Source organism: Balaenoptera acutorostrata, chromosome 5 (assembly GCF_949987535.1).
Source record: "Balaenoptera acutorostrata chromosome 5, mBalAcu1.1, whole genome shotgun sequence".
Lineage (NCBI taxonomy): Eukaryota > Metazoa > Chordata > Mammalia > Artiodactyla > Balaenopteridae > Balaenoptera > Balaenoptera acutorostrata.
The window spans coordinates 673,844-745,301 of NC_080068.1; the positions used below are offsets into that span (position 1 = coordinate 673,844).

The 71,458-nt window shown below is 43.5% G+C and overlaps 2 protein-coding genes across 5 annotated transcripts; one reads left to right on the plus strand and one right to left on the minus strand.

Annotated features, from left to right (window-relative positions):
* Positions 1–865: 865 nt before the first annotated feature.
* TDO2 (tryptophan 2,3-dioxygenase) lies at positions 866–22,142 on the plus strand. Of its 2 annotated transcripts, XM_028166995.2 has the most exons (13): positions 866–968; positions 1,187–1,292; positions 2,624–2,714; positions 4,661–4,731; positions 5,759–5,886; positions 7,394–7,580; positions 8,811–8,918; positions 16,948–17,059; positions 17,659–17,716; positions 19,089–19,168; positions 19,715–19,805; positions 19,920–20,065; positions 21,544–21,664. In XM_028166995.2, the coding sequence occupies exons 1-13, from the start codon at positions 934–936 to the stop codon at positions 21,564–21,566; spliced, it is 1,236 nt and encodes a 411-aa protein (XP_028022796.2). In that variant the 5' UTR covers positions 866–933; the 3' UTR covers positions 21,567–21,664. The 2 variants fall into 2 exon arrangements, with proteins under 2 accessions (XP_028022796.2, XP_007184228.1); XM_007184166.2 differs by lacking the exon at positions 19,920–20,065 and having other exon boundaries at positions 21,544–22,142.
* Positions 22,143–24,308: 2,166 nt separating this feature from the next.
* Positions 24,309–47,049, minus strand: CTSO (cathepsin O). Of its 3 annotated transcripts, XM_057546906.1 has the most exons (9): positions 46,516–46,988; positions 40,574–40,670; positions 39,668–39,776; positions 38,958–39,097; positions 35,919–36,086; positions 34,356–34,477; positions 28,665–28,828; positions 27,994–28,086; positions 24,309–26,078 (listed from the first exon to the last, which is right to left on the minus strand). In XM_057546906.1, the coding sequence occupies exons 1-9, from the start codon at positions 46,971–46,973 to the stop codon at positions 26,044–26,046; spliced, it is 1,386 nt and encodes a 461-aa protein (XP_057402889.1). In that variant the 5' UTR covers positions 46,974–46,988; the 3' UTR covers positions 24,309–26,043. The 3 variants fall into 3 exon arrangements, with proteins under 3 accessions (XP_057402889.1, XP_057402890.1, XP_057402891.1); XM_057546907.1 differs by lacking the exon at positions 40,574–40,670 and having other exon boundaries at positions 46,516–47,049; XM_057546908.1 differs by lacking the exon at positions 35,919–36,086.
* Positions 47,050–71,458: the final 24,409 nt, after the last annotated feature.

Sequence of the window (71,458 nt, forward strand, 5' to 3'; positions counted from 1 at the left end):
ACAGACATTGTTTGGAACCCTGGGCACATTATTATCGTTTAAAAATTGTCTGCACTGCATCATAACAGGTGATTTAGCAACATTAGAGTTTGGATGCTGCAGTGCTAACTTTGTGCTCTCAAAGCGATGTCACCCTCACCATTTTATTAAACATGTACGTCCACCTAACCAAGCTCATTACATATTGTATCCTGGAAAAAAAAAGAAAAAAGAAATAAAAATAAAAACTGTCTACAGACAGAGTGGGATGACTGCCACTGCCTGGTAATCAGGGTGCGACAGGTGACCAGTAAATTAAAAATGTGCATTTAAGTTCCAATTCAATACAGCAGCCTAACTGCTGCTAATCATTAGATGAGATTCAGGCCAGCAGAACTATGAAGAGGGGATGGAAACGGGGTTTAAGCATGAATCCTGCGTCTGTTACATAACGAATTTCTTTCCCCAGAGCCATTCAAGGTCCGTTTGCGGCTGAGGAGTTGTAAGAACATCCAGATCTGAGACTGAGAGAATAAATATTTGTTCTTCTCATACAGTGTACAAGGTCATCCTCTTACACACTGTAACACCATGCAAATGTGCTCTTGGAACAGAACAGTTAAATCTTTGGGTTGTTCCCTTTGCCTCTTACCGAGCTATTTGCTGCTTGCTACTGTGGATATGAAAGCAGAAGTTGACAAGTCCAATATTGTTAGGCAGAACACTCACACTTCTAGCAAACAAACTGTCCCAAACACAAATCCACTCTAACGTTTACCAAAGTTCAGCTTCTGTTCCAGCTGAAACAAGAGCCTTGGTAAGAGACACAGAGGGGCTGATTGGCTGGGCAGGGTGGGCAGGGTCCATAAAAGGCAGCTGTGGAACATCTGGGGGGCAAAGACATCACCCGGCCAGAGGCAAAGCTCAGGGCTCCTCTGACAGCACGTCTTCACCATGAGTGGGTGCCCATTTTTAGGAAGCAGCTTTGGGTGAGTATTTACCTCTATCCTAAGTATGGGTAAGCTCTTAGGAATGTCAAGTATGAACACTAATTTCGGAATTTCAAAAGCAAGGGTGAACGCTGTCACCCTTCTTCCCTTGTTTAATAATCTGCTTTGAAAACTTAGTAAGAGAATTCTCGTCACCCCTATTATTACTTACTGTTCTTTCTCAAGCTCTTTTTTTCTTCTCACTTTTTCATCTGCAGATATGCTTTTAAAAACCTCTCTGTACAAGGCAGTGAAGAAGACAAATCACAAATGGGTGTGAATAGAGCCAGTAAAGGGGGACTTATCTACGGGAACTACCTGCAAGTAAGTGGCAGAGTCCTTACAAGGAGTAGCTTTCATTGCTAGGCGCTAGGTGACATTTTCATGTTTGGGTTTTTGTTTGTTTGTTTGTTTTCTCAGTCGCCAAATAGTTTTCTGGACCTAAAGATATCTCTTTTCATACACATGTATGCTTTTTCAAGTTTTGTTAGAACAATTCAGGAGACTCGTATGTGAAGATTCACCTGCCTGACAGAAGTACAATAAAAGCAGAGAATGCAGAATCCAGACCGAGGAGCACACGGGATAAGATAAAGCGCAGATAACTGGCAGTCATTGCACAACTTGTATACCTGAGACCTGGTTACCGAATCCCAGCCTAGATAATTGCAAATGTCGCCAGAAAATTTCCTCTTTTAAATTCTTTATCGTAAACTAGAAATGTTGAAGGCGTATGTTTAGATGAAAGAAAGATGTTACAAAGAGGTATTTGGAGATTATTTTTATCTCTCTTTTTATTTTTTTGGCCATGCCACGTGGCATGTGGGATCTTAGTTCCCCGACCAGGGATTGAACCCATGCCCCCGAGGTGGAAGCATGGACTGTTAACCGCTGGACTGCCAAGGAAGTCCCTGGAGATTATTTTTAAGACGTGAAGTGATTAGAGCCCTTGATGCCCTTGTTGGTGGGTTTCTAAGGATGAGCTGACAGGCAATGTTAAGATCTTCTTAGAATCGACTCTTTAGGAGAATAAAAGAGCAGCGGACACACAGTAGCCTAAGTGAGCTATGAAGCTTTTAGGGCACTTTCTCCAAGAGATGGAAGGGACATGATTTCTCAGTGAGGGTAACAGCATTTGTTATGATAGATTCCTACCAAATATACTTTCTTCTGAAAAGAATAAAACTCATAAATTCAACTCACTCTTTATGAAGAGACAGTAATTGTTTAAAAGAAAGTAGATTGGCTCCTGAGCATTTGGGATTTGGGGGACTTTTTTCAGTATTGTATTCTATTTATTAAAGTTGGTAAAAATCTAGTGTTGCAATTTCAAAATCAGTCTTTCGTTTTGTAATCTTTTTTCCAGCTTTATCAAGATATAGTTGACATATAACGTTGCATAAGTTTAAGGTGCACGCACGTTGATTTGATACACTTATATATGGCAAAGTGATTACCACCAGAGCATTAACTAACACCTGCGTCATGTCACATAACAGCCATTTCTTTTTTTTGCGGTGAGAACACTTAATATCTAGTATGTAATGCATTGTCATTAACTATAATCACTAAGCTATACGTTACATCCACATAACTTATTCATCTTGTAACTGGAAGTTTCTACAAAATCAGTTTTTCTATTTTTTTGCTTAAAGTTGGAAAAAGTTTTGAATGCGCAGGAACTTCAAAGTGAAATAAAAGGAAATAAAATCCATGATGAGCATCTTTTCATCATAACTCATCAAGGTAAGTTGCACACAAGGTTGGACGGTAACTCTTCATAGTAATTTTCCATCAGTGACGAGGAAAGATACCACACTTTGACCTGTAACTCGGTGGAGGACTAAGGGATCACCTTTGTCAGGATGCTTGAGAATACTTTGCTGTCAGATAAATTATCATAGGATCTCCTTCTGCAATTTATAGCAGTCTTCTTTCTGCTACCTCGGTGCTTGCTGGATCAGTTAGGACTCTGTCTTAAACCCAAAGGGGCTTTCTATCTCTTGGAATTCACAAAGAATTTGCAAGCTTAGATGTCACTATTTTTCAACTTGGAACGTTAGAAGACATTTTCAAGAAACAAATCCCTCACATTTACTGTAACTTTACATACCCTACAGAGAGCTGGTACTAAACAGGAATGTGAATTTTGTCTAAAATGTGTGTTCCTACTCTCCATACTTCTGACTTCTGGGTAGTGGTTTTTAACGTAGAGTCCTTGACTTTGGAAGTTTAGGAAGTCCCTGAACTCTTTGAAATTTTGTGCAAAATTTCACAAACATGTCTTTCAGAGGTCTGTGACCCCCAAACCTTTAGATTTCCTCTAAGATTGTTGGTGTCATAATACTGCCCTCTGGCTGACCAGGGCCCAGTGACTCATGCGGGTCAGTGCTGCGTTTCTAGATGTTTCTTTGTCCTATCAATTCTTTGTGCCTTTTCCTCAAATGATTGTTTTCTTCACGGACTGGCTAATATGGTCGTCTCCTTTGAGTTAAAAAAAATTAAAAATGGAAAATAATGGGGCTAATGTGTTACTTCTCCTGTTTTTTATGTTGACATTTTTATCAGTGGCTCGAAGGCAAAATCAGCAGGCGAGGAATCACCGCAGGGCAGCACACATTGGGAATCAGAAATTTGTTTCGAATCCCATCTCTACCATTAAAGAGGGCGTAACCTCGGTCAGGTTTCTTGACCAGTATTTCTCGCCATTTCCCCACCTATACAATGGAAAGAATGATTGTTTCTTCTCATGCATAGAGTTGTTGTGAGGATGACATGAGTAACGTGCACTAAGCACTGAGCTCAAGGTAGAGCACGCAGTCAGCACACAACCAATGGTAGCACCTATCCTCTGATGGGGAGACTTTCCTTCCATCAGAACACGTGGCAGTGGGTCATGGGACCAGCTACACAAAGTTAAACCTGAAAACGTGACTCACAAACTGATCCAAAAATATCTGGTTTGCTCTTTTTGTCCAAATATGGAAAATAGATTTCTGAAAGTCTCCTTAAATGTAATTTAAAGGTATAATTTGATCCCCTTCGTTAGTACAGAAGCACAGCCTGTGCCCAAACAGAAGGCACTAGCGATCACTAAGATGATTGGTTTCCATGCTCCTCTAATGACTACACTGGCTGCTTAATTCATCTATTTATATAATAATCACCCAGCATTTATCTCCTGCCAAACACTGTGCTAGGAACTGAGGGAAACAGATGATTGTGACAGAGTTTCAGCCTGTTCACAGCTTGTCCTCCCCATAGAGTTCAGTCCCTAGAAACAAATACGTTGTCATATGCATTAGGTTAATGAGTATTAGGGTCTCACTCTATAGAAGTTTAGTATCACTTCCACTTCTCCACACACCTGCAGCTTCCACATGGGGAGTTAGATTTAGATTACGTGCTATGTCCTCAAAGACATTAACAATATTTTGTTGAGAGAAGTCAATTGGAAAATAACGTAAAGCATATGGATAACACGCCTGGCATATTCAAGCACTCAATAAAAGGAGGCTGTTATAACTTTATCACTAGTATTTGTTTGTAGCATAAAATGGGGCTATATTGGCCTTTATTGATTTTTAAGTTACATTTTGATTTCTCTTTCAGTGTGTTAACCATGTCTTTCATATAATTATGGTCAAAAGGCTCCCATCACTTTGCAACTGACAATGATTTTCCCCTCGCAGCTTATGAGCTCTGGTTTAAGCAGATCCTCTGGGAATTGGATTCTGTTCGCGAGATCTTTCAGCATGGCCACGTGAGTTGCTATGTCACAATATTGTTTTCATACTTTCCTTGGAGAATGTAGAAAGTATTATTAATGGGAAAAGTTTAACACCAAATGGTGGAATTATAACTTAATGGGGGAAAAAAGTTTGTAGCGGAGAAGAGTTTAGTCACATCTTCCCAGCGTCCTTATCACCTTGCTTCAAGGTTCCTTTCAAATTTTAGCTCCAAGCCCCTTGCTTAGAACTCCATGTTTTCCCCATAAAAAAAAGTTATGATGAACGACGGTGGGTTGCCAGGACAGCTAATGCAGATTCTTTCATCAGGAGGTAGCAGAATTGTATTTCTAATGAACGTTTGCATGGGAAGACAGGAGCAATGTTGAGGAAAGGGAGACGGGGAGAAGGAGGAGGGGAAAGAGGGAGGAGATGATGAGGAGGACCGGGGGGTGGGTGAGGGCAGAGAGGGGCGCCCCGCGACGCTCCCGCAGCCTCCTTCCCAGCCTGCATCCTGCCCACACCTTCCTCCGCCCTTGGAGGACACAGGACCCGGCCTTGGGTCCCCCAGCTCGGAGCCCCTGCGCCAAGGGGGCTGGGAGGAGAGAACATCCATCCTCGGACAGTGCCCTGCTCGTACCCGTGAACGCAGACCCCGTCCATCTCAGCGGCAACTCCCGCCTCAGGACGGAGCCCAGGGACCCAGGGGTCTGCTTAACCTGCACGCACGAGACCCCATGTTCTCCTGGACTTTATTCCTTAAAGCAAAACTAACAGAGACATTTGCTAAGGAATCGGTGGGAGTTGTGGTCCAGAATTTACTTAAAACTTGCTTCCGTATAGTTTTCTATTTTTAAAGAAAAAAATGATTTTGAGGTTGTAGGCATTCCTTGTACACAATTCAGAGTTGCTATTAGTTCAACGTCGACCTAAGGCACATTTTAGTGCGAAGGTTCCTCTTTAGAGTAGAGATGGCCTTAACAGGAACACAGTGTTGTTTATACCCTATTTAGCGTCTTCCAGAATTGAGGACTGATTACTGCTTCATTTCCTAACCCCCAGGTCAGGGATGAGAGGAACATGCTAAAGGTGGTAACCCGAATGCACCGCGTGGTGGTGATTCTCAAGCTCTTGGTCCAGCAGTTTTCCGTCCTGGAGACCATGACAGCCTTGGACTTCAACGACTTCAGGTGTGCACGTGGCTTTGGCAACACGCAGGGCTTACCCTCCCATTGTGACGGGCTGGACAGAACGTGTGTGTTGTGTTGTGTGACGTTAGGAGCCTGTCCTGCTGACACTTTGTCACTGGGAGCACTTGGGAATCATCACCACATGCATTTAAGCAGCTATTGAAAATGTTTCATCCCTTCCTTTTACGTATGAACATAGCGCGATCCATGAATTTCAGTTCATCGTGTGTGCCCAATTTTTATCCCAAGAGGATTTTAGACAACTTACCAAAATGGCTAAAAAGGCTGATGTAATACACATAACTAAATTTAAATGATTAAAAACTAAAAATAAAAGAGAAACAGGAGTGATATATAAAGAAGCATGTCAGCAAAAGTGTCAGTATAAGTTATGGATTAAACTATAAATTTTATTTTTTTATATTTTTTAATTTTTATTTTATATTGGCGTATAGTTGATTAACAACTATACTCAGGTGTGTTAGTTTCAGATGTACAGCTAAATGATTCACTTATACATATACACGTATCTATTCTTTTTCAACTTCTTTTCCCATTTAGGTTATTACAGAATATTGAACAGTTGAACTATAAATTTTAGAGGTACATTTCCAGGAAGATATCTATCTATCTATCTATGAAATCTTTTCTCATAACCAAAATTTGAGAAGAAATCTTCCTAAGAGCGTCAGGTGCATTTACTGATGGAACAGACAGTGTCTTCTACATATTTGACGATCAAATGAAAAGTGGTAGAATTCCTTTGTAGTATATTTAACAACTGGAAGACTTAGTACCAGTTAGATGAAGGAAATTTGTAAGGATGTGAGAGCTATGTGGGGTGGGAGTACTCACACTTTGTGATGCCCTATTTTGTGCTAGGCAACATCCCATTCATTTTACTTGTAGGGTCTCACCACTGCTCATAATAATACTAGGTAGTGAGATTAATGAATTGAACTTTAAAGAGAAATGGAATAATATATATTTTTTTTGGTCGCATGGCTTGCAGGATTTCCCCCACCAGAGATTGACCCCGGGCCACAGCAGTAAAAGCGCTGAGCCCTAACCACTGGACTGCCAGGGAATTCCCTGGAATAATACTTATAAAGAAGCTTTTAGCACTATTGAATGAAAAATATTGCTCAGTGTTCACCTGTCTTTATCTTAGGAAAAGCTTAGTATACACACATGTGTGTACATGTCTGCATGTGTAAGTTTACATGTAAACACACACACATAGATAAACACACACATACATACACATATGACCTTCCACAAACTATACAAACGTCAACTGACAGTGACAATGACGGCCAGGAGCTCGTCGTCCTGATTTTGGTGAAGTCCAAATCCTGGTCCAACGCTAGGCAGTTGCGTGTCTGTGTTTGGTGATGTCTGGGAGAGTCACACTGACCACCTTTCCCAACAGAAGAGACCCTTGCGGCGATTGACCTTGACAACCATCTCCTCCCTCCTCTTCACCCTCCCCCACCTGTTCTCACAGAGAGTACTTATCCCCGGCATCAGGCTTCCAGAGTCTGCAGTTCCGACTGTTAGAAAACAAGATAGGGGTTCTTCAGAGCTTGAGGGTCCCTTACAACAGAAGACACTACCGTGATAACTTCAGGGGAGAAGACAACGAGCTACTGCTGAAGTCCGAGCAGGAAAGGACCCTCCTGCAGCTGGTGGAGGTGTGTGTGCAAAGGCCACTGGAAACGCCTTACTCAGAACAGCTGGTTACTTGAGCTTCTGCGACACCCGGATTTTAAAATTCATATCAAAGTTGGGTCGCATTCATTGTAAATAAGAATGAATTTATAGAAATACTTCAGCTGGTAAATTCCACTAATTAAAATATTAAAAGCTCTCTTGAGAACTTCAGAGATATTTATATAATCAATGATATGTTAATATTTAATAACCTCCTTGTCTTATTATAACAATCCTTTTAAATATTCCTGCTAAGCAACATTTGATTAGCTGATTTTTAAATTGGGTATGGTTATTTATTGAATGAGCTTTATTTCTTTAAAATATTCCATAATTGAAAAGTTCCACAAGTTGTGTTTCTTAATCAAACTAAGTCACTAAGATTCTATCCTTCCGAATTTTTCCCCTTCATATCTTAATTCTGTGTGGGTCTGTAAATGGTCTTGAGGAATTATTAATTTGTTTTTGCATAAGTAAATTATTAAATAAGGATTGTATAGTCTTGATTTCCTTGACAAAGTCTTTCCCTTTGCAAATTAAATTTTTATTTTAGTGAATTATACTCTGCTCACTAATCCCCTGGGCATTGTAAGTGTAGATTTAGGTTAATAAATTATAGATAATGCTATTTAATGGCTTATAAAGATAGAGAGAGAAAGAATCAGAAAGCTAATTTCAAAACCAAAAATAGGCTAAGTGAGAACCCACAGAGATGCATGGATTCGGTTTTATTTCTAGATTAAAAATCCTGTGGCATCTTAAAATAACTGAGCAGTCAGTTGATTTCAAAGTTGCTAAGTATACGATGTCCCTGCACTTAGAAGAAATCATATCTTATACATGTCATGATTCCTTCAGCTCCTAAGACATAAACTATTTTGAGAATAAACCAGAAGCCCTCATTAAAAGAATGCATATATATGTTCATAGATTTATAGAAAAAAAATTGGGATTTCTGTAATAATATATTTCTTAATAAAGAGTAAATATCTTTAATGTGATTTCCTTTAAGATTAAGAGAATAAAATATTGCTATTTTATAAATGAAGAAATTGAAGGGAAAGAGAAATATTTACACACACAAAAAACTTAGGATGTATGTTTCTCAAAACCATGAAAATTTTCTGTTTCAAGTGCATAAATGTTTGTTTCAAAGCATTTTACATATTTTAAATTTTACAATGTATTTACTTGAAAAATATTTATTTCAGGCATGGCTGGAAAGAACCCCAGGTTTAGAGCCACATGGATTTAACTTCTGGAGAAAGTTTGAAAACAACATTGTCAAAGGCCTGGAAGAAGAATTCACAAGAATTCAGGTATTTGTGAAGCCATAAGTAAACATAAGTTTGCTACAGGAGGAAGTACTCGGAATTTCATTTTAACCATTTTCTCTTAATCTTTCATTTTCCTTATGTTCTTTTACAAATGCATCTGCTTGGAATAAATTACATGATTGATTTAATTTTACTGATGTGCAATAAAAATTAAATGAAGAAGTTGATTGTAGGCAAGACTTTGCATAGATGAGACTAATAGACCTTTCTCATTTTTATTGAAAATATCATGTTATGACCAGTTGTAGACAGAAGTGGGCTCACAGAGGACCAGTGATCCAATACATTAAGCCATATAACTTTTCTTCACTCTGATGCGTCTGTGTCAAGTTTCTCTCAGTTAAAAAAAAATATTATAGATTCCTCAATTTCCCTCAGGTTATGGGCCCCATATCCTTTCTTCATGACCAAATTTCTTGAAAGAGTTGTTTCAATTCTACACCTTGAGAGGCTGTGTCACGAGGTGTTTAAAGCAGGGACCTGATGTCACAGTCATGGGTCAAGCCCCCCGTCCCTGCTTGGTGCCCGTGTGCCGTTGAACCCCTCCTGCTACCTGACCTCTCTTTGCTTCACTCCCTTCATTGGCAAAATGGAAAATACGAGTATCTACCTCATAAGATTACTGTGAACATTACATGAGATTCGTATTTGCAGAGTATTTAGAACAGCAGTCAGCATGGTTATTTCTTTTTCTCCATCTAATTCTCGCCCCAGTTCAGTCTGCCTTCCTTCCCGTCATTCACAAATGGCCACCAGTACCTAAATCCAATGGCCATTTTTATCTCCATTTTACTTCACTTCCTACTGGCTTTACTACTGATGACCAGTTACACTTTCTTGAACATTTTCCCCCGTGGTTTTGGTATCAACATTCTGTCTTCAGCTAGTTTTCTGACCCTTGTTTCTCTATCTCCTTTTCACAAGGCATGGGCTCAGATCACTTGCATTCCCTCTCTGTCCTCTTCCACCAGTGAACTAGTTTATACCCACTACTTCAGCATCTGCTAAGACACCAGTAATTCTCAACTGTTTATCTCTAGCTTAGTTAGCTACTTGAATTTCTTTTTTTCTTTCTTTTTTTAAAAATATTTATTTGGCTGCTTCAGGTCTTAGTTGGGGCAGGATCTTTTGTTGCAGGGCGTGGGCTCTTCCTTGAGGTGCACGGGCTTCTCTCTAGTTGTGGCTCGCGGGCTCCAAAGCGCATGGGCTCAGTAATTGTGGTGCACAGGCTTAGTGCCGCGCAGCATGTGGGATCTTAGTTCCCTGACCAGGGATCAAACCCACATCCCCTGCATTGGAAGGCGGATTCTATTTTGTTTTATTTTTTATTTTTTTTACTTTTTATTTTTTTAGCATATTTATTGGAGTATAATTGCTTTACATTGTTGTGTTAGTTTCTGCTGTATAACAAAGTGAATCAGCTATAAGTATACATATGTCCCCATATCCCCTCCCTCTTGTGTCTCCCTCCCACCCTCCCTATCCCACCCCGCTAGGTGGTCACAAAGCACCGATCTGGTCTCCCTGTGCTATGCAGCTGCTTCCCACTAGCTATCTATTTTACATTTGGTAGTGTATATATGTCCATGCCACTCTCTCATTTCGTCCCAGCTTACCCTTCCCCTTCCCCATGTCCTTAAGTCCATTCTCTATGTCTACCTCTTTATCCCTGTCCTGCCCCCAGGTTCCTCAGAACCATTATGTTCGTAGATTCCATACATATGTGTTAGCATATGGTATTTGTTTTCCTCTTTCTGGCTTACTTCACTCTGTATGACAGACTCTAGGTCCATCCACCTCACTACAAATAACTCAGTTTCGTTTCTTTTTATGGCTGAGTAATATTCCATTGTATATATGTGCCACATCTTCTTTATCCATTCAACTATTGATGGACACTTAGGTTGCTTCCATATCCTGGCTATTGTAAATAGAGCTGCAATGAACATTGTAGTACATGACTCTTTTTGACTCATGGTTTTCTCACGGTATATGCCCAGTAGAGGGATTGCTGGGACATATGGTAATTCTATTTTTAGTTTTTTAATGAACCTCCATACTGTTCTCCATAGTGGCTGTATCAATTTACATTCCCACCAACAGTGCAAGAGGGTTCCCTTTTCTCCACACCCTCTCCAGCATTTATTGTTTGTAGATTTTTTGATGATGGCCATTCTGACCGGTGTGAGATGATATCTCATTGCAGTTTTGATTTGCATTTCTCTAATGATTAGTGATGTTGAGCATCCTTTCATGTGTTTGTTGGCAATCTGTATATCTTCTTTGGAGAAATGTCTATTTAGGTCTTCTGCCCATTTTTGGATTGGGTTTTTTTTTTTTTTTTTTGATATTGAGCTGCATGAGCTACTTGTATATTTTGGAGATTAATCCTTTGCCAGTTGCTTCATTTGCAAATATATTTTCCCATTCTGAGGGTTGTCTTTTCGTCTTGTTTATGGTTTCCTTTGCTGTGCAAAAGCTTTTAAGTTTCATTAGGTCTCCTTTGTTTATTTTTGTTTTTATTTCCATTTCTCTAGGAGGTGGGTCAAAAAGGATCTTGCTGTGATTTATGTCATAGAGTGTTCTGCCTATGTTTTCCTCTAAGAGTTTTATAGTGTCTGACCTTACATTTAGGTCTTTAATCCATTTTGAGTTTATTTTTGTGTATGGTGTTAGGGAGTGTTCTACTTTCATTCTTTTACATGTAGCTGTCCAGTTTTCCCAGCACCACTTATTGAAGAGGTGTCTTTTCTCCATTGTATACTCTTGCCTCCTTTATCAAAGATAAAGTGACCATATGTGCGTGGGTTTATCTCTGGGCTTTCTATCCCAATCCATTGATCTATATTTTTGTTTTTGTGCCAGTACCATACTGTCTTGATGACTGTAGCTTTGTGATATAGTCTGAAGTCCAGGAACCTGATTCCTCCAGCTCCATTTTTCTTTCTCAAGATTGCTTTGGCTCTTTGGGGTCTTGTGTGTTTCCATCGCAATTGTGAAATTTTTTGTTCTAGTTCTGTGAAAAAAGCCATTGGTAGTTTGATAGGGATTGCATTGAATCTGTAGATTGCTTTTGGTAGTTTAGTCATTTTCACAATGTTGATTCTTCCATTCCAAGAACATGGTATATCTCTCCATCTGTTTGTATCATCTTTAATTTCTTTCATCAGTGTCTTATAGTTTTCTGCATACAGTTCTTTTGTCTCCTTAGGTAGGTTTATTCCTAGGTATTTTATTCTTTTGTTGCAATGGTAAATGGGAGTGTTTCCTTAATTTCTCTTTCAGATTTTTCATCATTAGTGTATAGGAATACCAGAGATTTCTGTGCATTAATTTTATATCCTGCTACTTTACCAAATACATTGATTAGCTCTAGTAGTTTCCTGGTAGCATCTTTAGGATTCTTTATGTATAGTATCATGTCACTGCAAACAGTGACAGTTTTACTTCTTCTTTTCCAGTTTGGATTCCTTTTATTTCTTTTTCTTCTCTGATTGCTGTGGCTAAAACTTCCAAAACTATGTTGAATAATAGTGGTGAGAGTGGGCAACCTTGTCTTGGTCCTGATCTTAGTGGAAATGGTTTCAGTTTTTCACCATTGAGAACAGTGTTGGCTGTGGGTTTGTCATATATGGCCTTTATTATGTTGAGGTAAGTTCCCTCTATGCCTACTTTCTGGAGGGTTTTTATCATAAATTGGTGCTGAATTTTTTTTAAAGCTTTTTCTGCATCTATTGAGATGATCATATGGTTTTTCTCCTTCAATTTGTTAATATGTATCACATGGATTGATTTGCATATATTGAAGAACCTTTGCATTCCTGGGATAAACTCTACTCGATCATGGTGTATGATCCTTTTATGTGCTGTTGGATTCTGTTTGCTAGTATTTTGTTGAGGATTTTTGTATCTATGTTCATCAGTGATTTTGGCCTGTAGTTTTCTTTTGGGGGGACATCTTTTTCTTGTTTTGGTGTCAGGGTGATGGTGGCCTTGTAGAATGAGTGTGGGAGTGTTCCGCCCTTTGCTATATTTTGGAAGGGTTTGAGAAGGATAGGTGTTAGCTCTTCTCTAAATGTTTGATAGAATTCGCCTGTGAAGCCATCTGGTCCTGGGCTTTTGTTTGTTGGAAGATTTATAATCACAGTTTCAATGTCAGTGCTTGTGATTGGTCTGTTTATATTTCCTATTTCTTCCTGGTTCAGTTTTGGAAGGTTGTGCTTTTCTAAGAATTTGTCCATTTCTTCCAGAAATTGTCCATTTTATTGGCATATAGTTGCTTGTAGTATTTTCTGATGATGCTTTGTATTTCTTCAGCGTCAGTTTTTACTTCTCCTTTTTCATTTCTAATTCTATTGACTTGAGTCTTCTCCCTTTTTCTCTTGATGAGTCTGGCTAATGGCTTATCAATTTTGTTTATCTTCTCAAAGAACCAACTTTTAGTTTTATTGATCTTAGCTATTGTTTCCTTCATTTCTTTTTCATTTATTTCTGATCTGATGTTTATGATTTCTTTCCTTCTGCTAACTTTGTGTTTTTTTTGTTTTTCTTTCTCTAATTGCTTTAGGATAAGGTTAGGTTGTTTATTTGAGATGTTTCTTGTTTCTTGAGGTAGGATTGTATTGCTGTAAACTTCCCTCTTAGAACTGCTTTTGCTTCATCCCATAGGTTTTGGGTCATCGTATTTTCATTGTCATTTGTTTCTAGGTATTGTTTGATTTCCTCTTTGATTTCTTCAGTGATCTCTTGGTTATTTAGTAGTGTATTGTTTAGCCTCCATGTGTTTGCATTTTTTACAGATCTTTTCCTGTAATTGATATCTAGTCTCATAGCGTTGTGGTTGGAAAAGATACTTGATACGATTTCAATTTTCTTAAATTTACCAAGGCTTGATTTGTGACCCCAGATATGATCTATTCTGGAGAATGTTCCATGAGCACTTGAGAAGAAAGTGTATTCTGTTGATTTTGGATGGAATGTCCTATAAATATCAATTAAGTCCAGGTTGTTTAATGTGTCATTTAAAACTTTTGTTTCCTTACTTATTTTCATTTTGGATGATCTGTCCATTGGTGAAAGTGCGGTGTTTAAGTCCCCTACTATGATTGTGTCACTGTCGATCTCTCCTTTTACGGCTGTTAGCATTTGCCTTATGTATTGAGGTGCTCCTATATTGGGTGCATAAATATTTACAATTGTTCTATCTTCTTCTTGGATTGATCCCTTGATCATTTTGTAATGTCCTTCTTTGTCTCTTGTAATAGTCTTTATTTTAAAGTCTATTTTGTCTGATATGAGAATTGCTACTCCAGCTTTCTTTTGATTTCCATTTGCATGGAATATTTTTTTTCCATACCTTCACTTCCAGTCTGTATGTGTCCCTAGGTCTGAAGTGGGTTTCTTGTAGACAGCATATATATGGGTCTTGTTTTTGTATCCATTCAGCCAGTCTATGTCTTTTGGTTGGAGCATTTAATCATTTACATTTAAGGTAATTATCAATATGTATGTTCCTATTACCATTTTCGTAATTATTTTGGGTTTGTTTTTGTAGGTTTTTTTCCTTCTCTTGTGTTTCCTGCCTAGAGAAATTCCTTTAGCATTTGTTGTAAAGCTGGTTTTGTGGTGCTGAATTCTCTTAGCTTTTGTTTGTTTGTAAAGGTTTTAATTTCTCCATCAAATCTGAATGAGGGATCCTTGCTAGGTAGAGTAATCTTGGTTGTAGGTTTTTCCCTTTCATCACTTTAAAGATGTCCTGCCACACCCTTCTGGCTTGCAGAGTTTCTGTTGAAAGATCAGCTGTTAACCTTATGGGGATTCCCTTGTATGTTATTTGTTGCTTTTCCCTTGCTGCTTTTAATATTTTTTCTTTGTATTTAATTTTTGATAGTTTGATTAATATGTGTCTTGGCGTGTTTCTCCTTCGATTTATCCTGCATGGGACTCTCTGTGCTTCCTGGACTTGATTGACTATTTCCTTTCCCATATTAGGGAAGTTTTTGCTATAATCTCTTCAGATATTTTCTCAGTCCCTTTCTTTTTCTCTTCTTCTCCTGGGACCCCTATAATTTGAATGTTGGTGCATTTAATGTTGTCCCAGAGGTCTCTGAGACTGTCCTCAGTTCTTTTCATTCTTTTTTCTTTATTCTGCTCTGCGGTAGTTATTTCCACCATTTTATCTTCCAGATCACTTACCCATTCTTCTGCCTCAGTTATTCTGCTATTGATCCCTTCTAGAGAATTTTTCATTTCATTTGTTGTATTGTTCATCGTTATTTGTTTGCTCTTTAGTTCTCCTAGGTCCTTGTTAAATGTTTCTTGTATTTTCTCCATTCTATTTCCAAGATTTTGGATCATCTTTACTATCATTACTCTGAATTCTTTTTCAGGTAGACTGCTTATTTCCTCTTCATTGTTTGGTCTGGTGGGTTTTTACCTTGCTCCTTCATCTGCTGTGTGTTTCTCTGTCTTCTCATTTTGCTTAACTTACTGTGTTTGGGGTCTCCTCTTCGCAGGCTGCAGGTTCGTAGTTCCCGTTGTTTTTGGTGTCTGCCCCCAGTGGCTAAGGTTGGTTCAGTGGGTTGTGTAGGTTTCCCAGTGGAGGGGACTGGTGCCTGTGTTCTGGTGGATGAGGCTGGATCTTTTCTTTTTGGTGGGCAGGGCTGCGTCCAGTGGTGTGTTTTGAGGTGTCTGTGAACTTATTATGATTTTAGGCAAGGCTGGGCATGTTATAATTTAACCTTGTAGAAACATTGTTTTTCCATCTTTGTTTCTCCATACCTCCTTTTTTATTCTCTGTGGCTTCCTTAGGCTTCCAAAAATTAATCAAGCATCCACTGCACAGAGGTCTGATTTTCTCCTGTTGTAATTCACTTTCTTGCAGATTGGCTCTGTTAGGTCACTCTTCTGATGCTCAGCAAGGCTGCTGACCAGTCCAGTCAGCAGCTCATTTCCCCTGTTGTGTTAGTTTTTGGAATGGCCAGTCTCGGGGAAGGGATCTGTTAATTTCTTCTTTCTTGTAGCCATCCACAGGTGGAACAGGGTGGAAGGCGGATTCTTAACCACTGGATCACCAGGGAAGTCCTGCTCCTTGAATTTCAGATTCGATCCTTCTACCCCAGATAACTCTTTCCCTATCTTCAGGTCTTGGTTCAAGGACAACTTCTGTGGGATGGTCTTACCCAACCTCTCTGCTACTATAAGTTATTATGGACAACACTGTCCCTTTACACCACTGCCTATGGTTGTAATTTAACTTAAGTTTTCAGTGTTTCAGTCCCACCAGATAGGGATCAAGGGACTGAATTTTGCTCATGATTTTTATCTCTATCACATTAGCCTGACATTTACTGAATAAATCAATAATCAACTGGCTATAGTGTGCACACACATTCTTTCCACACGGTGTGGTTGTTCTGATAAATGGAAGACAATTGGGGAAAAGGATTTTTGCTCCAGCCCAAGTAATTGAGTTGTAAGTAGCACATGTGTTGTAAGCAGGAAAATAAGAATTTCCTTAAAGAAATCAATAGATATCAAATGAAAAAAAAATATAACAGTGGAAAATATCTAAGGAATTGTATTTCCAGAATACTGCACTGAAGATAGAATTTCAGTAGAATTAGTAGTATCTCTGATTAGGAATTCTTAATTTCTCCTAAGTGGAATTACCTTACTGCCTGTATTAAATAATTGCTGTCTAAAATTAGACCATTATTGACCACTTGTAGTTACCTCCAACTTTGTCCATCTGAGTCCATTTCTCTTGATAATTATGAAGAGATTATTTGGGTTTAACAAATCATTTAAACTTAAACAAAAGTATAGAACCAGTGGTATGAGGAAGGTCCTGTCTCATAAGCAGGAATTTCCAAGCTGCAGTATTAGATGATATAGTACATATCCTAAGTACACCCTTTCTGCACCCAGCTAGTTAGTTCTCACAAGCAATGTTTTCTAAAATAAGGATCTCTTCTCTCTTGGGAATGTTAATGCAGTATTTTCCCCAAAGGCCAAGGAAGAGTCAGAGGAAAAGGAGGAACAAAAGGCTGAATTTCAGAAGCAGAAAGAGGTGTTACTATCCTTATTTGATGAGAAACGCCACGAGCATCTCCTTAGTAAAGGTAGGCATTTCTATTCCGAGGATCCTTCCCCTGAAATGTAAGACCGTGAGATCAAAAATCAAACCTTACTTGGGGGGAAGAAACGCACACTGATATTTCCACTCATAGGAACAAGGGATTTTTCATTTGTCGTGGAAGTTAAGTATTTTCTATACCAGGTTTCTCTTTTTTCTTAAGTGACTTAAAATATATTTAATAAACCTTATTTTATAATTCTATAATTTATTTGAAGTATTTCCAATAAGGTATTCATAAATGATACAGGAACTGAGTATTTAGGAAAAGAAAAAAGGTCAAGTCCTTTTGTATGTGGCTGTTTATTGCTTGATTTCTAACCCTGCCTATTTAAAGGTTTTGAGAATTTAAAGTATGTGTACATATATATGTATATATATTTAAATTTGTCTTTTAAAATCTAATATTAAAATAATGTTTTAAATGATAGTTTTCCAAATTCAAGCTAAGGGATAAAATATTTAAATGAACATTCACATTCTTTTCTAAAAACATGTGACACAATTATTTAAGGTGATGATTGCCAAATGAACATGAGTACCTTAAATTACCTATTAAATTAAAACTTGCTATGTGTCTTGCAGGAGAGAGACGGCTATCATACAAAGCACTTCAGGGGGCCTTGATGATATACTTTTACAGGTAAAAGCAAATCAAAAGAGGAGAATTAAGGCATACAGCATGATTGTTTTATTTATTTATTTTTGGGATTTTTTTGGCTGTGCCGCACGGCTCGTGGGATCTTAGTTCCCCTACCAGGGGTGGAAGCCGTACCCCTGGTAGTGAAAGCACTGAGTCCTAACCGCTGGACCGCCAGGGAATTCCCAAAAGAGGTGAATTAGAAGTAAAAATGGAGGAGTAGATATAGATAATAAATCCAGTATAAAGCTTATACATTGCAATCATAGTTTTAAAAAATCATTTAGATTTGGGGGAGGGGAAGCTTAGAAAATAATCGTGAAGTTTCATGAGGTTTTTCTTTATTTCAAATAGTAAGAGTCCAATTTTATTCCTGTGGTGGGTAAAAAAAAAATAAAAATACACACAAATTAATCAATATCCTTTTCATTAAATTCTGCAAAGTGTTATGTGACATTAAGTGTCCTGAGGACCCAAAGGTTAATCTGTCTCAGAAACTCAGCCATGAAATGGGTTCTGTCACTTAATGATGTTGTTATTCCTGTTTTGTAAAATGAAAAAGAATGAAGTGAAAACACCTTATAAACTGCTGTTCTGCTTCTTCAGCAATTTCAAGTCCAACTGTCTTCACCATCTGGTGTCTGGGACGTCCACGTCCTGTCCTCCTAGCCACGTGGCTGAACGGCCCGTCTTTGTGTTTCATAGATTAAATGTGTCAGAGCAATAGGTGGCACACTAGTAAAAAAGAAAAAAAAAATCTGTGTTTACTGCCTGTCTTACTTACTTGGATTTATTTTTTAATCCTGTCCCATCTATTTTTCAGAATAGCAGCATAAAAAACCCTTCTGTTTTCCTCAACTGTTAGTAAGCATATGCTGTTCAGGCTTACGTATCCTCGGCAGAAAGTGCACTGAGAGAGTTGGGGGCTTAGATGAAAAAGGAAACACATATATCAGAGGGAACTGTTACAAGCACTTTGTTTTCACGTTTTAACATCTTTGCCTGGAAGAAGTTTCTGACTGTTATCGGCTAGAAAACCCGAGATGGTGTCCGTGTCTGCCTTTTATGAGAAGGGGTGTGAGGTGCAGCTCCGGCTGGTCACTTCCCGTCTATCGAGGAATGTTCTAGACTCTTACACACGTGCTGCAACAAGAGTGGTGTTAACCCCTTTTAGGAGATGAGGAAACTAAGCCTGGGAGAGAGATCAGCGCTGTCACAGCTCCTAAGAGGCAAAGGGGATGCTTGTTTCAGGCCCAACAGATGGTAGAATGTGTGCTCTTCCTGACACACTGGACTCGCCTGGACACCTTTTATTATTATTATTATTATTATTATTACTATTATTACTGTTGTTATTATTATTTTTCTTCGCCAGGGAAGAGCCCAGGTTCCAGGTCCCTTTCCAGCTGCTGACCTCCCTCATGGACGTGGACTCGCTCATGACCAAGTGGAGATGTGAGTCCCCCCGGCCCCCCCAGAGCCGCTCCCGCCCCAGCACCCTCCCCTCCTCCACGGCTGTGTACCGGGGGTTGGGCTCCGCTCTCAGGGCCGACCCGCCCGGGGCGCACGGCGGGCACGGTGCCCAGCGCTCACGGTTCCTGGGTGGGCCCAGGAAGACGCTGTGTTTGATAATCAGAAGAAACAAGTAAGCTTTGGGTCGAAGCAAATGTCGCCTGTAATAGCAATGTGCTCATCCTGGCGTCAGTACAGCTTGAAAGTATAAATTCAATAGCTGGGGTTCATGGAGGAAGGGCCCCACGAGGACACGAGTAGCGAGGGCTCTCGTAAGTCGCAGGGCCTCCGTCCACGGCGTCCGAGGGCTGAACGCAAGGACGCACGGACGCCAGCGCAGCCTGGACCGGGCGGGGCGCCGGGCAACCGCCCCGCACCCTCATCCGCTCGCACCCGAACCTCCCGCGGGCTGAGGGGTGAGGGGAGGCGGGGATCGTTACCGACCCCCTGCCCTGGGCGCACGGGGAGCTAACGCGTGTGTCTGTCTAGACAACCACGTGTGCGTGGTGCACCGGCTGCTGGGCAGCAAGGCGGGCACCGGCGGGTCCTCGGGGTACCAGTACCTGCGCTCCACGGTGAGGTAAGCCGGGCGTCCCTCCTCATCTCGGGCACCCACCGGCGCCTTTTTCTCCACGGAGAGGCGCCTTATCTAGGAAAAGTCACTTACGCTCGCTCCTGTCTGGACTGCCCGCAGCCCACGTATCCTTAGATTAAGGGACTCCTGTGGGAGCCTTCGGAGGTCACTGCAAACATCCTTAGTTCTGGAAATTCAACATTGCATCCTGGGATGCGAGGGCGCGGGGTACCAATGTCTGCATGACCTGGGAGGGCAGGAACCAGGTAACCCAAGAAGCGTTTTCAACTTATTCCGGCTCAGGTCTGGGCTAGACTAAAATGGGTATCATTGATTCCGCCAAAGTCCTCCTGGCCAGATGAATGACACAGCTGAAAATAGGTCCTTGTTTGCTGATATGACTCTAGTTTATAGGATAAAAACTACTCCCGTGTGCTCCAGAGTGCCTTTTTCATATTGTTTACAAGGAAAGAAAGCAACATTTACTGAGCACTTGAACCATGCTAGAGAGATTTCTAGGGCATTCATGGTCTTACTTTATTTAGTATTCACAGTATTATAGACAGATGGATATATAGATAGACACATCTGAAAACTGGGAAACTTACAGAGCCCCGTGGGAAAGGAGAATCAAGAATAAATTAGATGTTCACATTTAGTCTCCAAAATTCTTTTTTTTAAATTTTATTGAAGTATAGTTTATTTACAATGTTGTGTTAATTTCTGCTGTACAGCAAAGTGACTCCAAAATTCTTTATAATTCACTATTTTCATCCCTACTCTTACTACCTGATTGACTAAGTTATAAAACACACAGTTTCTATTTTCATCATTTGTAGAGATTTTCACTTTCCCTGGGAATAAACGCTAGACTGAATGATTCACAGAAGTTATTGCTTTGAATTTTCACAGTCATTACACGTTTTCTCTTTTGCTGAGAATAAATTTTGTAAGCAGCATGAAACTGTAAACGATTGTGCAACACGAGCACAGCCATCGGGGTGGTGGGAACAGTGAACACAAACAACATTCCTGGTGTGTCATTTTCTCATTAAATCTTCACAAAGGCCTGGTTAGAGGAAGGGAGTGTAGTTTTTATTTTACGGAGTTAGAAACCAAAACACGGAGCCTTAGACAACTTGCCCAAGGTCACATGAGTTGCAAATGACAGAGCAAAATTTGAACCCAAATTTGACTTCAAAGACAACTGTTCTTCTGCTATAAAACGGCAAGTTAAAATAGTTGACTAACAAACACATGGCAATTTTAAATGTGAAAATCACTCTTATAGACATTTATTATAAATTTAAGATGGCATTTCAATTTATTCATGCACTCACGTCACTTACCTGGCAGCAACTTAACGGGTGGGAAATATTTTCCGATGAACAACTAGGAATTCTGTGTACTTTCAATTTATAATTTTGCATCCTGTCCTTTAAAAGTCAGAAACAAGAACACACCCTGATCTTTATGAAGGTAGCATGGCAATAATAAAGCTCTAGGTTTTAATCTGGACCAGCCTGGTCCGGACCACTGAAACACGTAATATGGTTTTATGGGCATGAACCTTGGATATGGAATAAAAATGAAGCAATCTTAATACTAATACTCTTTGATACACACAACATGGAACATATAATACTGAATACTAATTATTTATGGCAAAATATCATTATTTGAGAAATTTAAAAATCTTTCATGTCAATAAGTCTAAAACATCTGTATATATGTGTTTCTCCAGTGACAGGTACAAGGTGTTTGTAGATTTATTTAATCTCTCAACATATCTGGTTCCCCGACACTGGATACCGAAGATGAACCCAATTATCCATAAGTTCCTTTACACAGCTGAATATTGTGACAGCTCTTACTTCAGCAGTGATGAATCAGATTAAAATCATCTGCAAAAATTTATGAAGAACATTGATTTCTCAGTCTGTGGTCTTTTTTTATTGTCTATGAATTTTCATGACTATGCAGAGTCCTAATGTAATATATGTTTATACATATATATAGCATATATAGCACTGTAGCTCTGATTCAATCCTAAAAATAATTTTATTACCTCATGTTTGTGATGATATCAGACTCAACAGTAAGATAAGAAATTCAGTTGCATTGTAGCATTGTACCTAGGGTGTTTTCCTATTAGAGACAATGTCCCTGTGTTTACCTTAATGTAACCATTTAATGTAATGATTTTCTCAGTTTCATACCTTATAAGCTTGTAAACTTCAGCTATTTCAAATATTTTATGCAATAAAATGTGTCATTCTGTACAAAGATGTGTTCAATCAAAACGTTTTGTAAATAGTAAATAAAATTTAGTCTTTTGACATACACTGTTTTGGAAACATTGTATTTGTTAGGACTCTTGGTGACCAAAGACAGAAATCTATCGGAAACTTACCTGCAGGGGGTTTATCGGGAAGTTTCTCCAGTAGCTCCCAGAAGTGAGAGAGGCTTGGGGAGCTTGGAGGCACAGGGGTGGGTCCAGCTCCTGGAGAACGCCATTCCCCAAACCTTGGAGGACCTCTGTCTCTCCTCTTCTTCTCTGTAGGCGCTGGCCTCGCTCTGCCCCGTGGGCACCGGCTCCATCCTCAGGCTGTGTCCCTCTTCCTGCACCTCTGGACTCTCCCCAGCCCCAAGGCACGTGTCTGGCAGCCAGAGCCCACCCTAGCACACCGCAGAATTGAGGTAGCAGGGAGTGTTCTTTCCAGAGGAAAGGAGAGGTGAACATATGAAGCAATGACCCGGTTCATTTGGCATAAAATGGGTTAGACCAAGAGTTTATATCACACAGGAGTTCCATTCTTCGTTTTCTAGCTCAGTCTGTCAATACCAGTGAAATGCCTGTTATGAGGGGAGTACAAAATATTATCAAAGAAATCTGGAATGCGCAGCCAACTTGACCTAGGGTGCTTATCTACGGCAAGCAGTAGGTTCTTGATGGAAGTGAACTATTCTTTGGTCTCAATTACAATTTTCTTGTAAGGATCATATTGTCTAGTTTGCCTCTACATTATTTACATATACCTGCTTTTGTCTCCATGGCGTGTGTGTGTGTGTGTGTGCAGGTACAGGTACATGGTACCAGATGGTGGTTAAGCTGAAAAATCCAGGGACAAGTAACGTGGCCAATGACACTCCCTTTGAAATAAGTCAGCAAGTTTGAGATCAAATGCATCTATTAATTATCTACTTTGGTCCAAACAACCAGTTTAATCCCCATTTTCCTCTCTATGTATCGGGGATAAAATACTTATAATCTTTGCCTTTTCTCATGAAGTAATGAAGAAATATGTTAATGGATGTTCCGTCCATCAAGATGCCTTGGAATCCTGGAATAAGCGCTATTTGTCAAGGCTTATTCATTAATAGACTAAATGATCTGATTTAGTTATTCTTATCTCTGTTTCTTGGTATGACTAGGTTATATAGTTGTAGTTTTTTTCAAATGATGTATCACTAATTGTTACATAAATGTCGAAACCACTCATAATGCCAGTTAGTACTCTTGCCCCATTTAAAGTTGCTTCTAGTGCCTACAACCCGCTTTCAATAATTCTTAAATGAATCATGAAATCGCTGTAAGGCTAATTTAGTGTTTACTCTGAGATCCCAGTGAAATCACATCCAGGAACATCTTGGTAATTTTCATTATGACTCCTAATTATCATGTGCAGATTTCATTGCTCTCCGCCCGGCCTCACTGGCGAACGTCCAGCAGCTGGCCAGGGCGGGAGCCCAACACACACCCACGTGGAACACCAGTGGGTGAGGCTGAGAAGGCAGGAAGCGGCCTCTTTGGGAAAAGCTCCTTTAGAAAAGTTGATATGTTATCTTTTAGGCACTGGGAGCCCCTGAATGGGCTAAAACAGAGGGATAACATGAAAAGGCTGTCTTTTAGAAATGTAAACCCCGGGGACACAGAGTAGATAGATTATCAATCCGTCCATCACAAACACCTGGGGGGCTGACGAAACAGTTTCCAAGTCCTCAGGTGGTTCCTGGTCTGGGGGCCGTACTCGAGAAGCCCCAGACTGAGGGACACGGGGTCTGGTGGGTCGACTCCTGAGCAGTGGGGGTCAGAGATGCTAAAGAACATGCGTCGAGTGAAGGATGGAGAAAGGAAATGGAGAGCAGGTGGGTGATTAGGTGATGGGTCCTCAGGCGTAGCTGACCTGATGGAACATCTAAGATTTCCCTCAATTTTATTGACTGGGTTATTACATAATGCCGATTACATAACGCTGTTACCCAAAATAGACACTCTAGGAGATGCGGGAGTTTGTTTTTTAGGTTTTTCGTTGCTGTTGTTTTGTTTTTTTGAGGAGGGGAAGGAGATGGTTTGCAGACATTGAAGTTAAGATGTCTATGGAGAAAACCAAAAATTAAATATATGGATTTGGAGCTGAGAAAACTCTTGTGTGAATGTAAACCACATGAACACTGTGTTCACAAAATGTAAGCCATACACATGGACAGAGCCTTCTTAACCCAAAGTCAGACACAGGTTGTTTTATTATAAATGTTATCAAAATCCAGAAGAGCCGAAAGGTATTCATCATTTTGTAATGCAAAAGAATATTTATCTTTGTAAAAGAGTATCAGAAAAGCATTCATATTTTACAGGAATTAGTACATTAACACAAACTAGAACAATCAAGACACAATTCCTTTTTGGCATAGTTGGATATTTAGAATATTAATCAAATAGAATATCAGTTTGTCATTTCTAAACCTGAGTCAACAAATACTCTTTTGAAATTGCTTCTGGTTGGTGTAAGGAAAAGAAATAGCGTCTTGTTTTGATTTTCTTCTAATAAGGAGAATGATAAAGGCCAACCGTGAGAGGAAAAATGGGATGTCTCAATTCTTTTCAGTGGTTATTGCCACCGCTACAATATTGCTTTTAAGATAGTCTACACTAGACAGCGACCGTGAATTTGAGAGAGGAGATACTTACATACGTAATACTTGATACAATTTTGTTATTTAACTCACACAATACGATTGTACTTATATTCAATCAGAAGAGTAGCTTTCATGCTCTGAGGTTCTTACACGGCCAAGCATAATGACTGCAAAAGAGGAGACGGACCTCGAGGACCAGGGACCAGGTGGAAAGCCAAAGGGATGCACAAAAAAGTAGTTAGGATGGGAGTCCGGGAAAAATAAGCAGAACACTGGGACAACAGAGGCTGGGAAACACATTTTGGCTGATACCCCAGATTAATGAGGTTGAACTCTGAAAGAGGTGGTGCGTCCAAATGATGAGCAGACAGACAGGTGAGGTCCTGATGTTGATAAAGGCTTAGAGACAATTGGAGCCAAATAAATGGCCCTCAAATTGAAATGGAAAGTAAACAATGAGACTTCTTTCGCCAGGGAAGCCGCGCCACCAGGAGGATTTAGAAGTTTCACGGCCAAGAGTAAAAGAAAGAGTGAGAAAATGTGAGAAGACACACTGTGCCTCAATCTGGCAAGAACAAAAGGAGGAGATAAAATGTACTGGAACCCTACGGACCGTGAAACCCCCAAATAATTTGTCTTCCAGGCAAGGCTACTTGAGATTTTCCTATCACTTGGTTGCCATATTGGTCATTTAGTTTCGATCAGGCTAACTGTCTGCCTTAAAAGGTAACTTTGTCTTTCTGCTTCTTTCTGCATGATCCACGCAGGTCACGGGCGAGCACCACGTGCTGGGGAAGAGCAACTGGCCTTTCAAAATTCTTATGAAATTCCATCCTGGAGGGCTGGGAATACAACTGGCGGGGGCACACCTAGGTCTAGGTTGGCTATCCTTGTATGCAGGGCAGCTTGGGCTGGTGATTTTATCCCATAAAGGAAAAGGAATTCTTATCACCTCTTTAATCCTACTGGAAATACATCATTAAAAATACACAGATGGCAAACAGAAACAATAATCAAACAAACCAGATAATAGCCTTTTCAGAGTGAAGAGACCTAAAATACCTCCTAACCTGACCTTCCTCCCAGTAGGAAACTGTTCCACAGACTTCCTCCCAGGCCACGGTGCTGGTTTTCTTCCTTCTGACTTTGTCCATCTCTCTCTAAGAAGAGAACATTCTACAACTTATCAATAGTTTCAACAGGACCAGGCCCTAGAACCTGTCTTTTGCGGGTAGTTCCTAAAGGCTAAAGTTGAAAATGCCAAGATGAAGTATCTCATCATGAGCCTTCAGTTTTGTGTCTGTCTCTTGATCTGGCGAGCATATCACACGAATACAGCAGAAACGGATTCTGCAATACCTAAGAAAAAGGAAACGATCAGCACTACTCTATTTCCACCTTATATGCCTTTTAAATAGCAAATTAAAACAATTTTCATTTGGGTTGGGAAAGAGTTAATATCTACTAAGAAACTCACTCACTGGTGATAGTTACCTGTCCATATAGACACGGCAACCTCAAACGCAGATATTAGGAGAGACACCTAATATTTTTATTTCAAGAAACTATTAAAAATCCCAAAACGACTTACGAACTGAACAGGTGAATGTATCTGAAATCTGTATCACACTCATACATATTGCTTAGAGGCAATACGATAATTTATGGGATTATTTTAAAGACAATTTGAAAATTTAAATTCTAAGATTTGAACTTCAACAACATTTCAATAAATCACCAGCGTGCTCTGCGTTCTTAGCACAAAAGGACACAGATCACGATGTCATGGCGGAGGTGATTAAACATCCTATTTGAAGACTGGATTTCTCTGCGATGAGCCGCGTCTTTGAAACCTCTTGGGGCCGCAGAATGCTACCCGCCTTCCGCAGCTGGTCGTAAGAGTAATGTGATCATCTCAGGGATTTAACTTTCAGGAAATACTCCCTTTCAGAAGGATCTGGATTCCTGTATAATGACCAACCAGGCGGGCCTTGGGGACTTAAACTGGGAAACGGGTACAGGGGAGAGATGACCCCGACTCACGCTTTGCGGCTGGGGGCTGGGAAGAGGTGGGGATGCAGGGTCCTAACCAGGGTGAGGCTGAACCAGCATCCGGCTCTCGTCCTCGCAGCACCCCCGCCAGGGCTGTGACAGCAGCCGCCCCTCAGCCCAGATGCAGGCCCCTCGCTCCGCAGCTGGGGACAAACTGGGGGGGCAGCAGGGCTTCCAGGAGGGGCAGCGGCCCTTTATCTGCAGAGCCCCGGCGAAGCTGAAAGCAGAGGCCTGGCCGGGGTGCTCGCGCTCTGGCTGAAGAGCTTCTGTGAGGCGGACTCTTGTTAATAAATAATTTATGAACAATTCTTTACTGGGGTGACTGAACAGGCCATTTATTAAACTACACAGGTGCTGCTCTGTGGAACGACTGAGCTGCCGTCACTAGACGGAATCAAAACATAAGCCCTCAGATTTTTCCGTAACTCTCTTTTATCATAAATATCACAACCTGGGGTGTTCTACAATTTTTAAAAAGTTGTATACACAGCATAGTTTGGGTCCAACTTGATTCAGAAAATATGCTGATTTTCTAGATCAAAAGTTTTAGAACAGAACTTGAAAATGGAGTTTAGAATACGTTTAACATACTTAAATAGCTATTTTAATTTGGTTTGTTGTTAATTAATAAAAAATGTTGTTATTCAACAAAAGAGCATGTTTGGCATTCTCTTAAGCCTCTCAATTCCACTGAGTAGAATTTTTTGCTGGAATTCTGTAGGTGACGAGGGGCATATTAAATCAGAAACAGCCCTAATATTCAGATTTTCACCCATTTTGATACAAAGAAAAAGTGATTCTTGATGATCCTAGAGAAGGTATTATAATACATAAAACAATGGAAAGTAATACAATTATAAAAAGTAAATTTGGAATTGGAGACATTTTTGGAAAAGCTCAGCCTCCTAAGTGGAGATTTTTCTGGTTTGGGAAGTAGTTAACTTGGGTAAATTATCGCCATGTCTTACAAGGTTTTGCTCATTACACTGGTTTTTACTACAGTCCCTCTTCCTTTTAAAAGCATGAATGTGTACAATAGTGTCTTTTTAAAAAAACACTGTCGTATTTTTATCAGTTAGTTAAAGGGTGACAATTCTTACTGTAAAAGTGATCTGAGTACCCTGGACACACACTATGGACCAGACGGGCTGTAATTTTAATCTATTCACAGTCTCTCCCTTGACATTCAGCCTGGAGTTTTGAATATCAACTCACGACTCACCACAAATGTTTCCTCCCATTTTTACATGGACACAGCCGTCTATGCCCCAGGAAGTTCCCCAGGAGTTCCTCACGATCCAGTACGGGGTACTTCCTAAAAAACATAAAACAAACCCTGGAGAACATATTTGTGGTGAAAGAATGTTTATTTAAAGTTCAGTTCTTGAAAAGTACGGCGGCTCTAAGAAAAAGGTAAAAAATGTAATGAACTGCTAACAAACCAGCCAAGTCAACTTGAGCAGTACTAGTGTCTCACGTCAATCAATGGAAAATGTGTTTGAATTCATTTCACTTAATGCAGTTACTGCAGAAAATGAAAACACACATACTTTTCCAGGGAATTAGAAAAAGGAAAAAAAAGAAAAAAAAGGCTTGTTAGATAAGTATGATGAAATAATAAGCACTTCTCTTTCCCAGCAGTTACCCTAAACATTCCAGATGGAGAATGCCCATTATTTAGATCAGGAATTTAGTGTCATTTCAACAAGGCATCTACCAGATTGACAGTGGGACCCGCAGGGTGTGTATACCTGGAAGTTTAGTGAAAATTTGTAAAGCTCATGAGGACTTAGACCTAATAGGACCAAATTTCAGTGTTTTAAAGGATGGCAATCACTTGTCAAGCTGGAGTTCAAGCTGCAAAGCAACTGGTCACATCTCACCAGCACTCACCTGTTTTATCAAAGCCGGTTACCAGAACGGCGTGATTTGCTTCTCCACTAGAGCAATGATGCTGTATGATGCCTCCCAGATAATCTTGCCAGCTCACGGCGTCTACTACCACTATCAGAGGGCCCAAGGTAAGCAGTGCTTTTGCCATTTCGTCTTCGTGGTCGCTACCAAAAGAGGAAATGTTTGGTTAAGAAGTTTAGTTTTTCAGGTAAAAATATTTTATAAAAGTGATCTATTTCATCTGTACATGGGTAGGAGTAGGTTTGGTTGCAATTATCAAGCCCTAATCGATGGAGGCTAAAAGAAGTCTGGAAGACCGGCAGTCCAGGAGGGCTGTGGGACGCCAGGATACCAGGAACTCTCCCGAGGTCAGTTCATGGTCCAAGAAGGCTGCTGGAGCCCCAGCCATTAAACACGTATTTCAGACAGCAGGAAGTAGAAAGGGGAAGTGCTTCATTCCTGTTGAGATCCCAGAAGTGATCACACATTCTGCACATATCCGCATGGGTCTCATAGGCTAGAACTCAGCCCTATGGCCAAGTCTAGCTTCAGGGAAGATGGGAAATGAAGTTTTGTAGCTGGCTGTCAAAGTACCCCGCTAAAATATAGGGATGCTCTTAATAAAGAATGTGGAAAGCCTGGGTGTGTGGCAATAACTCGTCATCTCTGCCACACCAGGTAAGAATCAAGAGACCAGCCAACTTAGGTCAGTGATCGTCAAATAAAGAAACCACAGGGAAGGGTTATGCAAAAGTGGTGAATGCAGTTATAGGGCAGGATAGATGCTAAGATGCCAGGAGAACTAGGACCGGACTGGGAAGACAGCCGGAGATGCAGTTACTGCCTTCCTACAAGGCCTTGTATTGACAAAGTCTCATGTTACACAGCATTCAGCCTTCATGGGTCTTAAAAGTACGTGATTAAACCATTAATTTGCATTTTTAAAGGTCAGCTTTGTGGGTGCAGTACACTGAAACCAGATTACTGATATTTCAGGCCATTAAGATAGCTTTTGGTAGTTTATTGCTGCAGCAAAGCATGGTGGATTAGTGCCCTGAAAGAGTAAATAAGCCCTCATCATGTCAGCTGGAGGCTAGTTTCTATCAAGGGGATATTCTGTCCACAGATGAGGGAAAAACATGAGCGCGTAACAGTGGGATTTACTGCAACAGAAAGGACACATTCATTCTAAACATTCACTCATGTTACCTGTTAAGGTGAAGATTTGTTTTTGGAGATCTGTAAGCAGGCATTTCTAATTTTTGCTACTGTAATAATAGTTGGTATTCATTGAGGTGACCTAAGACAAGCACAATTACGAAACCTGGGAAAGCACCGTGGTAGGGTATGGGCTTTGAGGTTCCACAGAGCTGAGTTCAAATTCCAGCTGTATGCCAAGTCACCGCACCCACCTTCAGAATCAACCTAAGGATACAATTATAGGTACAGACTTTGTGGCCTGCCTAACCCATAAATTATACTCGAGGTTTACAATAAACATTGTCTCTCTCCCTCACTTGTCTAATAAATTAGTTTTGTTCAGCACAGGTTTTAGTGTATAATGTATATCTTATTTTATTCAATTTTGGGGGATGTTTTGTAATCTGACCATGACAAATAAGATAATCTCTGTATTAACCAGAACACGACTGTCTCCACCTTTTATTTTTTCCATTTTATTTATTTATTTTTTTGGCCGCACCGGGCGGCCCACGGGATCTTCCTGGACCAGGGATCGAACCCGTGTCCCCTGCAGTGGAAGCGGAGTCCTAACCGCTGGACCGCCAGGGAAGTACCTCCACCTTTTAAAGGTAACAAAAGCTATACAGTAAATACAGGACATCAGCGACACCTTACAGGGACGGTGTGAGGAAAGGAGGAGGATGGGGAGGAGAGAAGCTGGTCCGAACGCGGAGGGCAATGGCACTGCGGGGAGATGGAAACGGTTTAGTTATAATCTCTGCTCGAGGCAGGACTAGGGAGGTTTCACAGCTGTTGGAAAGCAGGAAATAGGAGTGCACGCCGCGGTCTAGACCGGCAGGGAAAGGCTCTATTTCGCCCCAGAACTGCAGTCACTTGTCTTTCAGAGCAGTGTGGGCTGGAAACAAGTTAAAATATGCTCCGAACAGTATCTTTATTTCCATTTTTAGCCCAATATGGAACTACTATCATATTATCAAATCTTGTTCCATGAGCTTACTACTAATTTTACAGATCAGTGAGATGCAAATCTTGCAGTCTTTAAAGGATTCTCCTAATCTTTACTGTCATCCAGATTTGGTGATTAAGGCAAGTCTTACCCATTACAGACCCTGGGTAAGTGCGTAGGCTTACACCTCAACCTCCCTAGAATTCAGTGTGGTACACTGCCTCCTAGTTTTTCAGTCTCTTGTTATATGTAGTAGGTTCTTTCTCTTTTTGTTTGTTTGTTTCACCCATAAATATTTTATTTTATTTAAAAAAATTTTAATTTTATATTGGAGTGTAGTTGATACAATGTTGTGTTAGCTTCAGGTGTACAGCAAAGTGATTCAGTTATACATATACAAGTATCCACTCTTTTTCAGATTCTTTTCCCTTTTCGGTTATTACAGAGTACTGAGTAGAGTTCCCTGTGCTCTACAGTAGGTCATTGCTGGTTACCCATTTTATATACAGTCGTGTGTGCATGTTAAGCCCAAACTCCTAATTTATACCCCTGCCACCTGTCCCCTGGTAACCGTAAATTTGTTTTCTACGTCTGTGAGTGTTTCTGCTTTGTAAATACGTTCCTTTGTACCATTTATTAGAACCCACATATAAGTGACATCATATGATATTTGTCCCTTTTGTTTATTTAAATAGTCACGCTCATATCCTAGTTTGACTCCTGAAATGTTTCTCCTGAGGTCTGATGAGCAAAAATGCAGAATGCAGCCTGAGCACGAATGAGCATTTTGCTTTTATGACTCAGTGCAGTTTTTTCTTTTAGATCTTTTTAGAGTCAGCACAAGAGTTTTTGAAGTTTTTGGCTGGTAGCTGTGCCCTGGGCTGATGTTGTCTGAGACTACTCAGAAACTAAGAGAGCATGACCATAAAAACAGAGGTCGGGGAAAAAGCACGAGCTTCAGAGTTGGCCTGACATGAGCCCTAAGTGGGCCCCGCGGCTCAGGTCCTCCTGTGGAAGCGGTAACATTCCAGCGAAGGGGCCTGCCCAGCGCCGGGTCACAGCAGACGCCTGGGGACCTTCCCACACCCTCCGGCCCTCACCCTGCGGTGTGGCCAGGCAGCCAGGGTCCCACTAGGAGACCCTGCAGCTCCTGCCTGAGGGCCTCCTCCCCTCAAGAGCCCGGAAAGCAAGCCCATGCCCCCCTGCTACCTCCGCTGCACCCTCAGCTACTGAATCCTGGGAGGTGATGTGCACCAACTGGGGCGGGACTTCATCCCTGACACGCACATCCTGCCCTGCATCCCAGAGGCCCCCAGTAGGACCGAGGGCCGAGTTACCCTCAGGACTAATTTGCGTCCCGAGGACACACGGCTCTCCCGCTCTGTCTCACGCCCTAGTCCCCTCCCGGCGCTTCCTGGGGTCACTTCCTACAAATCTGATGTTCTCTGTTCTGTCGTAGACTTTCCTGGCTCTATTCACGGCAACTCCATCCTTTCAGTCTTTCAGGGCAACAATCCCGGAGTCCCCTGCGATGCTCTCCCGTATGACCTCAGAAACGTCCCTCAATATACCCTGTGGGGCTTTAGTCTCCACCAGGCCTAAGGCCATTCCTACAACACCGCTCAGGTTATCACTGACGACCTGTCACCTCATCACTTGCCAGTCTTGTTCTTCTCTCCCTGACAGTCACGCTGGCTTCTTTACTGCTCTTTAACTATGCCAGACCCATTTCTGCCTCAGGGCCTTTGCATGTACAGTTGCTTCTGCTGGGAGCACTGTTTCCCCAGGTATCTGCAGGGTTGCATCTTCATTCATATGTCACCTCCTCAGAGACCCTCTCCCTGGGCTCCCGTCCTGAGACTGTACACCCCTCCCCATGTTTCCTCTTCACCTCACTGCTGCTTTGTTCTCTTTAAAGCTATTTCATCTAACAGACCAGGCATACTTTTATTTCTTTCATGTATTTCTTGTCTCTATCACTAAAATATAGTCCTGAGGACAGGATTTTTGTCTGTTTTGTTCACTGCCAAATCCCCAGAACCTAAAACAGGGTTCAGTAAATATTTGAATAAATGAATAAATCAAAGGAAGTTCTTCTTGCAGAGCCTAACGCGGTGAGCTTGCCGCTGTGTTCTCAGAGTTAACTGTTCGCTGTAACGTGAGGGACTTTACAAGGCCCTCTGCCTTCTAATCCAAGGGCTGGAGGAATCCTGCTTCAGGCCCCAGTCACCTTTGCATTCTCTCCCTCTCCCTCTCCCTGACGCAGACTAATGCCTCTTATTCTTTTGTTTCTTCCTAACTTTTTCAATCTGCTACTCATGACGAGGGATGCCCTGAGTCCGTTCTAATGACACTTTGAAGATACAGTTCCTTCGTGTGCAGACGCTTCCCTTAGACTCTCCAGGGGCTGATGGCTTAGAGACACACTTGCTTGTTTAGGAAGTGCGTGAACTTCTCCCTCAAGGGAGCTGGGGACCTATGTGCTCAGCGACCCTGCCCGTTTATCGTGGGTTCTGTGCGTCCTTCCCTCGGGGCCTGAGGCCGCCTGGTGAGAGCCCCTCCCACAGACGCAGACGGGAGCCGGGACAGTCGGCCGTCCTCGGACGCAAGGAGGCTGGCGTGGTCGGGTTCCGTTTCGCTCAAGGATCCAGATCCGCCCGTGATTTCCTTCAGATCCCATGGGGAGACTCCATCTGGACCCAGCGATCCTTTTATATTTACGAAGTAGTAGGGCAGTCTGTCACCTTAGCTGAACTGACTTTAGTCTTTCTGCTTTCTGTTTCGAAACGCTGTGACAAGCTCCCTTCACAGTTTTAAAAGATGAAGCCAGGCGCTTCATGGCTCTCCTTCTCACCCCTGAGCACCTATTTTGCACTAAATCAAATGGTCATAATGGTCCTCTAGCTGGCTCTGGGTTTTCCATGTGTTTTTAAAGCATTTTTAAATGATTCTTTTCTCCTGAATCTGTCCAAAGTCTCCGTACCCTTCCAGGCCCACCACAAGTCCTCTTCCCCGGCCTCCCCGTCGCGCCTACAGGATGTGCTGCGTCACCTACTCTTCACGTGCTCTGCCTGCTTGCCTCTGATAAGTTCATGTTTTTCTGACAGCTGATCGCTTGAGAAATGCAAGGAACACAGAGTGCGTTCAAAAATGCTTCTTGGTAAGTCGACTGCTTGACATTGGCTGGAGTCTACACCGAGCAATCTTTCATTGATTCACGAGTAAGTCTGAAATACGCTAAGGGTAAGTGAGACACTTAAACTTGGTAAGAGGTGGTGAGTGTCAATTATACTTTAAACTGGATTTAAATGTGTTAATTTAAGTGTGTTGTTTCTATTTGTAACGACGTGGGAGAAAGTAGATCATATTTAAGAAACAACGTACATAGACCTCCACATTGATTACCAATTTTCAGTAAGAAGTCCATTTTAAAACAATTAAGAGTAGGCAGTGATGCTGTCAATCAATTTATTAATTCCAAATAATCAGTAGATAATAAATTAAGAGATATAGAGGAAACCACAACAGAAGGAGACACTTACCGGAAGTCATAGGCAGAATAACCTTTGATTGAAAATCCAAAATGGGAGTCAGAAAAGTAACGGCACAGACCATTCTGGGCTTTAAACGGGTATTCTGAATCTCTCACCAGCTTCACTTGCATCTAAAAGAAAATGCGCACCCAAAATTATTTCTGTCACACGGTTGTCTTAGAAATCAAATAGAACTCATTACCGTGTGTCAAAATAAGATTAGCCTTGGCCACACCTTCATTGTGTGGGTATTCTTTGAGTTATGAAAATCTTACATTAACGCTTTAGGTGTTTTATAAGGACATCCTAGGTAATTAAACTCAATGTCTTTCTTTGCCTTTGGCTCCTGCATTTCCTGTATTCAGTTTCCTGGGCCCTCCGGTGATCTGATGATAAAGCCTGGCCCTCCTCCTCCCGAGGGTACAGGCGTGTAAACCACTCTCCTTCCACGGCTCTGGCTCTGGGTTGCCAAGCCTTTGAGGCTCAGGCAGGGCAGTGGTCCTGGGGTGTGCTCACAAGCGTACTTCCATCCACTTCTCTCGCTGCCATTCAGCTGGCAAATGCCACACACCGTACAGCTGTCGGGACGGAACCCTCCCCTTCGGAGAGCAGGGCTTATGCGAGCGCGGGCACACGCTCTACCTACTGCCGCCCATGACTTGTACAGAGCGCACCAGCGTCCGGCGTGCGGTGACTCAAAACACAGCAGATGAGCAAGCGGGGGGCCCTGGAGCTTGGGGAGCGCCGTCGTGACGACCTTTCCCAACACCTCATGGCTGGCTTCACGCCACTGCTGCTGGACCTAGGACAGCGTCAGAGGGTGTGTACGTGCTGGGGCAGCGTCTGGAGGGGGAGAGCCAGATCGCAGCCCCGAGCCGGCTACTGACGTGCAACGCGGGCTCAGCCCTGCGCCTACAGAGAGCACCCGATCGGCTGACCGCTAATCCCCTGTAAACCCGACACTCAGAAGTTCTACGGAAATGAATACGCTCTCAGCTTTGTGAGTCATGTGACACACATCTGCAAATAAAAGCATCTGTTAAGTAATGTGAGGAAATCAACATAAATATTTTTCTGAACACCGATTGCAGGTAAGATTTTTCACACTTTGGTTTCTCTGTTGATGGCTGACCTGCCCAGGAGCCATTCTTTTTTTTTTTTTTTTGGCTTAAAAATCTGAAGTTGATTTTCACACGGTTCTGGACACTGGAAGTCCAAGGTCAAGGTGCTGGCAGGGTCAGCGTCTGGGGAGAGCTCTCTCCTTGCGGTGCAGACGGCCACCTTCTCACCGTGTCCTCACAGGGCAGACAGAGCTCTTGTTCTCTTCCTTCTCTTCCGATGAGGTCACAGTCTGATCGGGTTAGGGTCCAACCTTATGACCTCATTTAACCTCCAGAGCCTCCTAAAGACTCTATATCCGGATACGGACACATTGGGATATCTTCTGATTAATTCAAGCTCTGGTTAGCTACATTTCCGACCCTGAAAACATTACTTAGTAAATGAGAGTAGATTGTCTGAATTCTGAACGCACATTAAACAAGCAGCTTAAAAGGCTGTGGACCTAGTCACCTTGCTGAGCCAGTTCAAAGCGTTGAGCGGGGACCCTCCGTTGCAGCCGTAGTTGCTGTATGAGCAGTCGAGGACCTGCTGGACACTCAGCGCCTCCAAAGGCTGCCCTTCTATGGCGCACGCAGACTCCACTGCTCCCACCACGGTGAAAGCCCAGCATCCGCCACACTGCCAGGAACAGGAACAGGACGGTGTGACTATCGAATAACGCGCAAATCAAGCCTGCCGACATCGCTAGTATCTCAGATGATCAAATCAAGTGAGCACAGTCTGGAGGCCCACAGAATATAGACGCCGATCCCGCCGACTTTCTAACTGAAATAAAGAGACGAAACCCCAAATTCTCTTGTAAGCATCAAAATCTAGTTATTCGTGAAAGGTAAATTGGTAGTATCACTATTGAGGGTTAGACGATGCAAAATAAAAGTGAATTTTAGAGACTGGGAAAACACTTGAACTGATGGTCTTTTTAAAAAACGAGTCTGCCCAGACAGAGAGAGCAGACTTGTGGTTGCCAAGGGGGAGGGGATGGGGGAGGGAAGGAGTGGGAGTTTGGGGTCAGCAGATGCAAAGTAGTGTGTATAAGGATGGATAAGCAACAAGGTCCTCCTGTACAGCACAGGGAACTACATTCAACATCCTGTGATAAACCATCATGGAAAAGCATATGAAAAAGAATATATATATATATGTATAAGTAAGTTACTTGGCTGTACAGCAGAAATTAACACAACATCGTAAACCAACTACACTTCAGTAAAATACATTAAAAAAAAAAATAAAAACGAGCCAGTTCACTGAACAGGTGGCTTGCCTCTAAGGTGTGTACCAACGCCCACCCCGTTCTTCCACCCCTCTGCTCGGCCATCCACCTCCCCCCAGGTAGAAGGCAGGGATGAGGTGAGCGGGGCTGAGGATGCACGTGCCTACGTTGGTCCCTTTCACAGACGGACCCAGGAACTGGGTGAATGACTTTGCAGCCCATCACAGTTATGAACACACAGGAAATGTCCCAATGACGGAGACCTATACTGCTCGTTCCTCACTGAGACAATGGCTGACAGTCTTCCTGAGTCTGGGTCTCTTAACTTCCTCTCACTGGACAAACTAGAGCAAAAGAATTAAAGGGCTGGTCCTACAAGAAAGGGAGGAGGTGGAGGGAAAGGATCAAGAATTTCATACAAGAAGGAAGAACTGCAGGAAAGGCAGAGAGTGGGATTTGAAACTGGGCGGAACTGTCTTAATCCGGGGACCAGGTACCGCTGGCAAAGAGAGGACGCACAGCTGGTGGTCTTCGTGGAGGGAAGCTCTGAGCCATCCAATGGCCTCAAAGTGGTCTTATTTACACCCTAGCTTCAGTGCCTGGGGCAGGGTACGGCATTCACTAAGGGACATTCCAGCAGGGTGCCCACCCCTTGAGAACTGTAAATGCAGGTCACCTTAGGTTACCCACCTACCGCTGCCCCAGGGGGACAGTCCCTGCTCCAAAACATCTTTCCTTTAGTAAGAAGATTCCTAATTAAAAGTTCCCCTTTAATACAACATAAGCACACCCTGGATGGACTGGATTTCAGACTACATCACCCTTCATTACGAATCCAAAAAGAAAGCAAATGATTTGGTGGTAAAATTTAACCCACAACAATAAATGCAGAATCTGAGAAAGCAAAAAGGATCATCCTGACTAGATGGTGACCAGGGAACTGCTGGGTCCAAAGCGCTGGTCTCACGAGAGGAGACTGAGGGACCCACTGAGGTTTCTACTGCAGACAAACTGAGGCCGCATCCCGGGGGTTAGGGACCCACTTTCCCAGGTCAGCGGACATCCCCGTGCCCAGCGGGGGTGCGGGGCAAGCGCATCTGCCCTCCAGCGTCTGCCAGAGAGATGGCTCGCCTCGTGAATGAGCACGCCTACCCGCATCTGGGGTCCCGCTTTCCCTCTGATTCCAGGTGATCTTCACAGGCACACTCACGACTTCTGCACGGTAAATGGCTGCATTTTTTAAATTTGTTTTTTATTGAGTACAGTTGATTTACAATGATGTGTTAATTTCTGCTGTGCAGCAAATGACTCAGTTATACATATGTATATTCTTTTTCATTTTCTTTTCCGTGATGGCTTATCACAGGATATTGAAAAGAGTTCCCTGTGCTGTACAGTAGGACCTCGTTGTTTATCCATCCTATATATGTACTAGTCTGCATCTACTGACCCCAAACTCCCACTCCTTCCCTCCCCCACTGCCCCTCTCCCTTGGCAACCACAGGTCTGTTCTCTATGTCTGAGTCTGTTTCTGTTTCGTAGATAAGCTCATTTGTGTCATATTTTAGATTCCACATATAAGAGATATCGCAGGGTGGTAAATGGCTGCGTTTACTGCAGGACTTACACACTTCTTTATCATTTAACACATGTAAAACCACACTGCCACTTTTACTACTTCCCCGTCTTTTTTTAGTGTGTCACGAAGTCTTTAGCGCTGAGTCCTAACCTCATTTCTTCTCTAATCCCTCTCATTTTCACTGCCTGATTTTGCAGAGTTGGTGATTTCTAGGAACGTCTGTGTCACATTCCAGCAGAACTGACTGCATTTTTAAGGATCACGGGTACAAAGTGTGTGATCCTGTAGGGGTGGGGATGGAGGTAGGGCTTCTGAGGGAGTTCAGGGATGAACCCAAGAGGCCAGGGCGCACGGGGGGGCCAGTGCCTGATGTCACGTGGTTTCCCTTTTGAACGGCTCAAGCGTCAGTGGTCAAGTTCCACCTCCTCCAGCCTTCCACCCGCTCTTCTGCAGAGGCCTGGGGACCGCGACAAGGGGGCTAGGCGGCCAGGGAGGGGCGCCCACAGAGCTCACCTCCGGAGTGAGAGCCCGGCCTGACATCCGTCTCCCCCACCAGGGGTTCTCCTGGCCTTGCCATTTTTTGATGATTGGGGTGTGCTTTCACCTACAGCAGTGACGGCTCCTTTACAAGTCTGATCGAACTTGACCTCAAGAGTGACTCAGACGCTGATTAAAAAGGAAAAGAAAACAAACGTACTGTCTGCTGGTTCCTCACTGGGGTGACGACGTGCTTGTCCCTCCAGTCAAATCTTAACGGCAAAGACAGGTTGGAGATGGATGTGTGCGTGCCTGCCGGAAACCGGGGAAAACCGGAAGGTCTGCTTCGTAAATAAATAGCTGAGGATACACATGAAAAGAAAAGGCAGCCAACATTATATTACAGGGATTCCTTTTGGAGGGATGTTTCAACAGAAACAGTGGAGTTTCTGATAAAGTCTGCCTTTTGTGCTTTTCCATACACGAAATGGATTAGCCGAAAGCTACAAAGATGAGAATCCCTCCAATAGGGCCGGGGCTGTCACATAAAATGACGTGTTTGATAGAAAACGGTAAAAAAAAAAATGAGTATAATTGACACTGTTTGTTTTATCACAACCCATGGAACCATGGGTGTCTTGAATAGAAACGGCACAGAAAACCGGAGGAGAGATGAGGTATTAGACCTCAGAGCCACGTGGAAATGTCTACATTTACGCTATTTAGTTCTTAAGCAATAATTAGAAGAGAGTGACCATGTATTTATTTTTCTAACAGTCAGCACCAGGTACATGCTTGACACTTATTAAGCATTTAATAAATATTAAGTGTTACTCAATTTACTATCTTCACAATTGAACAATTCTCAAAAGTTAAGGAAACAAGTTCAAGTCAGGAGACTAATCAACTAATAGCCCCATCGCACCATACCTTTAAACTCTTCAGGGAACAAATAAGAAAACTGATTTATTCCATAGACGGCAGTGGAGTTTTCACCAGGAAATAAAGAATTCAACTGTCGATGTCTATTAAGACTTTCCTAAAAGGAAACAAACCCACATTCATTTATATTACCCATGTTAACTTTCCAGAGCAATCTGCATATAACTTACTTGGAGATAGCTTTCAGATGCAAAAGTTAAAGCTTGATTTATTTCCTGCAGATCATGATGGAAGGTCATCTAAGATAATCAGATTAGATTTATAAATGTTTTGTATTAAAAATATTATCTGATTTCAGGAGTAATTTTTGAAGCTGGGAAAGAATGTTCCAGGAATTATAAATGGATAACCATTTATAATTCCTCTTTACTAAGCATGTTGGAAGCACTAAATATGTTTATTTAACATAGTGGAAAAAATAAAATAAATTGCAAATAAACACTAGACACTAGTGGGAATTGTCGTCAAAGAGTATTCATGTGATCCAACAACTATGAATCTGGGAAGACTGTCTTCTTGATCTTCGTATTTCCCAGCACAACTAATGAAGCATGAAAAAAGGAGTAAGTAACTAATGAATCAATAAATCTGATTCTCCTTGAGCTTTATAGAGGTCTCTGTTTCATTTTGGGTAAAAAGGCTTTGGGAAAGAGATGCAATCCTGGAAATGTCCCAGGAAGATCGTCTGGTTTGTCTTTACAAAGGGAAAATTGGACCATTGTTTACAGATTCCTCAGCTTTGAGTTTTGTGATAATAATCTTAGGCTTGTCTTTTGTATGAACATGCCTCAATTTCCTACTTCTAACCAACTGTGTGGGATAAATAAAACTTCAGGAGACCACCATTTGGTAAGTTTCCAGCTCTAGCTATTCTGTACTTGTTTGTGCACTTACGTGTTTATTGCGTGTCTGTCCCATAAACCTATAAGCAAAATGAGGGCCAGGCTGGTCTGTCTTATTCGCCACTGTGTTCCCCTCACTGAGCACACACCTGGCACACAACAGATGCTTAATTAATATTTGTTGTTGAATATATGCATAATTACATTTTATAGACGTCATGCCCTTGATAGTGCTAAGCTGCTTTTTTTTTTTTTAACATATGTATATCTATTCTTTTTCAGATTCTTTTCCATTATAGGTTATTAAAAGATATTGAACATAGTTCTCTGTGCTATACAGTAGGTCCTTGTTGGTTATCTATTTTATACACAGTAGTGTGTATATGTTTATCCCAAACTCCTAATTTATCCCTTCCCCCCCCCCCCCTCCTTTGGTAACCATAAGTTTGTTTTCTATGTCTGTGGGTCTATTTCTGTTTTGTAAGTAAGTTCATTTGCATCATTTTTTTTTAGATTCCACATACAAGCGATATCACATGGTATTTGTCTTTCTCTCTCTGACTTATTTCACCTAGTATGATCATCTCTAGGCCCATCCATGTTGCTGCAAATGGCATAAGCTGTTTGTTTTCAAGCAAATTATTCCTGGGACTTAGCATAAACTTATTTTTTCCTTATTGAGCATGCCTGGAAGGATTGTTAATCAATGAAATGATCAACAGTTATTGAGTTTTAGGCATTTAAAGATAATCTTGATGAAGCAAGGCTTTGAATATAATTTGGAAAGGAGACGTAAAACTCTATAAACAGAACTGAAATGCAAAGCAAGTGTGAGTAGAGGCCGTGTGACAAATCTAAGCCCGCGACTGCAAACTGCTGAGGGGTTCAGAGCCTGCCTTCGTCCTGCAAGCATCTACTGGCCACTGTTGCGAGCTGGAGGGATGAGGGAAGGCCTGAGAAGGTAGGACCTTTATGGATGTACGGGAAAGGCCGCGGCAGCCAGGAGGATGGGCCTCACAGACCGTCCACAGGGAGCTTACCCCCTGCATCTGAATTGCCAGGACTGCAGGGAGGGAGGCCCTGGTGCTCACAGGCCGCACCCAGGCCATGACCAAGCACTCGGCCGGCCTACTGGGGAACGGCCTCCACTGAAGACTGGTTTGGGGTTCGTGTGTCCCCATGGCCTCCTACCCTCCCCTGGCCCGCGGGGCATCTAGGGGCGCCCTCACCCCTTCTCTCAGCTCAGAGCTGCTGCAGACACTCTCCCTGACCCTCCCCGACTTCCTCTCTCAGTCCTGAATCCTGGGATGGAGAAAAGAAAGAAAGAGAAGACACATAAATCACCAATATCAGGAATGAAACAAGGGCCACTACAGACGCTTAAGGCACTAGAAGAATCATATTCTGACCACTTGAGGCCAATAAGTTTGACAACCTACGTGAAACAGACAAACTCTTTGGAAGACACACATTACCAAATCTGGATACAAGAGAAACAGAAAACTTGAACAGCTTTTTATCAAGTAAAGGCATTAAATTCCTAACTGAAAATCACTCCACAAAGAAAACTCAAGGCCGAGATGGCTTCACTGGTAAATTCTATACAAGTAAAAAAGAAATACCAATACCAATACCAATTGTACGCACATTCTTTGAGAAAACAAAGGCGAAGGGAACTCTTTGCAACTGATTTTATAAGGCCAGTATAACCTTGATCCCAAAACCAGACAAAAACATCTCAAAGAAAGAGAAATACACACCAATAGCCCTCATGACTATAGATGTAAAATCCTTAAGAAAATATTAGCAAATCAAATTCAACAATTTATAAGAAAGACAATACATCATGACCAAGTGAGGGCCATTAAAAAAGACTATGTTGGTTTAACATCTGAAAATCAGTCAACAAAATACACCATATTAATGGAATGAAAGAGGAAGGAAAACTATATGGTATTTTCAATAGACGCAGAAAAAGCACTTAACATAATTCAAAATCCTTTCATGATAAAAACTCTCAGCAGTGAATGAAAAGAAACTTCTTCAACCTGATGGAAAGAATCGATGAAATGCCTATTTCAATCAGAGGCCAACCTCGAACAGAATCGATTTGTGTCTTATTCCCTACTGAATTAGTCAGAAAACCTAGACTATCTCATTATACATAGTAGATGTTAAAGTACTGGATAAACAGATGGACAGATGAATAAATGACTGAATCAATTCTGACCCAAGATTTCAAGTTTCTGGTATATTTTCATTTTGGCAGTGTATGCATGAAGCTAGAGCTGTTAGAAACTGCCACCTGAACCACAGTGTCTTACATCACTTTCACCTCTTAATGTTTCTGTTAGATAGAAATTGCGGTTTAAAGCATTCTGGATAAAGTTTATTTGGAGGAAATAATCCAGATCTTCAGGGGCTGTTTACGGCAAACATCTGTGGTTCATTCGTTAGGATCATTCATTGTAAAATGACCTCCTATTTATACGTGAACAAACATGCCTCAAAGTACACATAATTTTATTTCTTAAAAACAGAGCATGTAATCATCGAGGCAAGAATTTTTAAGGTGGAGCTTCTGAAATTTTAGGCAAAACCACATGTGCATTGGCATACAAATACTATTCCGAGGTGAGAACATACAACTTTTATTGGTTCCCTTATTGGGTCTATGGTCTCCCACCAGGGTCAGAAGACCAGCTGCTCTGTGGTCAGACAGAGAGCCTCGGCAAATGTCAGCCCACACCTGGGCTGCAGCACAAAGAACAGGCTGAACCCAACGGCAGGGGCTTCCTGAGCGCCAGAAGCTTCTAAGGAGCGAAAAGGCAGAGGGGCGGCTGCTGTCCCCCCCTTCCCCAGTCCCATATCCTGTGAGGCGTCCCATAATCATCCTAGGAGGCGCCTGGTCTTCACCCAACAACAGCGAAGTGTCGGTGTGTGTACAAGTATCACAGGGGCCACCTGACTTCCGCTCAAGGAATATTCCCGGGGAACTTAGGAAAACCCGTAAGGCAGGGATGACAAAACCTTTCACCATGAACCCATGATGGTGAAAAACATTACTCATCAATCAGATCCTTTCTCTAACTGTGTCAGCAGTTCCCTGAATACCTTTCCACTGCATTTTGGGCGGCCGCTAGTCAGTCATCGATGCATTGGCAAACAAGAGGACACCTCTTTGCTCTCCCTAAATAAGATACCAAGATCCAAAGACTACAGCTCCTGGTCCTCAGTATTTGTCCACTTTTCACCCTAAAACCTCTCCATTCTCCCTAGCACAACACAGAGCACTTTATAATTTTATTTTAATTTTTAAACTTTTTTTTTCGTTTTAAGTTGATTATGGAGCCTGGGAATTTTCTAGAATCTGTACATAATTTACCCCGATGGGTAAACAGAGAATCTCAACTTAACCAATTCCTAATCTGACATAATTTTAAAGAGATAAAGCTTTGCAGAGTTATACTGAGCGTCAGTTACAACACATTTTCATCCATCTTGCCAGGCCAGAGGGGTGCTTCCCAATGCTTGTGGGTACCCAGCAAGCAAGGCCCTTTCTATCTGCTCACGTCCGGCTCTGCCCCAGATCCAAACAGCTGTCTAGGTTCAAACACAGTTTCCAGCAAGTGTGTACAGAAGCCCGCATTGCTCTCCCTTCCGGGCCCCCATCTCAAGAACTAAACTCCCATTGGGAGCAATTGCTTTGAACATCTTTCAGGCTTTCTCAGCTCAAAGTTCTTAAACTTACTGAGAATCTCCCTCACTCTGCCCTTGTCTGCTTACAGCTGTCTATCTCCTGGCATGCACCCTTGCAGAACCCGAGAGGAACTGTATTTTCTAGACATCGTCTCCTGGGTATGGCCTCTAGTACGAGTAACTATACAATATGAGTGAATACATATATATTTATAAATTATATAAATAGCATAGGTTTAAAATACATATTCATTACTCTGGCCTCCTTGTGACTTCAATCCTCAATTCTTTTATTTTTGAGAAGTATGGAAGTGCTTTTATTTCTTCAGTCAATGAGTACATTAGCGGTATGGGTGGGATTGATTATTTTCCCCCTAAGGTGTTAGTTCACCACCACATGCCACCAAGCTCAGGGCAGGAATGGAATACAGGACAAAAACTTTGTTCTTAAGCGATTATATCAGTGCTTCTGGTTTTGAAAGCTAGAGAAATAAATTGGCGATAAAAATGCACATCTTGGTTTAGGCAAAAAGCAAGAATGGACAGAATCAGGCAAGGCTAGCACTTCCTAAACACTGGAGGTCCAGGGCAACGAGCAGGAGAAGTAGAAGAGAGCGCCGCTACAGAACCCCACGAGGAAGCTCAGGAAAATACCAGGAAAAATAATAAGTGCGATTCCACCACGCAGCAGGATTACTGATCTCATACTTGCTTTTGATTAAGAAAGAAGGAATTTTCTTTGATAACACCTTAAAAAATGATAATGACCTCTCATGATTTAAAACATATTACACAGTATCAGATACATATTGAATAGAACACAGTGAGGCCAACTCTAAATCATTACCTCTTGCAGCTTGCTTGGTTTCAGGAAAAACCTTATTTATACTGAGCTAACTGGTGTGTTCCTGAGTTTTAATGCTGGGGTGCATCTGAGATTACCAAGGCTTTTCAAAATAATCTGAAAAGGAAATGAAATGCTTCCCCCTTCTCTAAATCGGCCTCCACCAAGTCAGGGGAACTTGCAGGGGGTGCGCTAGTCCAAGGGGCCCGGGTTCAGGAGAATCATAAACGGGCAGGATTCCCTGCGCTCGCTGAAGGCTGGCTCCGTGCGGAAAATATTCCGATTTCGGAGGGAGGTGGCCAGCGCCCCCTCGGAAGATGGGCAGGTTTCTCCGCCTACTTCCGCTTCCCATCCCTGAAATGCACAGTTTGGGGAGGCGGCGAGGACGCCCGGGGGCTCCAAAAGCGGGTGCGCCTTCCAATCAGGACCACCTTGGACGTAGCCAGTGGTCACCCGCAGCTGCACGTCTTTCCTGGAGGACCCCTCTGTGGGTCAGCACGGCCTGGGGGAGAGCGACACCCGGACACCAGGGACAGAGGGAGAGGCTCGCGGGCTGCAGGCCCGCTCTGGAACGCAGGCGCGTCACCGGACTGCGCGCAGGCGACCCCAGGGGTGGCGCTCCGGTGGCCCCTCTGTCTCGGGACAGGAAGCCCAGGGGACCCCGGGGGTGAGCTCAGGTCCCCCTCCCCCTCCCGGGACAGGAAGCCCAGGGGACCCCGGGGTGCGCTCAGGTCCTCCTCCCCCATCCCCGGGGTGAGCTCAGGTCCCCCTCCCCCTCCCGGCACAGGAAGCCCAGGGGACCCCGGGGGTGCGCTCAGGCCCCCCTCCCGGAACAGGAAGCCCAGGGGACCCCGGGGTGCGCTCAGGTCCTCCTCCCCCATCCCCGGGGTGAGCTCAGGTCCGGCTCCCCCTCCCGGGACAGGAAGCACGGGGACCCCGGGGGTGAGCTCAGGTCCCCCTCCCCCGCCCCGGGGTGCGCTCAGGCCCCCCTCCCCCGCCCCGGGGGTGCGCTCAGGCCCCCCTCCCCCGTCCCCGGGGTGCGCTCAGGCCCCCCTCCCCCGTCCCCGGGGGTGCGCTCAGGCCCCCTTCCCCCGTCCCCGGGGTGCGCTCAGGTCCCCCTCCCCCCTCTCTGGGACAGGAAGCCCAGGGGACCCCGGGGGTGCGCTCAGGCCCCCCTCCCCCGCCCCGGGGTGCGCTCAGGTCCCCCTCCCCCGTCCCCGGGGTGCGCTCAGGCCCCCCTCCCCCATCCCGGGACAGGAAGCCCAGGGGACCCGGGGGTGAGCTCAGGTCTCCCTCCCCCTCCCGGCACAGGAAGCCCGGGGGACCCCGGGGGTGCGCTCAGGTCCCCCTCCCCCTCCCGGGACAGGAAGCCCAGGGGACCCGGGGGTGAGCTCAGGCCCCCCTCCCCCTCCCGGGACAGGCCGGCGGGAAGGGCCCCGGGAGCGCGGTACCCGGAAGGCGGCGGGCGGGTTGCGGCCGCTCGGCGGGGCCGGGGCGGCGCCGGGGCAGCAGCCGCAGCAGCAGCAGCAGAGCAGCCAGAGGCGCCGCAGCTCCATCGCGCGCTCCCTTCCGGTCGCGGGCTCCCGCCGCCGGCGGGTCCGGGGCATTGGGGGCCGCGGGCGGGGCGCGGGGCTGAGACGGTGACGCCCCTTCTTCCCCGCCGCCCGGAAATGGGCGTCCGGCGGCCGCGAACCGCGGCTTCGCGCTGTGCTGGGCGGGGCGCCCGCGCGGGAGGCCGTGCTCCGGGGTCGCCTCCCGCCTCCGGAAGAGAGCCTGAGGGTCGGCCTCGCACGGGGGTGACAGCACCGCTGTCGCGTGACCGCACTTGCTGCGTCAGGCCCCTTCTGCCGCCTCCTTTTGTCTCGGATGGAAAGATGCAGGCAGCCGCGGAGTTTAACTTCACCTTCATCCTGTTTCTTCTGTGATGGGCTCTGACATTGGGAACCTGATTCCGAAATAATGTCTGCGAATCTGCACGGAGCCATTCGTTCAGCAGATGTTTATTAAATACAGTTGTGAAAATAATGCACAATGTTTCGGTTTATTACATTATGGCCGTTTCAAACTTTGGAAGCCAGTTTCTTCATTTGCACAGAAAGAGAAACGCAGCGTTTAATTCTTAAGTTTGTGGTCAAATTTTGTGTGTGTGTGTGTGTGTGTGTGTTATTTTAGACTGTTTTAATTCCTTTTTACAAGCCAGGTGCATTTTGTAGTTCAGAAGAGTGGGGGTCCCCAGATAGTCCCCAAACTCCCCGCCCTGCAAGCGGCAAACCCAGCCTGCGGCCACTTCCTGAAACCTGTGTCCCGGAACCAACAGGGCTGAGGCCAGCTCTTAGGAGACACGTGGGTTTCTGGTTTTCCGTGCGGAGTGAGAACTGCAAGTAGGCCCAGGGGAGAACGTTTTATCAGCATCCCTGCTCGGACCATCTTGGGGCCACGGCCTCACTCCCTGGGGCGTCTCCCCGGAGGGAGCTTGCCAGGTCGAAGCTTGTGCCCATGTCTGCCTCTTGGGCAGTGGTGTTGCGAGAGTGTTCCGGAAGGATAGCTTTAGTTTTAATGGTACCTCGTTGAGGTTTGATTTTTGCCGTCGTTAGCATATTTCCACTTCCCTCTTTGCTCTGCCAGCCTCTGTTCCTTACACCATCCCTGATGCCCCAGGGCCTTTGCACAAGCGGGTCCCGCCTCACATCACTGCCACCTCCTCCTCGGGGAAGCCCTCCTGATGCTCTCAGCCTGGGACGGGCTCTGGCAACAGAGGCCCCCGGAACAGGCACTCCTGTGAAGCTGCATAGTTTCTCCTTTAAATGTGAGCTTGTCTTCACTCCCAGCTGGCCCTGATGACTGGGCAGGTGGTGATGGCGCAAGAGCTCCCCGAAGGTCTCCCTGGGAGCCTGGGCTCCCCACACACTTTCCCTGTGTCCCCAGCCCACGGCTCCCAGGCCAGACCAATGACGGTGAAACCTGCGCCACTCACTCAGGCACAGCTGAGACCACGTCCTCCTGGTGCACCTCCAGGCCAGGGGGGCTTCCTGGAGGCAAGGGCCTGCAGGTCTGGGAGGCTGGGCAAAGGACTTAGTAGAGGCAAGAAAAGATGAAATGTTTAGGAGGTCCTGGGGGTTGGGGAGGATGTGGCAGAGAGGAGGGGCTACAGGGGGTCAGCCTCCCACCCTCTGCCAGCCTGGGTGGGAGGGTGTCCGGTACTGAAGGACAGACGAGGCCCCCCGCACCTCGGGCCAGGCTTCTGCATTCCGCACCCTCAGCGCTGGCGAAGGGGATGAAGAGGCCCGGGGAGGGCAGGGGGTCCGAAAGCGCAGCCTCTCCTCCCGCCCCCGCCCTGGGCGATGACTAGGGAGGGTGCTGTGGGAAGACAGACCCGTGGGGCGAGGAGTACGGTGAGCCTGGGCCAGGGGCACGCGACCCAGGCGCTGGGGGCGGGGAGGACCGCCCGGGGCCAGGAGGCGGGCCGGCCGGTGACCCGGGTCCCGGCCCCCCGTGATCCACAGGCACCAGTGCGGAGCGGAGCCGCTGTGGCGCGCGCCTGGCTACTTGCCATGCCTGCCAGCGCCCCGCGCCCGCTGCACCGCCCGCAACTACCCGCGGTGGGCGCGGAACCCTGCAGCCCCCGCCCGTCCACGCGGCCAGTCACTGGTGAAGGTCGCGCTGCCCGGTGTGGCTCTTCGGGCCCCGGCGCCTCTCCCGCAAGGCGTCTGTCCGCCTCTGGGCCGGGGCCTGGGGCCGTCAGGCAGCCAGGAGAAGGGAGCTCTGAACCAGGACCCTGGTGGCCAAGCTCCAGGGCAGAGGCAGACGGACGACCTCTCCTGCCCTCGGCTCCGCCTACCCCGGGCCCCAGGCCAAGGCGCAGCCCTGGCGCCGGGCGGCCTGGGCACAGGGAGCCGCCCTCGGGCGCCTGCCCGGCGTGCCGAGCCTCGCCACCGCCACGGCCAGGCTCTGGGCCGAGCCCCTAACGCCGAGGCTGGGCTCCTGGCAGGCTCAGCAACGGCTCTGTCCTCCAGGCACCCGGGAGGCCCTAGGCCGGCCGGGGCTGAGCTCGGGGCAGGCCCTGTGCCCAGGAGCCTCACATCCGGCCCTGTGGCCAAGTTTAAATAAAGTATATCATCGCACAAAGGCACTTTACTGTACGTGCCTGGCCCATTTCAGGCCCTCAGCATTAGCTATTGTACGTGCCTGGCCCGTTTCAGGCCCTCAGTATTAGCTATTGCACATGCCTGGCCCGTTTCAAGCACTCAGTATTAGCTATTGTATGTGCCTGGCCCGTTTCAGGCCCTCAGTATTAGCTATTATGTGTTTTATTTGTAAGTAGCTTCCCCCCGCCCCCCTTTGGTTATTGTTACACTGCTTTCCACCTGCGCAGCTTAGTTCCTAGTCACCCAGTTCTGCACTCTTCCTTCTCCTTGTTTCTAATTTTCTTCAGGTCATTTCACATCATATTAACCTCATCCTAGAGAATGGACCACAGAAGGAGCAGAAGTAGTGTTCAAATCCATTCACATCCTGTTCCAGCAGCATCTCAGGTTAAGGATTTTCTGGCGAACGGGGGGGACCACTTTAAGGATGAAAGCAGCCCCTTTGCCCCTTTCCTATGTACACATTTCTGTCCCCCTGTAACCTTAAAAGAATAATTATAGGAATGAGACCACTAGGCAGTTTAACCTAACTTCTGACTGATGCGCTCCTGAATGCACACCATGCCTTGCCTAACCTGTTGATTCTTTTCCTAGATAAAAAGAAGGAAGAAGGAAGAATTCAGCAAGTAAAGAATGGCTGTCTCTCTACCCGCAAGGCCCCTTAACAATCCTGCAGGCAGATGAGGCGGAGGAGATAACATCTGAAGAAGAAGTCAGCCAGCCTGCACGCTCTGCTGCCTCCGTGGTTCCCTGAGATTCTTCCCCCCATTTTCCCCTTTAAACACCGTCCTGGCTGAGCGGAGTCTTCAGAGTTGGTCTTAGGACATGAGGCCACCTTCTCCCCAGATTGCCGCCCTTTCTGATGGAAGCACCTTTCCTTTCTATTCACACTTGCCTCTCAAATTATTGGCTTTTGAGCGGTGAGCAACTGAACCCGAGTTGGGTAACAAGGAGACCAGGCCACTTCCAATGTCCACTGTCTTTTAGAACAACACAGATTTGTTTCTCCAATTTAAAGTGCAGAGTGAGTGCAAATTCCTGTGCAGTAGTTCTGGAGTGGGTCCTGATGATGCTTTTCTAACCGTCTCCCAGGGCAGTTGCTGCTGGTAGCAGGGGCCACGCTCAGAATGGCAAGCAGCACACCAACCCCGCTGCAGTTTCTCCGCTCCCCTCGCTCCGCAGGGAAAAGAAAGAGGGCCGAGGTGTCTCCCTCAGAGAAAATGCATATTCCTTTCTGGTCATTTCATCTCTGCTCATTTCCTTGCACAGTGAGTAATATTGTCCTCTCTGGCCTCAGGGCAGCTACGTGATCTGCAGCTCCCCGTGTAAGCTGAGAATGGAGGCCCCCTATTCACACGTTGTTAAGAATTTCAGGGGCTTCCCTGGTGGCTCAGTGGTTGAGAGTCTGCCTGCCAATGCAGGGGACACAGGTTCGAGCCCTGATCTGGGAGGATCCCACACGCCGCGGAGCGGCTGGGCCCGTGAGCCACAACTCCTGAGCCTGCGCGTCTGGAGCCTGTGCTCCGCGACAAGAGAGGCCGCGATAGTGAGAGGTCCGCGCACCGCGATGAGGAGGGGCCCCCGCTTGCCGCAACTAGAGAAAGCCCGCGCGCAGAAACGAAGACCCAACACAGCCATAAATAAATTAATTAATTAATTAAAAAAAAAAAAGTAAGAATTTCAGGATGGCAACAAGCGCTGAGTCTCTCTGAGCGCAGGGTCCTGCGTGGTTTCCCGAGCCACACGCCCACACAGGCGGCTTACGAGGCCTTTCTACTATGATCTTTTCTAAACAAGGCTTCCAGGAGTCTTCGGAGTTGATGTCAAGGGCAGCCCTCTTAGACTTTTTAGGACCACCATCTGATTTACGTCTTTCGTTTTTGCCCAGGTACAGTGAGTCAGACTATTCTCTGATGGAAAATTGATAATGAAGGTAATGTACACCTGTGCTGGGCAGTAGGAATAAAGACATGAAAGTTTTTTCTATGCATTTATGATGAGATGATTGCTCTCGGAATGTAGGGGGTAAAGGTTTAATTTAAACAGCGAGCTCACAGATGAATGCTCATATCAACTCTGGCTGTTCTTCTGCAACCAGCCCTCTCCTGTAAGTCACTCAAGCTAATATATATATATATATATATTTTTTTTTTAGCAGAGGTTTGCATTCAGATCATAGCTACTGTTTATTGACAACCTACTCAGTCAGAACATTTAAATACAGGCAGCCGCCTTACCCCAGGAAAATTGGTTCAGTAAAAAACCCATTTAAACTAAATTTATTTCCTAAGCTCACATCAACAATTGTGTATTGAGCACCTATTTATGTGCCAGACATTCTGGTTAATGAGGATCTGTCAGTAAGTAAGTGACTGAAGAGACAAAAATCCCCACCCTTGAGGAGCTGGCCTCCAGGGAGGAAGGATACACACAAAAATTAGTAAAAGTGTTACAAGGCAATAAAACAGGATACAGAGGGTCAGGAGTGAGGGGTGGGGCTGCAGTTTTCAGTAAAGTGCTTGGGAGGAACCTCTCTGGGGAAGAGACATCTGAGCAGACTTGAAGGAGGTGAAGTGAGATGCTCAAGTGTCTGGGGGAGAGAAACTAAGATGGAAAGAATAGTTAGTGCCGAGGCCTTGAGGTGGGGGTGCGCCTGGCGCGGTCCAGAAGCATCAAAGACGTCAGCGTGGTGGAGAGGAGAGAAAGCGGGGAGAGCAGAAGCAGCCCTCAGACTGTGTACTTCTCTGCAGGTTGAAGGGGAATCAAAATTACTTATTAAGTAGTTTTCAGAAAGGGATTTGAAAAAGTTTTTATCTTGAAAATTGAAGGTTGCACGGTCCTGCTAATTTTTAGAATAAACACCATCAATTTCATCTATGTGGGAGGTGTAATTCTTCTCATTACACGGCAGAATAGCACCCTGGGCTTCTTTTGCTTCTGTGTTGGTTGTCTGTTGCTACATAACAATAACCCCCAAACTTAGTAGCTTAAAGTACTAACCTTTATGACCTCACACAGTGTCTGTTGGGCAGGCATCCAGGAGCGAGCTAGCCGGGTGATTCTGGCTCAGGCTCTCTCCTGGGGTCGCAGATGTCAATGAAAGCTGTTGCCGCCGTATCAGTAAACAAAGGCTGTTGCAGCCCTCGAGCCAGCACGTTTCAGCCGCCTGGATGGTGAGCCCTGAGGGAACTCAGGATGGAAACGGGACGCCCGCCCTCCAGGCAGCCTGCGGTGATGCACCGGAAGGAGACTCGCCCCGGAGAGCGGAGGTGCGCATCAAGGGAACAATTCCAGTGAGCCCGGAGCTTGCGTCTTCCCACACACCGGAAAGCTCTAACTTCCTTAACTTGAGGTGTCTGGTTTTCTTGACTTAACAGTAATCTCTTGATGTTCCGACTAGCTGGTCTTTGTAGCAAAAACTCCTCTATATCCTGGCTTCCCCCGTTGCCTCTTTGAAACAGTCCCTCCGAACCACCTGAGAGGCTGCGTCCCGGGCTTAAGTCCTCAGAATGTCTGCCAAGTAACATAATTCTCAACGTTTCATTTGTGCCTTCTTTTCAGCTGACACAGGCAAGCTGTGGAAAGCAGCTGTGGTCATCTGGAGGTCTCACGGGGTTGGGGGATTCGACTTCAAGCTCACATGGCTGTTGGCAGGGGTCCTCAGATGTCCTCAGGCTTCAGGATGAAGGCCTCCGGTCCCTACCACCTGGGCCCCGCCAAGGGCTCCATGGGGCCTGCAAGCTGTCTTCCTCAAGAGTGAGCCATTCCAGGGGTGGGGAGGACAGGCCAGGGAGGGGCCGGGATGAGGCCGCAGGGTCTCCCGTGACCTAACCTTGAAGTTGCACAGCATCCTTCTTCCCTGAGTTACACACACCAAGCCTGGTCTAGGGTGGGTGGCGGGGACGACACAGGCTGTGAACACCGGGAGCTGGACCCATTGGTGCGTCTGGGAAACCAGATCCCACAGCCTCCTCTTGACACTAGCAGCACACGTGGTCATTTGCGTGTGCGTGAGAACATTCCAGCTTTTCCACTGTTTTCACAAATGCTTCTCAGCCTCTGTGGTATTCAGATCATTATTTGTTATTGTTTCTATCTTGTCATAAACCTTCTGGGTTTTCTTCAGTTTATAATCATTTTACTTCATTTTAAAATGACTTTGCTATGCAGCATTATTCACAATAGCCAAGACACAGAAGCAACCTAAATGTCCATCGACAGATGAATGGATAAAGAAGATGTGGTACGTATATACAATGGAATATTACCCAGCCATAAAAAGGAATGAAATAATGCCATTTGCAGCAACACGGATGGACCTAGAGATTATCATACTAAGTGAAGTAAGTCGGACAGAGAAAGACAAATACCATACGATATCACTTATATGTGGAATCTAAAATATAACACAAATGAATTTATCTACAAAAGAGAAACAGGCTCACAAACATTGAAAACAGACTTGTGGTTGCCAAGGGGGAGGGGGTGAGGGATGGATGGATTGGGAGTTTGGGCTTAACAGATACAAACTATTGTATATAGGATGGATAAATAACAAGTTCCTACTGTAGAGCACAGGGAACTATATTCAATATCCTGTAATCAACCATCATGGAAAAGAAAAAATATATTATTTATCTTGATAAAAAAGAAATATTAAAAAGAATGTATATATGTGTATAACTGAGTCACTTTCTGTACAGTAGAAATGAACCCCACATTGTAAATCAGCTAAACTCCAATTAAAAAAATAAAGAAAAATAAAATGACTTTGCTATGGAGTTATTTTGTTTGTTTTTATTTTTACTTTAATGAACACCCATGCTTAAGATTTTCTAAGCATTGTTCTAAGTATTCAATTCTCATAACAAATCCTTGTAGGAGATGGGGTGGTAATTTTTCCATTGTGCGCATGGGAAGCTGAGACCCAGAAAAGCAGAGGTGCTTGCTCAGTGTTGTGTATCTGATAACTGGCCCATCTGAGTCGGAGGAGGCTGGCTCTAGTCTCTGCTCTGCGACCTCTTCACTGCTTCATCCTCATCTTTATGTGCTTTATGAAATTCTGCATCTTCTTAAGAGATGCATTATTAATTCATTATCAAGGAACACTGTAATTGCAAGAGATATTGTAAACTTTAATCAGCTAAAGATAGTCAAATAATCGGAAACATAAGCCAAGGAAACTGCTCATGTTAAACTAGGGATAATATTTGCATGGATATAAATTTTATAAGAGATTAGTACTTTAGTGATGTTTTGCATGATATGAGGAATTTTGTATCCCTATACAACCTCATGACTGCAGGATCTCAGGTAATGACTGTACTGATGAGAAGGAACCTTACCCATGACCTCTGTTCCTTACAACACCTCTGCAAGGTAGGAATTCTCACCTTCACTCCACAAATGAGGGAACTGACTTGTATGGTGACTAAGGAAATTATTTAAGATCCTAAGTAGTCAGTGGTTGCAATGAGATGTAAATTGAGCTGTCAGATTTCAGAGTCCAGACTGCCCTCAGTTACTCCAAGGAACCTCTGTGGTTGTTTCTTTTTCTTATTTTTATTTAGTGTTGGCTTTTCTTTATTAATAATACCTTCTTTAGTCCACTATGAGCTTTTTGTGTTCTGGTATGATTACTGGAAAGCGTGACACTCAGTAATGCACTTGAGTCATTGAAGACCTGTTTTTTTTCTTTTTAATTTTTCTCTTTATATTATGGGAGGGATCTTATTCCTCCAGGCAATGAATTAGCTTGTGTCTGGGCTGAAATATTTTATTTTCTTTGGTCTTGGATTTCACACTGAAATGTTCACTAATGCCACAAAATCCCCCCTCCCCACAAGCATTCCCTTCTGTTATTGTTGTTGCTAATTGGGTTCATAAAGGCACTGAAGTTGTCTTGACTTTTTGCATTGTTTACATTTCATAGGAACTACATAAATCCGGAGCGAGAAAATAAGTTACATAAATTTCTAGGTATGAGAATTTCAAATTTCCTTTAAGGCCAAAGAGAAGAAATGCTGTCTGAACAGCCACTGCTGATGGGCAGGATTTGTTAAGCTTTAGACGTAGCTCATTCCGTTTTCTCAGCCGGAGGGGAAAGCTGCCACAGGAGCTGCTAAGAATGCGGTAAAACAAAAGACGAGGTGGTAACTCCGCCCACCAGCTTCTAACCAAGAGGGAAAATGTCATTAATGAAAAGCCCTGATGTATACCTCCTTTCTCCAAACAATTAATGGAACAAAATGCCCCAAGAAATGCCTGAAACCAGGAGTGGTTTCCATAGAAACCTCAATGCATTTCTATTCTGCTGACATTTGAATGAATGAGAGCAGAGGAAAGCACTAGCTCTGCTGCGTGGCAGGCACTATGGTGACAGCTAAGGGGTTTACCTTAGAACCATTATTAACTGCTCGTAGCAAAATAGTAGCGGTTCTCTCCTCATAGACTTAGATTCTTCCATGGTCTTAAGTATTTCGGAAATATCTGGGACTTGTAGGTGTAGACAATACATTTCACAAGACAATAATATTTTGTGGGAGCCTAAAACTCCCTTTCTTCCTGACGTAATCATTTAAAATAGCAGAACTGTGTCCTTTGCATGATCTAAGAAAATAATTCTAGTATCCTTTATTCTCAGGACGTCATTAGTACTAATGTACATCCTGTTTTTTTTTTTTTTTTTTTTTTTTAATTTATTTATTTATTTATTTATGGCTGTGTTGGGTCTTCGTTTCTGTGCGAGGGCTTTCTCCAGTTGCGGAGAGCGGGGGCCACTCTTCATCGCGGTGCGCGGGCCTCTCACTATCGCGGCCTCTCGTTGTGGGGCACAGGCTCCAGACGCGCAGGCTCAGCAGTTGTGGCTCACGGACCCAGCTGCTCCACGGCATGTGGGATCCTCCCAGACCAGGGCTCGAACCCGTGCCGCCTGCATTGGCAGGCAGATTCTCAACCACTGCGCCACCAGGGAAGCCCCTGTACATCCTGTTTTAATACCTCTCCATTTCCTGGAGTTAGATGGAGCCTGAAACGATTACATGCCTTTTAACTTCTATTGTCTATGCAAAAATCACATTATCACAAAGAGGAGATGTAAGAAAAAAGCAAGACTCACAGGGAGGGACACACACACACACACACACACATATAAAACAGTCTTCAGGTGGATTTTGCATAAATGAGGGTGACTCATCCTGACTATAATCTAGCCTTACACTCAACAATCACAAAAAAAATTCTATAACCCAGGAAGCGTACAAAAAAGAAAGCTACTTGCAGCTGAACTACAGGGGCAGTTAGCTGCAGAGAGATTCAGTTTCATTGTTTTGAAGGATTACGTGGTTTAAATGATTTTTTTTTTTAAATGACAGTGGGATTTCCTCTCTTCTCTTATTACCCTCCACTGACTCTAATATGGTTCCGGCTGATTTTATAAATTTATTTATTTATTTATTTATTTTTGCTTGTGTTGGGTCTTCGTTTCTGTGCGAGGGCTTTCTCTAGTTGTGGCAAGCGGGGGGCCACTCTTCATCGCGGTGAGCGGGCCTCTCACTGTCGTGGCCTCTCTTGTTGCGGAGCACAGGCTCCAGACGCGCAGGCTCAGTAGTTGTGGCTCACGGGCCCAGTTGCTCCGCGGCATGTGGGATCTTCCCAGACCAGGGCTCGAACCCGTGTCCCCTGCATTGGCAGGCGGATTCTCAACCACTGCGCCACCAGGGAAGCCCGGTTTAAATGATTTTTATTGATCACTCTTTTTTACAAATTAATAAACTTTATTTTTAGAGCAATTTTAGGTTTGGAGCAAGATTGAACAACAAGAGCAGTGAATTTCCGTATACTTCGTGTCCCTACACGTGTACAACCTCTTCCACCATCAACATCCCCAGCAGATGGTACATCTGTCACAGTCGATGGCCTACATTAGCTCATCACTCTTCTCCACTGGGGTTCACTCTTGGTATTGAATATTCTATGGGCTTTGACGAACGTATAATGATATATATCCACCATTATAGAATCATACAGAGTAGTTTTACTGCCCTAAACATCCTCTGTGCTCCTATTCATCCCTCCCGACAGCTGACCCCTGGCAATCACCAATCATTTTACGTTCTCCATAGTTTTGCCTTTTCCAGAATATCATATAGATGGGACCATACAGTATGTAGCCTTTACAAATTGGCTTAAATTTCTCTTTGTAATATGCATTTACGCTTCCTCCATACCCTTTCATGGCCTAATAACTCATTTCTTTTTAGTGCTAAATAATATTCCATTAGTTGGGTATACCACAGTTTATCTATTCACCTACTGAAGGACTTCTTGGTTGCTTCCAAGTTTTGGCAATTGTCTCTAAAGCTTCTATAAACATCCATGTGCAGGTTTTTTGTGAACATAAGTTTTCAATTTCATTTGAATAAATACTAGAAAGGGCCATTGCTGTATCCTATGGTAAGAGTATATTTAGTTTCATAAGAAATTGTCAAACTTTCTTTCAAAGTGTCTGTACCATTTTGCATTCCCACCATTAGTGTATAAGAGTTTCTGTTGCTCTACATCCTTGACAGCATTTACTGATGTCAGTGTTTTGTATTTCGGCCATTTTTATATGTTACTTGCCATCTATATATCTTCTTTGGTGAGGGGTCTGTTAAGATCTTTGGCCCATTTTCTATCTGGGTTGTTTATATGCTTATTGCTGAGTTTTAAGAGTTCTTCGTATATTTTGAATAGCAATTCTTTATCAGATGTGTCTTTTTCAACTATTTTCTTCCAGTCTGTGTCTTGTCTTCTCATCCTCTTGACATTGTCTTTTGTAGACAAAACTTTACACTTTAATGAAGTCCAGCTTATGATTTATTTCGTTCATAGGTTGTGAATTTGGTATTGTGTTTAAAAAGTCATCACAGTGCCCAAGGTCATGTAAGTTTTCTCCTATGTTATATTTTAGGATTTTTATAGTTTGTTTTTCACATTCAGGTTTCTATCTATTTTGTGAAAGGTGTAAGGTCTGTGTCTAGATTCGTTATTTTATGTGGCTGTCCAGCTGTTCCAGCACCATTGGTTGCAGAGATGGTCTTTGCTCCATTGTATTGCCTTTGCTTATTCGTCAGAGATCAGTTGACTATATTTATATGGGTCTATTTCTGAGGTTTCTATTTTGTTCCATTAAGCTATCTGTGTATTCTTTCACTGATACCACAATGTCTTGATTACTGTAACTTTATATTAAGCCTTGAAGTTGGGTAGTGTCGGTCCTCTGACTTTTCTCCTTTAATAATCAAGGTGGCTCTTCTGAGTCTTTTGCTACTCCATATAAACTTTAGAATCACTTTGTCAATATACACAAAATAACTTGCTGGGACTTTGATTGGGATTCTGTTGAATTTGCAGATCAAATTGGGAAGAACTGACATCGTGACAATATTAGGTCTTTCCATCCATGAACATGGAACCTCTTCCCATTTACTTAGTTCTTTGATATCTTTCATCAGAGTTTTGTAGTTTTCCTCATACAAATTTTGTACATATTTCATTGAATTTGTTCCTAAGTATTTCATTTTGGATGGTGCTAATGTAAATGATATTATGTTTTTAATTTCATGTTCCACTTGTTCATTACTGCTATATAGAAAAGAGACTGACTTTACTATATTAACCTTATATCTTGCAGCCTTGCTATGATCACTTACTAGTTCCAGGAGATTTGTTGATTCTTTCAGATTTTCTGCATTGATGAATCTATCATCTGTGAACAAAGGCAGTTTATGTCTTCCCTCTCAATCTGCATAGCTTTCCTTTTCTTTTCTTGTCTTATTGCATTAGCTAGGACTTCAGTTATGATGTTGAAAAGCAGTGCTGAGAAGGAGTCTACTTACCTTGTTCCTGATGGTCACCATTTTTAATACCATATTTGTGCACTACAGTCTTTAAGGTCATTCTTGAACTAAGACCCCAGGTAATGCCACAGTGCATGTGACATATATAGTGCATAAAACACAGCCTTGAGTTTGGATAGACGTGGGTTCTTATACTTGTTTGCTTATTGCCTGTGTGACCTTAAGAAATTATCTTTCTTGGGCCTCAACTAGCATTATATATAAATTGGAGATAATTTTTAGTTCTGGTGTTGTTATGAGGATTAGAGATAATGGATCAAGAGTGCTTGAGCCATAGAAGTTGATTCATAATAGTAGCTATAATTGTTTGACTATAAAATTTCCCTTTGGGACAAGATTTAGAACAAACATTTGGAGGCTTTATTCTCTTTATTGTTAAGTCTTTATGCAAAAATCATTTCATATTTGAAGACAGTAGCCCTTCCTTGTCTTTTCTGCATCTTAAAGACCTTTACTGATCTTGACACTAGACTAAGAGTCATATAGTATAAGAGCTAGCTATCATTATTATCAGGGAAATAAGGTAATTTCCTAATGACTCTAACTTGTTTAGGTTTTATAAATACAGCCATAATTTCTTCTTAGGTATTCCTACTGACCCAGCAAATCTGGACAATTTTTGTTTAAGTTTATGTTTCTTCATTTAGAGATATTTACGGAAATGGGGTTTTTGTAGTTTGAAACAGAAAATAGAAGTAACTTGAGTGGCACAGTCAGAAGCATGATTTATGCATGGAATTTGGGGAGAGAACATGTCATGTGAAATTCAGTCACTGGCTTTCTTTGCCCATGTGATGCATTAAAAGGATCTGATGGCATGTGTTCTGTCATTGAGTTGTTATGGCCAAAAATAAGATTGTTAACCTCAAGTCTCAGGCAGGTGGTTGAGAAACAACTGAATAAGTTAAATAAAGCCTAAGCAAGCACAAATCTTCCTACCATGGACTATAGCATTATGAAACAAAGTGGACCAAAGATGAAGATGATCTGAACCCAAGACTTTTTAGAATCACTAGGATCAAACCCTAGAGTCTAATCTCTTGAATTTGCAGATGAGACATTTCCTAATGAGAGGAAGAGCTCCTAAAATTTACACAGCCAGCCCCTGGAGAGCCAGAGATTAACGAGGTATTCTGACTGCTACTGCTTCTCTGAGGAGACACGCCGTCTCATTTTTAAGCTAAAAATGGTTCTTTTTTCTTTTTCGCAACTTGAAACAAGTTACTACTGCCTTATGTAGTCATCCAACAGAGCTAGACACCTGAAATAAATCCCCTTTCATTCCAAAATTCTTAACAGATCTTTTTGCACTTACCAGGGATAGGGTTTGAACTGTTGAGAAAATCAGTACACATTGGTTGATGTCAGATATTTAATCTCTTTATTGATTCACATCCCAACGGGTTGGTAGTGAATATTAGTTACTAAACAAAGCCATATTGTACTATTAACAATAGGATAGATAATTCAGAAAGAATGAGTGCTCTTTGAGTTCTTATTTTCATATAAGGCATTGCATTTGTATAGTTTTCATATATATTCTTTCACCACATTTTCAAGAATTCTTTGTCCATTTCCTTCTGTCTCCAGAAATAATGGAATGTTAGAAAATGCACTTTTGTAAATATAAAATGATTGAACAAGAACACGGTGGTGAAAGAGTTTGGGCTATGAGTCAGACAGATTAGATTTATACTGGCCTTTCCATTTATTTACTGACATCCTGGCACGTTCCCCAAGTGTGTTTTAGTGTCCACATCTAAAAAACAATATATCAAAACAACCTATCTTTGAAAAACTAAGTGAGATGAGATATGTAAAATTTTTATTTTGCCTAGCACTTAGCTAATGAATGTTAACACATATTAGAATCTGTGTTATTATTCCTACAGGAAAATTTTGCATCGCTGTGAGTAGGTAAAACCTTGACACTTTTAGTGGATAGGTGATCCAAATTGATTTTGTTGCTATTTATAAATTTTAACTTCAAGTATAGGATTTCACTTGACATTAGTTAAAACAAAAAACGTTATTTCCTGGTTTCTGCAAATGTGTGTCGTTTCAGGTCTGACCACATGAGGGCAGCATGGTACTTTTTAAGACAGGAATGTAGCCTGGCTGGAGCGGGGAAGAGAATCTAGTAATAAAGCTATAGAAATCATAGGCACAGAATTAAAATGAGAGCCTCCATAATGATTCTCTAATCCAAACTTTCAGTTTACAGTGCAAGGGACTGAGGTCCCAAGAGGCCAGCTAGCGAGTCCCCCATCACACAACTGGTGTCTATGGATGGCAGAGCAGAGAAGAGCCGCAGCAGTAAGGAAGCAGCAGTAATCGCGTTATCAGAGCCCCCAAGTTCTCTAAGGGCTTTTGACTACGCGCTAATATTGTGTGTGGCAGATCTGTAGAGGAATTGAGTATTTCTGATAACGAATTAGCCTCCGAAATGTTCCTTTCTGGAGAAATAGACAAATCAAAAGCTAGCGTCTCATTTCCAGAAGATGTAAGTGCGTCCTGGAAGGCAGAAGTCTGAACTGTGCGACTTCTCAAGGTTGTCGTTAACGTTTTGCTCACAACCTTGCGTGTGTGCACTGCCTTGAAAGTGCAGCACTGACTGCAGGAAGCAGGAGGGAGCAAGGGACGAGTGCACGCCCGTCCTGCCTAGGGACCCCCTTTCTGTAACCCCCTCCCCAGCCACGTATGAACACATACGCGTACACGGCCGGGGACACGCAGAGACATACCCCCCAGTGGCAGCGGCACAGCGGGAATCCGTGCTGGGGGAGAGTTGCTCTGACTTTGCACCGATAGTCTTCACCACACACACACCCCTTTTCCGAGCTCCGTGAATAAGCATCAGATAACCCGGCTCAGCAGAATATGTTTGCTGTAAACCCCAGTGTCCCCATTTCCCTCATCTCCCCTACATCTTTTACATCTTTGCTTTCTTCCCTTCTCCACTGCCATGGTTACCACTCATTTGCATTACTCAATCAGCCTTGAAAATTGGACACTGCGATGCTTAATTTTATGTGTCAGCTTGACTGGGCCACAGGGGTCCCAGATATTGGGTGAAACATAATCTGGGTGCTTCCATGAGGGAATTTTTGGATGAGATTAAATCAGTAGACTTGGTAAAGCAGATTGCCCTCTGATATGTGGGTAGGCCCTGGGCAAACAGGTGAAGGCTGAACAAAAAGACTAGAAGAAAATGGCTAATCTGGAGAAATCCTCCTGCCTGACTTCCTTCAAACTGGGGACGCTGGCTTTCTTCCAGCCTCAGACTCAAACGAAACCTTCAGGCCCTTCCTGGACCTGAAGCCGGCTGGACTTCAGACCAGAACGTCACCCTCAGCTCTCCTGGGTCTCAGGTCTTCAGACTCCATCCTGTAAAGGATGCTGCAGGTGACTCACCCTGCAGGTCTTGGGACTTGCCAACCTCTGTAATCATGTGAGTCAATTCCTTATAATCAATCAAGCAAGCAATCAATAGGTATCTCCTATTCTGTTTTTTTTTTTTTTTTTTTTTCTGGAGAACTCTGCCTGCTGCAGACACTTTGGTTCTCTTGCATATGTTTTCAACTGAAACCAGAGTTTTGGTTTACGCTGGCACTAACCTTGAGTCCTCAGTGATCATGATAGTTTTTGGCATTTAGTGGGTATTTAACAAGTATGTGTTGACTGAATGAATATGTAAATTTTATTAGTTATCTTTTGAAAGAATTTTTGTTTCTATCAGAGCCCTAGCATTTTTCCTTCCACCTATGTGTGGGCATACTGCAATTACTAACTTAGTACAAAGAAAGTACTTATTTTTTTGTTGCTAGGATACTACTTTGTCCAGCCATGAAGTTATGCATATTATAGTTTTAAGCTGAAGGATGAAACAGACCCCAAGTATGATTAACATAAAGAAGCTTAATATAACAGTGTTAGTTGTCAGTCAATGTTAGATCATTAGATTTTTAATTTAATTTATTAAAGCCTACAATAGCACCTTGACAGTACAGACGCCTACATTTTATAGGTAAGAAAAGTGAGATCTCTAAGACTGGTTCATTTGGCCAAGTTTGTGTAGTTAATAAATGAGAGAGTGATTACTGGATATAAAGTCCCCATATACCCAGTATTTGCTATTTCTTCATTGGCAGACTGCTTCTCTGTTGGTCTGTATCCAGCAACCCCTGGAAATCACCCCCTGGAAACCACCATCATCTACTTTGAAATCCCCTTTGTGACCTGCCCACCGTGATGAGCCCACGGGGTACCACACTCCCCCTTGCTCCCTGGGCATCAGAATCCTGCCCTGTCCTTACTGTGCCTCTTGGTCACCACAGGTATATTCACACACGAGGATCTAGTCCTGTTTTCCTCTGAGCCTGGAGCTCTCTCCTCCCAGATCTCCACGTTGCTGGGGATCCACACTGCTTAGCCCTTTCTTCCTTTAGATTCAGCTCAGATGTCTCCCCCGACCTCCATAACTCAAGCAGTACACGTGCCGGTGGCCATTTTCTTTCCCATTTCTCTGCTGCTTTTCTTCCTAAGACATTAAACTATCCAAAAATATATGTTATTCTTAATTTGTTTTTCTCTTCCTTATCTGTACCCCTGGCAGATAGTATCTGCAAACTACAGACAAATCTCCATGATGCTAGAAGCCTATACTGTTGACCCCTATGTTAGAGTGTTCAGTGCTTGATACGTACTAAACCATCCTTGAATGTTCTCTGAAATGACTGACTCTGAGTCCATGAAATAAACAATCTGAAAATGCAGTTCATGAGGAGAAGACTTACTTATCAGGTGCTCATCTGAACGTATGGTTCAAGTCTAAATAATAAAGTAAAACGTCAAATGTTAAGTGCTAAGTCAGAAATTGCATTATTTAAATGTATTTGTTAAACCTGTAGGGAATTTCTAAACTTTCACATTGGAGGGATTCCATGTGTGGGACACTGTGGTTAGTTTTAAATAAAATATATGTGTCTTTAATTATCGAAGATAATGGTATAATCTTGTCTCAAATATTTAGTATCACCTGAGTAGGATTATATGAAGGCTTTTAAGCTCACACTGCCATCGTTTGAATGGGGTTACCAAAAAATCAGGTACAGGATATGTGTCATGTGAAAAGTAACTATACATCTTAATGACAGAGGCAGGGATTAAAGCAGAAACTATCCTATTCTACCACATTTCATGACTTCTCTGGTATTTAGGAAGCCCAACAGCTTACATTTAATCTTTATTTTAAATCAAAATGAAATGCGTAAAATTGAACCACAATTTTCTTTATGTTATTAATAGTCTAAATTCAAAGTATATGTTGATTGATTTGTAACTTTCAAATAATTTTGAGAATAAACATTCTAATTAAGACGTTGCATGATTCACAGGTAGAACGCACAGAATCAGGAGTCAAGGTTGTCAAGTTCTAAGTGCCAAGTGCTGACAGGGAGAGATGGCAGTGGGAAAACCAGACCTAGGTTGAGTGCGTATAAATGAAGGATTTGATGAGTGGATATCTGAGGCAGAGGCCAGAGCTCAACCCGGAAGAAATGCCATTTGGGAAATTGTTGCCGAAACGCTAACCCGGATGAAGGTGGATAGGGTGTGCTGTGTCCCTGAGTCAGGAGAATGTCCATCAGGGCCTGACACAGATGCCCGCACAAGTGAGGGGCCGCTTTGGGGCTGGCGTGACCTTGAGGTGTCCTTAGCAGGCAGTTACATTGCTCCAACCTGACTTCGTTCCCAGTTGAGATTTTTCTTAGGGCGGTGTTTGCGAGTGATCACCAGACACTAGGTTTTATTATCCATCCTTGTACTTACATTAGTGGGGTGGATTATATTACGGGTCCATAGTTCTTCATCTCTCCCCTGCTCTCCTGGGGATGGAATGGATTTTCTCAACCCGTTGGCTTTGGGCTTCGCCATGAGACACCTGCTTTGGCTAATGAAATGTGGGGCAGAAATCACCATGGGCTTTTCTAAACTGGTGCCTTCCGGGCAGGGTTCAGCCGATGCTCTGGGAACACCCGCCCTTTGCTGCTAGAGGACTGTATCTCAGGAAGCTATTTCTTCTTTCTTTCTCTCTTTCATCCTGAAGAGAAGACCGAGACCAATCTGAAGCCTGTGATCCCGTCAAGCTCGCAAGGCGCGGCAAGCCCAGCTGAGATCAGCCAAATAGCAGATCACCCACCAACGTGTGAGTGTGGAAAACATGACTGTTTTCGTAAGGCACAGAAATCCGGGTGAGGTTTGCTGTGCAGCATGGTTACAGCAGAAGCCTGTCTAATTCACTCACTGATAAAATATAGTTCGTAAAATAGTGAGTACTGAAGAGAGGACACAAGGATTAATTGAAAAATGCTTATCGAAATTGAAAAGTTATATGCAGTGTAATTGACAAAATGACCTCACCACTAGTTATTTATATTTTAAATAGCCTGCTAGATCTCTTTAGGATGACGCCCATAATATATGTACAACAGTGTCTAAAACAACCCAGGTCATCTGGACTTTGACCTGCAGCGTCTCTGTTTTCACGGCAGGAAGCAACCCTGGGGCAAGACTCTATTTTAGGAAGGACAGACACTATCTGTACAGTGTGATTTTCCCAGCTGGATTTTCCCACTGAGCATTGCCAAGGGACATCATGTTACCAGCTTAACTGGACCATGTCTCACGTGCAAAGTAATGTACGGAACTGGGAATCCCTCTTGAGTGGAAAGCTAATGGTGACCCCTCTGTCTTATGACACAAAGGCCCTGTATTATTGTGGACACTACTCTATTCTCTTAAACTGTGTCTGGGGCAAACAACGAAAGAATTGCAGCAATATTCTCATCTCTAAAGGCATGTGTGCTGCAAACAAAAGCTATGTCTGATGCATTTGTTTAGGTTTTTAAATTACGAGAGTATTTATTCATGTGTAGAGATGCTCTTTTTTAGATTTTCCTATTTAATTTTAAATGCTGTGAAGGTAGACCTGGTTGTTTTCTTTAAAGTTATTCACAGGGCACTCTAGAAAAATTTGTGAAAAGTGAGTACTCAGTAGTTGCTGCTAATTGCCTGTGTTCTCCACTTCACTTTGCTACCGAAGACCTGGCCAAAGACTGTCTGAATGAATCCCACCTTTGTTCCAGCTAATAATCCCGCTTGGGGGAGAAGTGAACATTGCTATTTAAAACAAGTAGCAAATATGCATCACACGTGGAAGGAAAGCTCTAGTTACTACATGAATAAAAAGCTGCGATCCAAATGAAAGGCTGAATTATTTTATAGTTCTGAAAGTTCAGAAAATCCAGAGTTTCTGAGACATTTTAGCTTCATATATCATTTGCACATGGGTAACTGATGATTTTACTTTTTAAAAAGTACCAAAACTGACCAAACCTAGAAAATTTTAGTAACATTAAAAATAAACTATTCAAATCAACATAGGCATATTTTCAAAGATAGCTTGGAACATAAAAGCTTTTAAAATCTACTCCAGTTTCAACTTTGAAATGTTGGTTCTGAGGTTTTTCAAAGTTACAGGGTAATATCAATTAAAGAGGCTGGGAGGATTATGGTTCTAGTTTCTTTTTACAAAATATTTTTTATGATATGTAATAGAATTTCTTGGAAGGAAAGAATGACCTTCATCTCAAGGGTGTCATTTCTTAGATGCTAAGTGTAACTATAGTTTTTCAACTATCAAATTGATTTTTAGCTATCAAATTCAACTATCAAATGGACCATGCATTTGAAAAATCTAAAAGGTATTAATATATCATTTCCAAAGAGGAACAAACTTCTGTAAATTATGAAGAAATGTTTATTTTCTGTGGTAACTGGGATTATGTTTAAATGCCACTTTTATTTTCTGTATCACAGAATTCTATACTATGTTCCTCTCCCAAGGCAATGGGAGCACAGTTGCCAGATTTACAGTTATTGAAACCTTTATTTTCATTATATCTCTGTCTTTAATGAGTGCAATACAATCATATTACAATATTGTAGTAAGATTTTCTTTTATATTAAATTGAAGCAACAAATAATGTAATGAAATGCCTACTAGAAATCGCCTAGTAAATAACGATGGCGTCTTTCTCTGTCAACTACATTGGAGGTCATGACCCTCCTCAGCAATCTCAGTGAACTAAATATTTGGTAGTTGAATCTCTTGGTTCATCGGTGATTAGAACTTTCCAAGGGAAACTTACAGTTACAGAGAATGGGCGGGAAAAGCACACAAGAGATTTTAAATCTTCCCACAGAGGAGGGAGGAGCCAGGGTCCTCACTGAGAGGATGGATGGAGCGGTCCGACACAAGGTTCTCCCTGGTACCTCTCACGCTGCTTGGCGCCCGTAAGTGTTGGGTGCTGAGCAGAGGGCCAGTGGGCAGCATGGCGGCTGCCAAGGTCGTGGGAGATGAACCTGCCTCCGTGGCTGTCAGGCCCGGGGGGCCTGGGAGAGGATGTGGGGCGTCCAGCTCTGTGCAAGGCTGAGTCTGCTGTTAGTCAGCTACTGACTCAGACACAGATGCTGCTTAGATCACCCTGGGATGGACCTGGGCTACGTGCACCCAAGAAATATCAGGCTGGCCACTGCACAAGACCTTTGCCGAGATGCAGAGGACCCCGGAGACCCTGCACAGACCTGAGAGCCCATGCCCTGCGCTTCCTCAGGGTCCCGAGCGCACAGGTGTGCACTCACACAAACGCTGTTCTGGGAGGAACATGAAGGAGAGCTGCAGAGCCGAGCTAACAGGCTGAATGGCCTCCACCCCCTCTTGCGTGGAGGGTTGCAAGAAAGACGAGACCTGCTACGCGGTGGGAGGTTTGTGGCAACACCCGGGGGAAAAGCAAACTGTGCACGGACCAAATGTGTGTGTTTGCTGCCGTTTGCTCCATGTCGTTGTTTCTCAGACGTTTCTTTGCCATGTTTTATATTTGTAATGATCCTGTCATCCACCATTGACTAACATTTTTCCCCTCACCCTAAAACTGGAAGCCTGGATAAATAGCCGAAAACTGACAAGAGCAAATCCTCCACAGTTTAAAGAGAACGCCCAGCGGATGCAGCGGGGCACCTGCAGAGCCAGCGCCGTGAACGTGAGAGAACCTGTCCCTTGGAGACTGTGGGAAGTGATGGCTGAGGAGAGGAAGGCGCAGTGGCAGTGGGGGTCCCGAGTCCCTCCAGCCCCGGTCCCCGGGCTCGGTGACCGCAGTGGGGCTGGTGGGAAGGGTGCGGGGATAAAGGCTGGTCTGCAGAAATGGAAACCAGCGCAGCCTGGGGTCTGCTCTGCCGCTGGATGCTGCGTTGGGCAGCCCTCTGCTCCCTGCCTGATGCCCACCTGGTCAGGGGCAAAGGTGGTCGGGGGGAGGAAAGGGGCGCCCACTGGGCTGGCAGGGCCAGGACGCGTGTTTCTCACCGGTCAGGTGGAGACCTCCAGGGGGTGGAGCTGGGCTCTTTCTTTTCCTTTTTTAAATTTAACTTTTATTTTATAGTGAAATATAGTTGATTTACAATGTTGTGTTCGTTTCAGGTGTACAGCAACGTGACTCATTTATACATATACATATAACCACTCTTTTTCGGATTCTTTTCCCATATAGGTTGTCACAGAGTATTGAGTAGAGTTCCCTGTGCTCTACAGCAGGTCCTTGTTGGTTATCTATATAGTAGTGTATATGTGTTAATCCCCAAATCCTAATTTATCCCTGCCCCACCTTTCTCCTTTGGTGACCACAAATTCATTCTCTAAGTCTGTGAGTCTATTTCTGTTTTGTAAATAAGTTCATTTGTATCATTTTTTTAGATTGCACATATAAGTGATATCATATGATATTTGTCTTTCTCTTTCTGAGTTACTTCACTTAGTGTGATCATCTCTAGGTCCATCCATGTTGCTGCAAATGACGTTATTTCATTCTTTTTTATGGCTAATATTCCATTGTACATATGTACCACATCTTCTTTATCCATTCCTCTGTTGATGCACACTTAGGTTGCTTCCACGTCCTGGCTATTGTAAATAGAGCTGCAACGAACATCGGGGTGCGTGTGTCTTTTCAAATTATAGTTTTCTCCGGATATATGCCCAGGAGTGGGATTGCTGGGTCGTATGGCAGCTCTGTCTTTCTGGCAAGCTCACTGTGTAGGGGATGGTAGTGGCCGTGGGCTTGCTAGACCATTAGGGGCTGGAGCTGGACGATCCTGGACTCTGGACACTAAACCTGACCCAAGTATCTCATTTCAGGGAACGGTGCACTAGGCAGGGGCTTCCGAGGGCCTCGCACGTGTGCTCAAAGAGGGGCCAGCTCTGGGCCGTCTGCCTGACCGAGGGAGCGGCCGCCAGCCCCCATCAGTTGGATGAGCGACAATGACCCAGCGCGGGGGTCCCGGTTCAACAAAGTGGCATCTGCCCTGTTCCCCCCAGTTCTCTCTCCGGCCACAGTGACCCAGGGCTTCAGGCTGACAAGAGCGCGGGTGAGGCGGGGGGAGCCGACAAAGTCTCTTTCCTCGGGCCATTTCACAAGCAGGGCCAGAGGCGGCAGAAGGGAAAGCGTTGAATTAGGTTTGAGACTGGAATTTTAACTTGGACTGGACCCAATTCTAATGAGGAAAAATATTCAGAAAGTTGTGAAATCGGCCTGCGATGACATTCAGGGACGGGACAGGGCATTCACATGAGGACGGCAGAGAGGGGTGACTGGAGAAACATAAAGCCATTTCATATTTGTAGCCTCAGTAAACTGCTTTTACAACAAAGAGGCAATTATGAATTCAGATCAAAGTAACAGAGACTATTTTATAAGGAAAACAGGGAAACTAACATGCATTGAGCACATTACCTATTATCTTATTTATTCTTGCAATGCGACGCATACAATTCTCCTCCTTTAAACAGTGAAGCTGAAACTGAGAGAAATTAAGTAAATTACCTGAGGACACAGCTAACGAATGATGGACCTGGAGTTAAATTTAGGTAGATATGGGGTTAAATCCAGCTGTCCACGGCCACCGATTGAGGTGGACCGTAAGACACGCCTCATAGTAACACTTCCTTCGTGTCTGCTTTCTTTTGCATGTCTAATCCGGGGTGAAAGTCGTTCTTTGAGGTACAGTCAACGCTAATTGGGTTTGTCAGATGTATGTGATGATTCTTTGTCAGTTCAGTATGAATTCCCGATAAAAAGGGTAGAGTCTCGCCTTTGTTGTGAACTCCCTGTTTGGGCGGTGCGCTTGCTGCCATGGAGATGATGTCCACAGACAGATGTTATCACGACTTTACAGAACTCCCATCCTTGCCTGGAAGTGAAGAGTCCGTCAGAGTTTCGAGGCACAGCGCCATCTGGACGCGACCCAAACCTTCCCTCTGGACACAGGTTCACGCTGAACGACTAGCTTCTTTTCCGTTTGTTTCTGGTTCAGATTTCTGAGGTCAAGTTTCAATTTCCATTTTGAAGAGTTGAACAGTGGGCAAGGAAGAGGCAAGGAGAAGCACTGGGCAGAGATGGTTCTTTTAAAAACATTCGACGCTGGAGGTTTTGGTAGAACAACTCTGAAGGCAAGGGGTGACTGAGTGATTGACTCGGATTTTCCCAGCTAAGAATGCCAAGATCCTAAGATCACAGGTTCATTTTTCTGATACTCATCTGTTCCCTTAGCTTCTCCAAATGAGATAATTTCCCAGTTTCGAGATTTCATGTTTGACTGACTCTTACATTCATGTTTCCTAATCTACTTAAAGTTACTAGTTTTATCATTAGAGCTAGGACTGAATTACATCAAATGCATCTTTTTATCCTGTATTTTAATGTCTTCCACTTTGGAGCCAATCAGGGACATTTCCTCTTAACACCTGCAGATATTCAGTAATTTCAGACCTTAAGACTTCATATGCTTTTAATCTTAATATTAAATCTATTTGGAGCTTACTTTTTCCAGTTGCATATCTGTAGCAATTTAAATGACCTGGGATCCATTCCAACCAGTAAATAGCTGGTCTCATAACAGTAGGCAAAAACATTAGTCCCCCATGAACATGCACACAGAAAGACACTCTGAGTTGAAAAGGAAAAGAAATTCATAAAACAAAAGACCTATACAGACTTTATTAATAATTTAATTAATAAGCTTTAAGATACAACCTTGGACGATTTCCAGCATTGCATATGTCTTACATTTTGATCTCTAATTTCACAATTGCACCCATGGTTGAGTAACTTCAGACTAACTTCAGGCCAACTGAGTGGGTTTATTGAAGCAGAAGACCAGTTTAATCTTATCCATCCTTGTTAAATTTTCGAGACTGAACTTGTTAGGACAAGCATCGGCACTTTAATTTTTGTTTC

Bases quoted from the DNA above. Each gene is read 5' to 3' on its own strand.
- CTSO (XM_057546906.1), bottom strand. From the start codon at position 46,973: ATGAAGGTGAAGTTAAACTCCGCGGCTGCCTGCATCTTTCCATCCGAG. The intron at 39,098-39,667 runs GTATGGTGCGAT...GTGTATCCTCAG, and splicing joins GTTCCCTGAAGAGTTTAAAG to CTATTTATTTACGAAGCAGA. The intron at 36,087-38,957 runs GTACGTTTGTTT...TGTTCCTGGCAG, and splicing joins CAGTGAGGAACCAGCAGACA to TGTGGCGGATGCTGGGCTTT.
- TDO2 (XM_028166995.2), top strand. From the start codon at position 934: ATGAGTGGGTGCCCATTTTTAGGAAGCAGCTTTGG. The intron at 1,293-2,623 runs GTAAGTGGCAGA...TTTTGCTTAAAG, and splicing joins TCTACGGGAACTACCTGCAA to TTGGAAAAAGTTTTGAATGC. The intron at 5,887-7,393 runs GTGTGCACGTGG...CTGTTCTCACAG, and splicing joins TTGGACTTCAACGACTTCAG to AGAGTACTTATCCCCGGCAT.